The following is a 57,500-nucleotide window of genomic DNA, read 5'->3' as shown; positions in this document are numbered from 1 at the left end:
GTCCACTTTTAAACGAAAAAATTTGAATGGAAAGCAATTATCATCTGATTATGTAATCCGTATGGTATGAAAGATGAATTTCTTTCTAAAGGCACATGCACTTTACAGCAGAAATTAATGAAGATATGTTTGCAGCACGCGGAAAATAACAGCAACATTTTGTCACATTTAGCTTCAAACAATGTTTAAAAAACTGGTAGGCCTATGAATATTTGGTATGTCACTTTTTAGCACATTTACAACAATATTTGTCAACTTAGAGATATTTTAAATAGTTAAATCTAAATATTAAATGTTATACCTAAATGTTACATTTAAATGCTGAATCTAAATCTGAATCTAAATCTAAATGTTGAATCTAAATGTTACGAGTGAAACTAAATATTTAACTAATATGCAAATTTAAAATGCCGGTAACTGGAAGTGCCAAAATAAAAGCTCGAGGAGGTCGAAATCACTAATTTAGAATAAATTAAAATGCCTCGTTATGTAAGACATATTTAGCCTGCTTTTGCGGCGAGATTTATGCATGCGCTTGGGCGCAGCATGTATTCCTCCATTCACCCAGTATTTAGCAGAAATTAATATAAACGTGCTATTAGTATTAGTAGAAAAAAATACTAATAGCTTTAAAAAACAATTTAATTATTAACTAAAAAAATAAATAAGATTAAATTAAGATGTTAACTATATATTTCTATTTAGCATTGTTCCACCACGTAATTTAAATTACTGTTTTAAGGTGACAATCTGTTACACGTTAGAAGATTTACTGTATCTTGAAGATTGTTGAATTGCATCTTCTGTTATAAAGATGAAGATTGACCTTTCGTTAATTAAAAAAATAAACGTTGTAAAAATTAAACAAATGCTCTTTTAGATGTTTTGTGTAGATGTATTAAGATGTATTAACAAAACAAATATATTCTAAAGTGTATATATTATATATTACCACAGGAGCCTGATGATACATCTCACTGTCCTTTAGGCATGGCCATCTCGACTAGCCTACCGCACACGCACGCACGTAGTGTATAAAACATATATAAAATACATATATATTAAAAAAAGGGCCTCATTGATTCATTTTGCCTGGGGCCCCCACACAGTGTTGGTTCGCCTCTGATCACGCACACTACGTCCATATTTTTTTACAGTCTATGATAATGACATCCGTAATTACACTATTGTAATATGCATCTTAAGTCGTGTCCTTGTTACATATGTTACATGTACTTACCGTAGCAATAACAGTAAATTATGCATAATTACATGTAACTAACCCTCAACCAAGCCCTAATCCTTCCCTAACCCTATAGTAAGAACATGTAGTTAATTATTATTACTCAGTACTTAAATATATAATTACACTGTAACAATGTACAATGTAACCCACTTTATTTTACAGTGGCCTTGTTATATGTTACATGTACTTACTCCGGTAATAACTACCACTGGTTTGCATGATAGTTCCTTTATGTTAGCTTGTGTCGTGTTCAGCGGGGGAACTTCTAACTTCAGACGTCGCCCTGCATTTCACTCGTAGCCGAAATATGCTGTGACTCCATAACCTGTCCATAAACAATCAGTGTACAGCTCTGAGGACATGTTTTAACATCCTAAGTATTTATATGCTGTATCTTTTTGAATAAAATCATAAAATATTATGCAAGGCATCAGGCATTCCATCACGTGAAAAACTTGTCTAGGCCCCTGTATGTTGCTTTGTATAAAAGGAAACAATATACAGAACAATAACGAATTTATAGATAAAATTAATGTACACAAACCTGTATTTTACCGAAGACACGCACCAATTTGATGGAGCTGCACTGCTCTCTCCTGAAGAGGTCGCAAAAAGCCCGCGATAAATAATTCAACCCTTGGGTTGTTATATCGGACCCAGGATCTGGGTTACACAAAAACTACCCAAACACTGGGTTGTTACGTCTGACCCAGGATCTGGATTACACAAAAACTACCCAAAACACTGGGTTGTTACGTCTGACCCAGGATCTGGGTAACACAAAAACTACCCAAACACTGGGTTGTTACGTCTGACCCAGGATCTGGGTAACACAAAAACTACCCAAAACACTGGGTTGTTACGTCTGACCCAGGATCTGGGTGACACAAAAACTACCCAAACACTGGGTTGTTACGTCTGACCCAGGATCCGGGTAACACAAAAACTACCCAAACACTGGGTTGTTACGTCTGTCCCAGGATCTGGGTAACACAAAAACTACCCAAACACTGGGTTGTTACATTTGACCCAGGATCTGAGTAACACAAAAACTACCCAAACACTGGGTTGTTACGTCTGACCCAGGATCTGGGTAACACAAAAACTACCCAAACACTGGGTTGTAACGTCTGTCCCAGGATCTGGGTAACACAAAAACTACCCAAACACTGGGTTGTTACGTCTGTCCCAGGATCTGGGTAACACAAAAACTACTCAAACACTGGGTTGTTACGTCTGACCCAGGATCCGGGCAACACAAAAACTACCCAAACACTGGGTTGTTACGTCTGTCCCAGGATCTGGGTAACACAAAAACTACTCAAACACTGGGTTGTTACGTCTGATACAGGATCTGGGTTACACAAAAACTACCCAAACACTGGGTTGTTACGTCTGTCCCAGGATCTGGGTAACACAAAAACTACCCAAACACTGGGTTGTTACATTTGACCCAGGATCTGAGTAACACAAAAACTACCCAAACACTGGGTTGTTACGTCTGACCCAGGATCTGGGTAACACAAAAACTACCCAAACACTGGGTTGTTACGTCTGTCCCAGGATCTGGGTAACACAAAAACTACCCAAACACTGGGTTGTTACGTCTGTCCCAGGATCTGGGTAACACAAAAACTACTCAAACACTGGGTTGTTACGTCTGACCCAGGATCCGGGCAACACAAAAACTACCCAAACACTGGGTTGTTACGTCTGTCCCAGGATCTGGGTAACACAAAAACTACTCAAACACTGGGTTGTTACGTCTGATACAGGATCTGGGTTACACAAACACTACCCAAACACTGGGTTGTTACATCTGACCCAGGATCTGGGTGACACAAAAACTACCCAAACACTGGGTTGTTACGTCTGACCCAGGATCCGGGTAACACAAAAACTACCCAAATACTGGGTTGTTACGTCTGTCCCAGGATCTGGGTAACACAAAAACTACCCAAACACTGGGTTGTTACGTCTGACCCAGGATCCGGGCAACACAAAAACTACCCAAACACTGGGTTGTTACGTCTGACCCAGGATCTGGGTTACACAAAAACTACCCAAACACTGGGTTGTTACGTCAAGTCAAGTCAAGTCAAGTCATCTTCATTTATATTGCGCTTTTAACAATGTAGATTGTCCCAAAGCAGCTTTACAGAGATAAGCGTATAATTTAAGGCAACAGAGATTGTTTCGGCTGTACAGCAGAGTTAAGTTATTTCCATCTAAAGTTAGTTTTAATTGATTTGCTTCCGTCGCAATGATCATTTGTTATTAAATTAGGGGCCGCTAAGACGACACCATTCTCTCCACACAGACTCTAAACGCGAACCCGTGAGAAACGCTGATGGCGTTCACATGCGCATTTAGAATGGGTTCTATAGGTATGTGCGTTTGAATATACGCAGGTTTGGAAATCCCTACAAGCCAAGCCTAAACAGAATACTTGTCTTTCCTTATAAATTTTGATAAGGAATTTTATTTTATTTGTTGCTTTGGGGTAGGACCGCGAGACAAATTTTCCCGACAACGCCTTATCTGTAGAGTGGTAGTGGGATCCTCCATAGGGAGAGACTAGTTGGCACTTCAGCACTGCGTTGTCATCGGTCCAGGCGAAGGTCCTTCGTCAGATCTGGATACGGCCTGGATCCGGCAGGCTGCAGGAAAACCTTGGGATAAACACAGACACTAAAATTAGCGTAGATGCCATTCTTCTCATGATGTAACGAGTACATCAGGATTTTTGGGAAGTGTTCCCGGTTCCGGCTGACCTACTATATGCAGCCTAACATTAAATTATAGAAGTCTATAATGTATTATGTGAAAGCTAGGTCAAAGAGATGTGTCTTTAATCTGGCTTTGAACTGACAGAGTGTGTCTGCTTCCCGGACAATGGTAGGAAGACTGTTCCAGAGTTTTGGTGCTAAATAGGAAAAGGATCTACCGCCAGCAGTCGATTTTGATATTCTAGGTATTATAAACTGGCCGGAGTTTTGAGATCGTAATAGACGTGACGGACTATAATGCGTTAAGAGCTCGCTCAAGTACTGCGGAGCTAAACCATTCAGTGCTTTGTAAGTAATCAGCAATATTTTAAAATTGATGCGATGTTTAATAGGGAGCCAATGCAGTTTTGACAGAACCGGGCTAATATGGCCATACTTCCTGGTTCTGGTAAGAACTCGAGCTGCTGCGTTTTGAACCAGCTGTAGTTTGTTTATTAAGCGTGCAGGGCAACCACCCAGTAGAGCATTACAATAATCTAGCCTTGAGGTCATGAACGCATGAACTAACTGTTCCGCATTTGTCAATGAGAGCATATGGCGTAATTTAGATATATTTTTAAGATGGAAAAATGCAGTTTTACAGATACTAGACACGTGACTTTCAAATGAAAGATTGGTATCAAAGAGCACACCCAGGTTCCTAACCGACGACGAAGACTTAACAGAGCAGCCATCAAGTGTTAGACAGTCAGAGACAGACGTCTGAGACAGGATCTGGGTAACACAAAACTACCCAAACACTGGGTTGTTACGTCTGTTTTAGGATCTGGGTAACACAAAAACTACCCAAACACTGGGTTGTTACGTCTGACACAGGATCTGGGTAACACAAAAACTACCCAAACACTGGGTTGTTACGTCTGACCCAGGATCCGGGCAACACAAAAACTACCCAAACACTGGGTTGTTACGTCTGACCCAGGATCTGGGTAACACAAAAACTACCCAAACACTGGGTTGTTACGTCTGAGACAGGATCTGGGCAACACAAAAAACTACCCAAACACTGAGTTGTAACGACTGACCCAGGATCTGGGTAACACAAAAACTACCCAAACACTGAAAAAAAAAGTAGACAAAAATTGATCCAAGAGGCTCAACCCAGGTTTTTGGTAGAAAAAAATAACCCATGATTTTTGTGCTCCAAGGCAAATAACATTATACCAAACACTTTACATTTGAATAGTTCAAGACATCAAATAAAGTATTGTTGATTTGTTTCACTATAATGATCAAAGCTGAATGGAGTGCTTCTCTCTGCTACTGGAGTGAAACTGAAAGGCTGATTGCTTGTTTATGAAGGCGTTTGCTCTGTCAGGAATAATGCTTGTGTCTGTGTCTGTCAGCAGGATCGTTTGACTCGCTGAAGCCCCTCTAATTACTGCAGGGCTTCATACCTGCGAACCAAGCTTCATAATGAGGAGATGAAGAGGTCAGCAAAAACCAGCCAAGCGCTTTCAGTTTAATAGACATTTAAGTAGTGTTAATTAAACGGCATGTAATAGACAAGTGCTCTGGACATTCTGGAATGGAGAATCTCACTGAGAAGGAAGATCTCAGAGCCCAGCCCATCAACAGCTCGGGAAATTCATCAGAATATCTTCTGTTGTGTTCAGCAGAAGAGAGAACGTCATGCAGGTTTGGAGAGTAAATGATGACAAAACTTTTTATTTTGGGGCAAATTATTCATCAGTGTTGGTGATATTCGTACAATTTACACGTATGTTGAGTAAAGTGGGACAGTGTTTGTGTCAACCAGAAATAATAATTGGTTCAAATGGGAAAATGTGGGTCAAACCAGTTGAGAACCACTGGTCTAAATCAATATCGGTGTCCATTATTTATTCATTTTATTTGCTTAGCAGCTCTATCGTTACAGAAATGATGTCTTTATTGACAGTGCAAGAGCTTCTCAATCACATGACTGGAGTTTATTCTGTGAGAATGATGAATTACCAAGTGCAGAATTTCACCACGAGTTGAATTATACTGCTCATCATAAACACTGACCTTCAAGAATCAAAGGCACCTTCCTTTCTAAACATAACAACACAATAAGCACACTGGTCAATAGACTTGCAGTGCATTGATCTCCTCAGAAGGAAGAGTTGATGTTCCTCATGTTTCTGTTCTCGTCTGCTCCCGATCCCGGATTATTATCCTGATATCCCACACGGGTGTGATAACAGTCATTATGAGACCTGTGAGCATGTGAAGGTGCTCCTTTAAACACACGGGCGTTTATTAGGAAACAAACACAGGTGAGAGTGAGATGATCTGGTGGAGACGCGAGATGAGATGAAAATGAGCTTTCTTACACTTTTATTAGACACTAACAGATGTGATATTGTAAGAAGTTGCATATTCAAATGATGTAAAATATTAGATTTTCAAGTTAAAATTATATATGCACACAAAGACACGCTCTCTCTCTCTCTCTCTCTCTCTCTCTCTCTCTCTCTCTCTCTCTCTCTCTCTCTCTCTCTCTCACACACACACACACACACACACACACAGAGAGACTCTCTCTCTCTCTCTCACACACACTCATTTTCAATGTTGAATCGAACAGTAAATGAAGTGTCGCTTTTGGCATCTTGGCACAATAATGCCTTTCTCGGCACGTTCTGTCAAGGTTTTTCAAACTAACGCTAATGGAACGTATGTTCAGACTTATCTCGTCATTAATAATGTTCCCAAAACGTTAGCACAAAAACATTATTTATACATGGAACATTTTTATTTCTGAAACACTTTAGTTGGATGCTCATAGGCTATAATGTTTTATTTTATTTTATTTTTTTATGTTTTTCTGGCACATGCTTCCTGGAACATATGTATATATTTTCATATATTTGTGTGTATATATTATGTTTATGTTAGCAGCAACGCATCCTGAGGTCTGGTGTCAAACGGATCAGACCACATCACTTCAGTCTGAAACATGTAAAGGCCTGTGTTTCAGAAGCAATTGAAACTGGAATGAGCCGCGGAGCCGCCCGCTGTGCTGTAATGTGCTTGTTATCCATAATCGGCTTGTGTTCAGAAGCCTCGAGTGAAAGAGAAGGAAAGCACGAACACGGCCTGCGATCAGATGAAAGCTCAGTCGCTCGCCCTCCATCACACACACACACACACACACGGGAAACATAAAGTTTGGCTTCAAGTTTCCGACTGTAGGTGTTCTGTGAGCGTCAGACCTCTTGAGCTGACACTTATGCTAATGCTACGCTCCTGCGCGCTCGCGATAATGCGATCACATGACACGAGAGAGGAGGAGAGCAGGCGAACGGCCCTCGCATGTCATCAGCATTTCACGGCTTCTCTGCACGTAAACACAGAGCGCTTCGAAACCAAAGCTTTCACGTCTCTGAAAAAATGACACGCGATGATGGAAGCGGCTCACCAAAAACACTTGCAGACGCTAATCAAAAAACACGTCCAGAAAGAAAGATTTAATCAGCTAGAACAACAGAGGCCTGTTCCAGTTCTTCCAAAACAAACATTGCACACGGAGAAAGAGCGAATGATTAGTGTGGAAGAGGAGGGTGCTGGGACACGTTCCACACGCCGGCGCCTTTCATTTGCAGACGATCATTTGCGCTGGTGATTAGATGCTTTTGTTGCACCAACAGTTTTTAATATAGTGTGAATTACCCACTGTGCATTACAGGGCCAAATCAGGAGAGTGAGAGAGTAAGATTGCTCCGAAAGCCAATATAAAAGCCCGACAGCGAGCGCTTGACATTATCCGGCTGGTAATGTGCCGTGGGTTTGAGATGCTCTGCGTATGTGTCATTAAACCAGAGCGATCCGGCTCCCGCTGAGAGACCCTCAACCCGCAATTCACTCCGCAGCGCAATTTAGAAATTACAGCGACTTTACCGCAAAAGCTCCCGCTTTAACAAGCTCTGGTAAAGCCAAGATTGTTATTAAAACTGCGTCCTCTTCACCACGAAGCACTTTAACACTCACGCCTGATTATTTCATGCACAAACACACTGCGAATGTGAATGATATCGCTTCACTTTTTAGCCTCTTTTGTAACTCGCGTGGCTTTGAAATGCTCTCAGGATCTTGAGTGAGTGAGTGAGTGAGTGAGTGTTTGTCTGATATTAACATCTCCCGCTGGAAACACACACAATATTCAGCTCACAGTTTACAGATAGCCTGATAATCCACACCGTTATTTACTTTCACACTAAATGTCACGTCCGTAGTGAAGCTTTTCCAGCGCGCCGGGATACTGTTTGCTCTCTGCTTTTGATGGGGGAACAAGAAAACATATTTCTGTCTGTCCACCAGATCAATGAAGATGCGCTTACCCGTTCAGCGTGTGATAATGGATCTTAAATGCCGTGTTGACTGAAGGCTTTTCTAGCGGTCACTTGTCGATCGGTTAGCCGAACTCTAATTGGCCCGAGGAGGTGATGTTCAAGTGTAGGTCCTCGTGGGGGAAAGAACATGAATGGAGGGATGTGTGTATTCACCAGTGCTCAGCCTCTCTGAAAACATGAAATACTCCCTTAAGGTCACAATAAAACAGTCAGAAATGTGAGGCCGAGGAGAAACCCTTTCAAAGGAACTTTTGAGAACATCTGAACATAGTTTGTGATATTCATTGAATAAGTTTCAATAAAATGCAATATATACTGTTAGTGAACATCCCGACGCAGTCCACATGAATATGTAAATATGTGCTGCACTTTCCTCTCAATAACAGAATAAAGAGAGAAAACAGCAGTTCAGAAAGCATCTGATCATAGTGATGTGGATATGTTTGAAACATCTGAGATTCAGATCTACAGTCACGTTTATTTATACAGCACTTTATACAGTAGATTGCTTTAAAGCAGCAGCTTTACAGTATTAAACATGACAATCAGTGTCAGTGTCTCTGTCAGCTTCAGTTTCTGCTATAAAGCGGCTCTCAGTGTGTTCATGTTTTCACTCGCGTCTGAACAGAAGAAATGAACCGGAGAAGATTTACACCTCAGAGAGGGCGGAGCCTCAGAGCCACTCCCACCTGTTACATCATCATCACTGACCAGAGCCACACCCACCTATTACATCATCACCACAGACCAGAGCCACACCCACCTGTTACATCATCATCACTGACCAGAGCCACACCCACCTATTACATCATCACCACAGACCAGAGCCACACCCACCTGTTACATCATAACCACAGACCAATGGGAGGTGTTTACTTTAGACGAAGCAATCTTTTCCAGAAAGATCACTTTGACAAGCTGTTTTAAACTCCAAACGATCTTTTATTTGGCCTGGTTTTGTTTGACGTCACACCAGTTTGTTCTTCAATGTCGCTTGAGGTATACGGGGTCGTGTTCCTCTCCCTTTGTGTGTGACGCATGTGCTTGCAGGAAACAGTTCATCCTAGAGGGTTTCTCCATTGTCGCCCTGTCATTGGAGGGGTTTGTTTGTTTTTTGTTTCCAGTTTGTTTTCTAAAACTGAACTCCTTTTTAAATCATCCCATTTTTACTGTGTGAATAGCTGAATGTGTTATCTGTATAGGATAGAAATTATGCAGATAGTATATGAATGACATAAAAGCCAGTTTTTTTACATTTCAGAAAGAACATGTCTTTATCCACCTTATTTTAATGTAGGAACGATTGTGGCGATTTGAAAAGTGAATGTGTGAGGCTTCCAGTGTCATTCGCTTCCAGTTATTTTTAGCTGTACAAAAACAACCCGTTATGCAGCTTGATATTGCATACGGGTATTTTTTATTAATATTATACAGTTTATTTATAGATGCCTTATATGACAAACATAATTAAACAATTAACATTACGTTATCAATACGGTATTTAAACAGGAGCCAATGCAAGTGTTGCAGTATAGGAGTAATATGTTCAATTACAGGAGTTCTGCTAATAATTCAAGCTGCTGAAGTGTGTACGAAATGAAGTGTGAAGAGAAGCTTCAAAGGAAGGCCATAGAAAAGAGTGTTACAATAATCAATACGTGATAAAGCATGAACAATAATAGCAGTGCTCTTCACTGAGAGAACAGGACGAAGTTGATTAATACGTATATGAAAATATGCAGATCGAGTGACTCTATTTAAATGAGCTTCAAATGATAAAGTACTGTCAAAGATGGCACCCAAACTTTTAACTATCAATGTTCTCAGAGGAACAATTAGATTTAGCCAGGTTGGTTTTTGAACCTATAAGAAGAATGCCAGATTAACTACTGTTAAATTTGAGAGATTGGATGCAAGCCAAGCTGTAATCTCAGCTAAGCAATCTGAGAGGACGGATGGAGGAAAAGTAGAAGTTGGTTTGGAGGACATGCAAAGTTGGGTGTCATTGGCATAGCAAGGAAATTGAATCCCAAATTTCCTAAAAATATTGCCAAGACGTAGAAGATAAATAATAAATGAGAGAGGGCCCAAGACGGAGCCCTGCAGAACACCAGTAGTGAGATAAGATCTGAACCGAGTCATCTACCAATGATCCAATACATAGACTCTAATCTGTCTAAACAGGATACTGTGCAAAATGGTAATAAATGCTTCACTCAAGTCGAGCAGAATAAGTATAGATTAAAGTCTCGAGTCAGCAGCTGACAGTGAGTCATTAGAGGTCTTAACTAATGCAGTCTCAACAACATGATAGGAACGGAAACCAGATTGAAATTGTTCATATGAACTATTATCAGAAAGATGATCCTGGTCCTTTCCAGTAATTTAGAAAGAAAAGTTTGATTTAAAAATGTGGCAGAAATGACCAAAGTTACTTGAATGGGCCCCGGTTTCTTAAGTACAGGAGTTATCACAGTTATTCGAGTCAAGAAGGAACAGTACGAGAAACAAGTGAAGAGTGAATAATATCAGGTATTTAACAAGGTATGTTGGAATAGGATGTGGCAGATTTAGATTTTTGAATAGTACAGTCTATTTAATCCATAGTTGGATGTTGGGAAAGAGTAGAAATTAGAGGTTGATCAGAACTAGAATTGACAGTATAACAGTCTAGATTCGATACAGATATTTGCTGATGAATGTTTTCTATTAAAAAAGAACATAAAAGCTTCACAAATAGCAGTAGAGTACAGATGAGAGGGAGAAAGGCTTTAAGATATTATTTACCACATAAATAAAGGGTCCTTGTATTCCCCTTCACCGAACATAATTAAACTAGAATAGTAATCGGTTTTAGCTGTGAAAAGAGCAACCTTATAGTTCTGCATATGCTCAGCATTGCAAGTCCAGTCCTGACATTTAAACGCTCCAGACGAAACCCTTTGACTTTTTTTGACATCATTTCGGAATAAACCAAGGAGCAGAGTTTGCAAACAAAACTGCACAGACATCTAGAATCGTTTGGAGTCCGTCATTATAATGAAGAACCAGATCATCTGGAGTCGATAGATGGGTGGCAAATCCTTCAGCAAGAACTGAAACATTAATGTTCTTAATGTTCATAAATGTAATAGAACAACATGGATTAATCTTAAATACGGGTAAATGAGCTTTGAAAGACACCAGCAGATGATCTGAAATCTGCAATTATGAGAAGTTACACCTGAACAACCTTCTGAATGAGTAGGAGAATTAGTAAATTGTTGTAAGCCAAAGCCATCAGACATAATAGAAAATCACTTGTACTGTGCATACACTACCTTCATTATCAATACAAATGTTAAAATGCCCAAGCAAAATCACATTAGGAGATAATGAACATAGAGAAGTTAAAAATGCAGAAAGTTGCTGTTAAAAAAACAGTATTGGCCTTCGGAGGACGGTATACGGTAGCAAGAATCGTAGGAATCGACCCATTCATTTGCAGAGCAAGAGACTCAAATTAAGTACAGTATATTCTGGCACAGATATATCTGAAACCTTCCACTTCTCATATTATATTCCTAGACCCCAACAAGGCCTGAGGCATGGGGTTTGCTGGTGTAAACATAGCCTGGAGGAGCAGAATGATTGAGTTGAGAAAGTTGTTACTTTGTTGCTTTGTTTTAAATGATTAAGCTGAGAAAAGTTGTTACTTTGTTTTGACTGATTTCATTGAGAAAAGTTGTTACTTTGTTGCTTTGTTTTGAATAACTAAGCTGAGAAAAGTTGTTTCTTTGTTGTGAATGATTTCATTGAGAAGTTGTTACTTTGTTGCTTTGTTTTTAGTGACTAAGTTGAAAAAAGTTGTTACATTGTTACTTTGATTTGTCTGAGTCAGAAAGTCCAGCTTATGGTCTGATAACACCCATACTCAATAGAACCTTTGTTGGAAAGCCATCGAATGTTCCGTAATCCAAAAGAAAGATCATTATTCCCAGTATTTGTGTCGGCTGACCTGACTATGCTGTGGTCCACAGCCCGTGGATATTTCTTTGAAGGACGAGGATTGGAAGACCAAAATGTCGGTATTGACATTGAAGGGTAAATTTTGTAACTTCATCAACACCCCCAATGAATGTGTTTGCGGCGTGGTTTATGATGTCCTGGTGAAAGCGCAGAGCTCACAGACAATTCCCTCGCCGTATACTGAAGAATCAAAACCACAGGACGAAAGACAGAAGAAAGGATAATCCAGATGAATGCAAGTAGGAAGTTTAGTGATCATCATATTCCCAATAAAAAGAGAGTCTGACAGGAAATATTTTCCCAGGTATCAGGCAGGCAGGGCTCTCATTAGTATCGCAAATTTATGTCAATAAAACAGTCGAAACAGGTAAATAAAACAGCACAATAAAATCATAAGAACAACAGTATCCTCCTCAGCAGCGGCTGCTGACTGCACCGGCGTTCACCCAGAAGTTTATTATTGGAATCATAAAAACACTGGTTTATAGCGCAATTACTTTTACTGTTTACTGCACTTTGTTATTTACCTATTTAAGTCCCACACATTCACAGAAAATAGCTTACTTTTGCATAGATAATATCATGCTAAATGTTTTTCTCACGCAGTAAAAATCGTGAAAAGATTTCAGAATGGGAATTATCATATTGAGGATCATCACGTTCTGAGCCTCTAATACAGCTGAATACGGAGTTTCAGTTCTCGCGCAGCGATGCATCACGCACATGCATGTCCCATGACAGTGAAGGATGCTGGGACACCGTCCTCCATCTCATCACCTGAGCTTCCAGCACAGCCTCATCTATATGAGCTCGGAGTCTGAGGCCGTTTATTACCCTGAACTGCTCCCACCGGCAGCCTTTATGCTGTAATAACCCACCTATGCTTGGCTTATCATATTCAAGCCTCCCACAATTAAATGCAACCCTTGTCATTTGGGCACTTGGGGAAATCTGGCGGATAGTTCTGGAGAGAGCGAGTAGATTAAAAAGCCTGGGTTTGTTTTACATAAAGGCTGGTTCTGTCAGGACGCAGCAGGGCAGAGCGAACGCCGTAATAAATCACTCGGTCCACAGGCCTTCTGCTGACGCCACACTTTCTGCTTTCACATGTGACCTCACTACAGTATTTCACACCAGCACGCCGTGATGGATTCGCTCTGGTTTACATTTCTGGAGAACAAAAGGACATCAAGATGATCTTGTTGTCACTCTCAGTGTGCATGTGTGCTTCAGCACGTTTCTCCTCTATTGATCAGGCTTCATACGCAGAAGAAGAGATCTTTTGTCATATATGCAAACATACATTTGTGCCCTACTTTTTCCTAAAACATATTTTTAGACCAAGTTAAATTCATGTTGTATTTGATGGTGCACAATTGCCCAGTTAAAAGCACCTTGGACCTCTTTAACACACAATCGATAATATTAATATTATACTTTGCATATTATCTATTAGAGCGGGTATACAGTAGCTTGTAGCATGGTTTGAATAATTGTGTATAACATTACTGGCTCACATGATGTTGTTATAGTGTAATTACACAATTATTGAGTATTATTTATAATCTTATGATGAATTATGTACATGAAACACTATACAAGTAGGGTTAGGGTTTGGTTTAGGGTTAGTTGCTTGAAATAATGCATAATGTACTGTTATTACTATAGTAACTACCGTGTACTAACTATAGTGTAATGTGTGTAACTGTCATGTCGAAACAAAGTGTGGTAACACTTTATTTTACAGTGTCATTGTTACACGTGTTACGTGTAGTTACTATAGTAATAACTATTAATTATGCATAATTACATGCAACTAACCCCTTAACCAAACCCTAATCCTACCCCTATAGTAAGTACATTGCTTAATTTTACTCAGAACTGAAATGTATAATTACAGTGTAACAAAGACACCTTAAAATAAAGTGTACACAAAGTGTTGATAGACGAATGATTCATTCATTCATCAAGATTTGTTTCAATATTCAGTATATGTCAACAGAATTGGACACATACTGAATGATTTGGTGAGTATCTCTGAACATGAGATCCACTCAGACTCAGAATAAGTTTATGTATTTGTGCAATAATTGATCTGAAAAATCAGGTTTCCTCTAGAATCACTTGTAACAGACATCGGTTCGCTGCAGGGGAGGCTGGTGTGTGTTTCGCCACGGCTGGCAGCGCTCTGGTCCGATCGAGCTGTGTTTACGCTCATAACAGGAGCTAATGAAGTCCTCCTGATGGAAGGCAGAGCTCATCATTAACATCCTCTGAGAGTGTGTGAGCGGGTGAAAGACCTCTCTCTTTGTCTGCCTTCTTTGGCTGTAATTGTGTGTCATGTGTTAAAGGAATTAGTCAGCCGCGATCCTCAGTCCACTAATGACGTCGTGTGTCTGAGACACCAAATCACACAAAGATCCAGCCGACGGCCAGACAAACCGAGACGCTGATGAAGTTCACTCTTAAAAATAACGGTGTTTTATTGGCATTGATGGTTCCACGAAGAACCTTTAACATCCATTGATTCTTTCTATTGCACAAATGGTTCTTTAGATTGGTAAAATATTCTTCACACTAAGAACAAAAGTAGTTATTTTAAGAACGGATCACTAAAGGATTCTTTAGGAAACTGAAATGGTTCTTCTATGGAGAAAATCCCCTTTTGGAACCTTTATTTTATAAAAGAGAACCTATTAAGCCCTTTCTCAAAGTCTTGATGGTGATTCAGGCTCTACTAGAACAGGATTTCCTGCTTGAATGTTGATTATTCTCCTCATATTCTCCATTGTTGCGGCTCCTCTCTTCCCAGTCTGTCAGTAACGCTCTGTTTACTTCCTGTCTCTATGAAGCCCCTCCTTCTGAAAAGCACACTGTGCTCTGATTGGTCGGCTGGAGCAGTGTGTTGTGATTGGTCGAGCGCTTCGAGTGTGTTTGGGAAATGTCCCGCCCCTTACCATAACCGCCAGTTTAACACACTACTAACTAACTCAACCAGGCCCCGCCCCTTTATTCTGCATATGAATTATTGTAATGAGGAATATTGTGACGTATTCGTTCCCAGAAGAAACTCAAGACTACAATGGAGGCGTTTCAGGAGTTCAGGAACACTGACACTGACATAGAGAAGAACTGGAGCTTCTTCACGATCACACAGTAACATCACACACTAAACACAGATGAACATGGACACAAGCAGAATAGACGCTCTTTAGGAGCGTTTTATATCACAATCCCAAGTTCACAATCAGCAGATGCACTTTTCTTATAAATTTATTAGCGTTCCCTCGTGGGTCGCGTGTGGGATTATCTCATTTAGCACACTTCCTCAAATCCTGCGTAAACATTTACAATTAATTTGCGCTGCCTGCAAAGCTTCTGTTTTACATAAAGCTGATCAAATGAAGTTGTTTGCCGCAGTTTTTCAGTCTGTCGGCAGAAGGAAAGCGTCTTCCCTGTGGAAATGACACCGGATAGCAGCTCTTCCGGGTATTAGCGTGTCCTCCTGTCCGTCAGTCTGGAGAACGCCTGTGTTATTCGCGCGCCGGCCCCTGCGTCGGCTTTGAACCTGCCAGACGGCTCCACGCCACGCCAAACAGCCCAAGTGATTTGTATTACAATAATCCTTTAATTACTTCATGGCAAAATGTCTATAACACATTAAGTCATTGAGTGCAGCAGTCGCAGGGAAAGGCGGAGAGATCTTGTTTTGCATAAAGTCTTTAGCTAAGTCCCGCGTCTTTGGCTCCCTCTGTTTTGATAGCTAATATATCAGCCGGGGAATAATCCGGCCTACATTTCCAGGATATTTTTACAGACGCCGGCCTCTGTGAATGGGTATCATCCGCGGGGCCTTTAATGTTGCGATTGCAGAAGCTCGTCGACACGCGAGGACACAGAATTAAGCACAATAGTGTGATTTCGCACTGCATAAAGAGATGCTGGTGACATTATGAGCCACTGATCTCAACACCAGACTCTTCACTTCAAGCCTGAGATATAATGCATTGTAAAAGTATTTTAATGCATTGATTATGCCAGTGTAATGCAACTTATAATGCATTGTATGATCTTGTGAATCACTGTAATGCATTAAAACACATGATAAACAACCAATTTCAGAATTCAGGAATAATCTGTAAATATTATAATGCATCGTATGATCTTGTGAATCACTGCATAAAATGCATTAGAACACATGATAAACGACCAATTTCAGAATTCAGGAATAATCTGTAAATATTATAATGCATCATATGATCGTGTGAATCACTGCATTAAATCCATTAGAACACATGATAAACGACCAATTTCAGATGTAAGGAATCTGTTAATATTATAATGCATTTTAACTTATTGATGATATAATGCATTATAACATACTTTTTTATGCATTGCACATAAAGGATTCATGTAAAGTGTTGCTGACTCTTCTAACACGAGCACAATGATACTCTGGGCTCAGTTAGATCGAGCTCTCCAATAAAATATGCATATATTTATCATCTGCATCTCTCTCTGAGGAAGAGCAGCTGATTGGAGGAAGGGCTGTGAGCATGTGACCTCTGACCTATCACTGCGTCCAACCAGAGGTCTGATGATAATATTCAAAAGGAAGATTATGGAAAGCATATTCACTATAGCAGTGGTTCTCAACCAGGAATAGACGTTAAAACAGCTAAAAATGTATAGCTTCATTTTATTCATTATTTTATATGTATATTGATTTATATATCTGGGACCAGTCTTGGAAATTAAAATCTTTAGTCATTTAATGGGTTAAGTCATGTAAATGCATTGGTTATAAAAAGTGTAAAGCATCAAGAACAACCCAACTGAATTCTTTATGATTATTTAATGTAATTATTTGACTACAGCGTCACTCCTATAGTTTGTGTAAATAAAAAGGCTGATAATAAGCAGATTTGGATATCATAAATCATTGAGAAGCTCTGCTGATCATCTCTGAAGAGCTTGTTCTTGACGGAAACTGTGACGGATCCAAACGTCTGTGATGCTCGTAGAGTTGTTCATCTGCTGCTCATATGCACGGATGCGAGTGCATAATGAAGACCAATTACAGTGTTTCCATGGCACGCAAACGCTCTGATGTCAGCTTTAATGCTCCTGTGTGTCTTGAAGAGGCCGAATCAAACACCAGCATGCCATCTTAATATTCAGAGCTTCTATCTGAGTTTAATTTCCACCACAGATATGTTGTTTCTGGACATTTCCAATCGACACGGCCCTTCTGCATGACATTCATGAGAAGTTCCCGTGAACCGAGTTTCTGTAGACCACTGAGATCAGAGATGGGTCGTAACCTGCTACATTTACTCCTGTACATTTTTGGCAAATTAGTGCTTTTAAGAGTAGATTTAAATGTGGGTACTTTTACTTTAGCTCGAGAACATTAAAAAAAAAAACAGTTCTTCCTTTCATTACTTTATATGGAATCTTTAGATGAAATGCCAGAAATAATGCTATTCTTATCTGTGTTTGTTGCAATGATATCTAATTATGATAATAATAATCATTGAAATTAATTAAATATGATCTATCTAAATAATGTTACTGTATATGTTTGGGGGGGGCTCTAACATATGCCCTCTAACAAAGGCCATTGTGTAATTTACACCCAGTCCATAAGTACTTGAGTACAGTTTTTGGTAGTGCTGGACAACGATTAATCATGATTAATCGCATCCAAAAGAAAAGTTTGAGTTTTCATAATATATGTGTGTACTGTGTATCATTATTTTGTATATAAGTACACACACATATGCATTTATATATTTAAGAAATATTTGCATGTATATACTGTATATATATATATATATATATATATATATACACACACATAATTGATATTATATATTTATATAAATATTTTATATATAAATAAAAAAATCTTAAATATATACAGTATATATGTTTGTGTGTGTATTTATATATACAAAATAATTATACACAGTACACACATATATTATGTAAACACAAACTTTTATTTTGGATGCGATTAATCATGATTAATCGTTGTCCAGCATTAGGTTTTGGATACTCTGCCTACCTCTGCCCATCTGTCATATGAAGCAGGACCGGGGCCGTGAGGAGAAAAGCACAGTAAAACATGTTAAATATATATATATATATATATATATATATATATATATATATATATATATATATACAAATTAGATTAATCAAATTTATTTACTAAAAATGTATTGAAAATAAAGTTTAATTTAAATAAATAAATTAACACAGATAAAAATATTAATTAAGTGAAATGTTTGATATAAATAAACATGATATAAATAAATAAAATGAAATATTTAAATAATAATAATTGTGTGTTTTTTTACCCAAAGTAGTAAAAAAATAAACAGGCCAATTATTAGTGGCGAGTGAGATTTGCATGGCGAGTCACTCCTACCCGGGATATATATATATGATGTTTTATTAACAAAGTTCGGGAGGAGCACGTTCAAATAATCAAGCAATCAATCAATCAACTCATCAAACAATTACCATGTCTACCCTATCAGCATGAGAGGAAGCATATATATTCACTCTGTCAACTCACCTAACTTCCTTGACAGTTTTCAGCATTTGGCCTCGCCCTACCTTCCTATCATTTCCGAAATGAGCTCTCCCGTCCAATGAAGAATCTTTCGTCCTTCAGGAATGTTTGCCGCAAATCTCTGGTGTTATCACGCGGGCGTCAGGCCAAACAAACGCCGGGTCCTCACTACCACGGGCGAAACATCCGCGATCTCCTTCCGCGCATTGCTCTAAACCGGACCATTCAATAATTCCTGCAATAGAGAAATGGACTATAAGGCCCGCCGAGCACCACGCTCGCGTCTCGGGCAATGCCGCCCTCTTCACACGAACAAATGGGTCTTTCTCCAAGACCAGGCCGCCGCAGCAGGCCCTCAGTAAGCCGCGATTCAGATTCAGTCCCGGCCGGCCAGCTCACACTCTAGACCCGCTGGCTCTACTCCGTGAGTGCTCAGCTCAAAACCTTCTCATTTTTTGTCCCTGGTTAAATTTCGCATCGCTTCAGTCGAGTCTCAAGCACAGTTATGCCATCTGGATATTAATTTTGATCGGGGGAATACACGTTTTAAACTGTTTCTGTTCAAATTATTTGACGTCATTAACGCGCTGCTTCCTTGTGGCTTATGCCTGGCTCACACTACAGGAGTTTTAAAGTCCTAACCGATTTTGAAATCTGGTTGAAGCACACACTTAAGGAGAATCTTTGCAGATTTTCTTCCCCCAAATCTTAAACATGCTCACACTACAAGGTTTGAAAATCGCGGTGCACCACACACTACAAAATGTTATTAAGATTATCGTGCCAGAGGAAGCGTCTCACGTGATCTCACGCAGCAGATCTGAAGTGTAAAAACATGGAAACATATGGGTTATGCATTGCCATGAGACACACACGCATGCACGCACATACACACGCACAGAGACTTTGAACCTACCGGTACTTTGAGTTAAGAGCTTAGATCGGGCCCAAAAAAATCAAGCCCGACCCCTACCCGAGCCCATGCACGTTGCGTCCGAGCCCGGCCCGGCCCGACACAACACAACACAACACAACACAACACAACACAACACATTAACATAACTGTAATTATGAGCCCGAGCCCGATTTAAACCCGACCATTTTTTTTAATACGTGGGCCAGGGGCAGTGCGAGATATTTTTTTAACGAGGGGGTGCTAGATAGCATATAAATACTATTGCAAAAATTGTCCACTTAATATTTAATATTCAATCATTTTAATTGTCACAATTAAAGTAGCCTATTCGTTTTATTAAATTGACCAAGCACAACATTCAGCATTCAATCAAATATTAATTAAAGATTTATTATTATTAGGCTAATAATGTTAACATAATATACTATCGTTATTTCGGCATAATATGTGTGCGTGCAACAAGCTAGATGTGCATTTTTAAATCCGGTGATGCGTGCATTGATTTTGAAATCCACGCGCTTTTTAACGCGCTTTTTAGTTTCGGTTTCATTACTGAACATGTAACGTTTGTGCCTGCTGACCACAGCGTAATACTTATTTATTTAGCAATAAATAAATGGAGATAAAAACGCATATCGAGTTGAGTCATTTAAAATGATCTCAAGGGAAATTCCTTCAGCACGACAGCCCTGCTGTCTTTTTGACAGCACTGACGTAATCACAATCTTGCTCATCCCGATAAATATCAAACATGTTTGATATGATCGGGGCGAGCCCGATTTGTGTGAGAGCAGATCGGGAGGGGCAAGATTCGATCTGTGAACGCCTCACATTACCAGATAATCTGCGCCGAACATCGGAACCGATCGAGGTCCTCGACAAGATTTTTTCTCAGATTCTCGGGAGGGGTAAATCGGGCATAAATCGGCCTAAAACTCCTGTAGTGTGAGCCAGGCATCAAACTCTCACGTAACAGTAGCTCGCACATTAGATTGCACGCACACAGAATCATTAAGAACCTCAGTAACGTTGTCTTGCAATTTAGCTACAAAATCGCTTCGAAACTTCGTTATAGCACAGCTGTATTTTTATTTTAAAGTAATTTAAAACCACAGCTTTACCATTGAAAAATCTGATTCAGAACGAACAAAATCGGCAGGTAATGTGACCCATAGAAATGAAGAGAAATTTTTTAGATAAAATACACACAAGCAGTGTGTTTCCACATCAAAGTTTGAAGTCCTTAGTGATTTTTTAACACATTTGGATAAATTCAAGGCGCAAAATTCTATGAAGCTCTTTGTCTTTTACCATAAGTGAGTCTATTTTGAACTTGACTAAATAAATGAACCAGCAACAGATAAAGGAACAAACGATCATCTAAATCAGATTGTACTTTGCTGTTTGATGATCAAACAACAACTACAGTATCAAATCGATGCGTTATCAAATCAGGTTATAAACCATTTAGACTTCTAATGTATTCATTCAAAAAAAAAAAAAAAAAAAAAAAAAAAAAAAAAATTTTTAGCAATCGATCTCTCAGCCCCACACGGTTCTGGTGAGCTTTGGATTCCAGTCACCCAGGATAAACCATGGGTCAAGCCACATCCATTGAATTCTGGGCATTAACTTGGATACAGTTAATTTCCATGCTGCACTGCACTGCAAAGGATATTTCTGGTTTCATCCACCTTCTCAGACATTTTAAGCTGTCCTAAACGCGAACTACTATCTTCACTCGGCCACTTAAACTTCAGATGTGCATAATCCTGCAAGGCTGCCCTCTAAACTCTAAACCTACAAGCTCACCATATCCACCTTTCCCCACTGTTCCCGTAGGATCCCATTTGCTTCTCACATTGCCACAGCAGTGTCATCTCCTCCGCTCCCACAGCAGCTCCGTCTCTGCCGTTCCTCTGGTTAAACTTCTTCACTGTCACAGCAGTCCATTCTGCTCCCACTGGAGTCCAGTTTCTCTGGCTAACATTGATTTCACTGCCGCAGCAGTGATGTCTCCTCACGCTCCTGCAGGAGCTCAGTTTCTCTAGCTAATGTTCTCCACTGCCGCAGCAGTGATGTGACCACTGGCTCCCGCAGGAGCTTAGTTTCTGTCTAACCTTCCTTAAATAATTGAATGGCCTGTCCTTTTTCTATAAAAATCTGATTTCTCTCCCTGTGGATATCCAACTGTTCACCGACGCAGCTCCCTCTATCGGTTTCGGGGGATTCTACCAAGGCCGTTGGTTCAAGTTTACATGGCCCGCCCAGCTGTTAGACTCACCGCAGTCATTAACATCCTCAGCGCTGTTCGAGTTGCATCCTTTAGTGGAAGCAGCTTTCCTGTGGGGTAAAGAATGGTCCTCTAACAGCATCATAGTACACTGCAACAACGAAGCATCCGTGCATTGCATCAACAAGGCCGCTCAAATTTCCCCTGCAGTAATGCTTCTCCTAAGATGCCTCATTTGGATTGCAGCCTGCGATCAGTTCATCATAACTGCAAAACATGTTCCCGGGTCATGTTTTGCTTTCCAGAAATTCAGGTTGCTGGCACCAGACACGGACCCATTCCCAACCTCAGTACCTCACTTCAGAGCTGATATCCACATTAACCACCCATTGAAACCACTTCTTGACGCCTCTCTTAATTCCATTCTTCAAGCTGTTTCACCCAGCACCCTACAATCCTACTTAACCGCATGGAAGCTTTATGTCTTTCCACTTCCCATACAACCTGCCTTTTCCCAATTTCCCTGCTCGCCATCACTTCATTCATATCCTATCTCAACAGCATCAAGAACTGCAATTCTCTTCTAGCTGGACCTCCATCATGTGCAACTAAACATCTACAAAGGATTTAGAACGCTGCAGCTCGTCTTGTCTTCAACGAGCCCAAAGGGCCCACTTCACTCCTCTGTTCATCTCTCTGCACTGGCTACCTCTGGCATCAAGTTCAAGGCATTGACGCTTGCTCACAGATCTATCACAGGCTCAGCTCCCTCCTACTTTTACTCACTCCTACAAGCCTACATCCCTACCAGAAGCCTACGGTCGATCAACGAGAGACGTCTCGTGGTTCCATCACAGAGAGAGATAAAATGACTTTCCAGAACATTATCATTCACAGTTCCATGCTGGTGGAATGCTCTCCCCACCCTCATCCGGAATGCAGAATCCCTGGCAACATTCAAAGACAAATGAAAACCCATCTCTTCCATGAGCAATTAACCTCATAACCCAACCTACTCGCCCAGATGCCAGACAACCAATAACGTTAGACATACTTACTATTTGCATCTCCACCCTCCGCCAAGGCTACCATTCCACCAACACTGCCCGCACGCTGGACACAATGTTCATAGTGGCATTTTTCAGTTTCCTCAGATGCTCAGAACTCACCATCACTTCCAGCTTTAACCCAAAAGTCCACCCCACAATCACAGATCTATCAGTGCTAGACAATGAAACCATCTCCTACTTCATAAAGCAAAGTAAGACAGATCAAATTTTGCTCCATTCAGGCATCCCAGCAGACCACTTTTCCAGCCATTCATTTTGCATAGGCGCAGCAACAGCTGCCCAAAAAAGGCCTCTCTCAGCAGCAGATCCAAGCACTTAGCCGCTGGTCAGCGGAGGCTTTCGAGTTACATCCGCTCAAATCGCTTCCATATCAAAGAAGCCCAACGAACCCTCATCAATTCTTTTGACAACTTCTCATACACCCAACCCTACAGACCACCACTCCTGCAGGAGCCACGTTCCCCATCCTAACTCGCTTTACTGCCACAGCAGTGCTATTTTCCGCTCCAGCCGGAGCTCAGATCTCTGTCCCACTCACCTTTCGGATCACAGTTTGAAAGCAAGTTGTTTCCAACACCACAACAGCAGCATCATCTCTTCTTCCAACAGGAGCCCATTCTCCACCCAACTGGCTCATCGGACAGTTAAAAGCAAGTCAACCAAGTCTACTACAGCTAAACTACTCCACTCCCACAGAAGTTCCGTCACTCCATCCAAACTTGCTCTACTGCCGCAGCAGTGTCATCTACTCCGCTCCCGCAGCCAGCTCCGTTACTCCGTCCAAAATAGATTGGATATTTAAGAAAGCAAGTTTGGTCCACTGCCGCAGCAGTGTCATCTAGTCCGCTCCCACAGCCAGCTCCGTTACTCCGTCCAAAATAGATTGGATATTTAAGAAAGCAAGTTTGGTCCACTGCCGCAGCAGTGTCATCTAGTCTGCTCCCACAGCCAGCCGTCCAAAATAGTTTGGATATTTAAGAAAGCAAGTTTGGTCCACTGCCGCAGCAGTGTCAGCTACTCCGCTCCCTCTGGAACTTCGTTACTCCGTCCAAACTTGCTCCACTGCCGCAGCAGTGTCATCTACTCCGCTCCCGCAGGAGCTCAGTTCTATATCCAAAATTGTTTTGGATATTTAAAAGCAAGTTGAAAAGCAAGCTTTGGTCCACTGCCACAGCAGTGTCAGCTACTCCGCTCCCGCAGGAGCTCCGTTACTCCATCCAAACTTGCTCCACTGCGGCAGCAGTGTCATCTACTCCGCTCCCACAGGAGCTCAGTTCTATGTCCAAAATTGTTTTGGATATTTAAAAGCAAGTTGAAAAGCAAGTTTGATCCACTGCCGCAGCAGTGTCATCTACTCCGCTCCCGCAGGAGCTCCGTTACTCCATCCAAACTTGCTCTACTGCCACAGCAGTGTCATCTACACCACTCCCGCAGGAGCTCCGTTACTCCATCCAAACTTGCTCCACTGCGGCAGCAGTGTCATCTACTCCGCTCCCACAGGAGCTCAGTTCTACGTCAAATTGTTTTGGATATTTAAAAGCAAGTTGAAAGCAAGTTTGGTCCACTGCCGCAGCAGTGTCATCTACTCCGCTCCCTCAGGAGCTCTGTTACTCCGTCCAAACTTGCTCCACTGCGGCAGCAGTGTCATCTACTCCACCAGGAGCTCAGTTCTATGTCCAAATTGTTTTGGATATTTAAAAGCAAGTTGAAAGCAAGTTTGGTCCACTGCCGCAGCAGTGTCATCTACTCCGCTCCCGAAGGAGCTCCGTTTCTCCATCCAACTCGCTTTCACTGCCGCAGCAGTGTTTCCTCTTCCGTTCCCACAAGTACTCAATTCTCCATCCTTCTGCATCAGATAGTTGGAAAGCAAGTTGAAAGCAAGTTTGGTCCACTGCCGCAGCAGTGTCATCTACTCCGCTCCCACAGGAGCTCCATTACTCCATCTAAACTTGCTCCACTGCCGCAGCAGTGTCATCTACTCCGCTCCCACAGGAGCTACATTACTCCAGCTAAACTTGCTCCACTACCGCAGCAGTGTCATCTACTCCACTCCCACAGGAGCTACATTACTCCATCTAAACTTGCTCCACTGCCGCAGCAGTGTCATCTACTCCGCTCCCACAAGAGCTCAGTTTCTATGTCCAAAATCGGTTCGGATTTTTAAAAGCAAGTCAAAGCAAGTTCGGTCCACTGCCGCAGCAGTGTCATCTTCTCTGCTCCCGCAGGAGCTCCATTACTCCATCCAAACTTGCTTCACTGCCGCAGCAGTGTCATCTTCTCCGCTCCCGCAGAAGCTCAGTTCTATGTCCAAATTGGTTCAGATATTTAAAAGCAAGTCGTAGCAAGTTTGGTCCACTGCCGCAGCAGTGCCATCTACTCTGCTCCCGCAGGAGCTTAGTTCCGTGTCCAGATAATTCGGAGATAAAGTTCCGTTCCCCGTAGCAGTGTTTACTCTTCCGTCCCTTTGCTATCAGCTAGTTGGTCAGCAAGCCAAAATTATTTGATCCACTGCCGCAGCAGTGTCATTTCTAGAGCTAGTTCTCCATCAACTTGCTTTCACTGCAGCGGTTATTCCTTTCTACTCCACTTCCGCAGAAGTATATCACTTATGACCATCTCCAGCCTACCACCTTAGAGGCACACCCTTCCGACGCCATGCTAGCTTTGCACTCTGCAAGTTTTGGGGGGTCACCAACATCATGGCGGCTGTCCGGCATTTATTTTCAGCTTTTGGGGGGAGTACTCTGGGTTCGGGCCAAATACCGAGCCCGGAGCCCTCTCCTCGGACAGCACGCCAAATACGCATTTATTCTATCTGACTTATTTGTAAGTGTGAACTCGTGAAATGATGTTTTATTAACAAAGTTCGGGAGGAGCACGTTCAAATAATCAAGCAATCAATCAATCAACTCATCAAACAATTACCATGTCTACCCTATCAGCATGAGAGGAAGCATATATATTCACTCTGTCAACTCACCTAACTTCCTTGACAGTTTTCAGCATCCCTCCACCACCCCGACTCCTCACTCTTGGCTTGTTCTTTCACAGCCAGGAATACGGGGGGAGTACTCTGGGTTCGGGCCAAATACCGAGCCCGGAGCCCTCTCCTCGGACAGCACGCCAAATACGCATTTATTCTATCTGACTTATTTGTAAGTGTGAACTCGTGAAACGGGTATATAAGGCGGCTAGCACTCACTCGATCAGGTTCTGCTGAGGAGACACGAGCAGGTCAGCATTAGTGCAGGGCTGTGGCAGGAGGGGCAGTACATATCCGTTACCACTTTCATGGAACGAGTGTTACATCAGTAACCGAGACATTCCCGTTCAGTCAGTCACATTCAAAGATTGTCGAATCTCGTAATAGGTTTTGAGTGCCAATGCCCAAGAGTAAGCAACACCTCAAGTGGACACACATGACACACAAGGGGGCATGGCTCGTCCTGGGACTGGTCATCAAGGCGATGGCATCCAATATCCAATGGGCTAACCTTGGTTTGGAGACACCCTTTCCCTTCTGCTGGCCTCCAAAGCAGACAAAGAGCTGCTCAGAGCTTCTGAAGCTAGTCCACGTAAATACGCAGTTCGCGAATGCGACACAGCAGCGCTTACAAGTTCAACACCTGGTCCCTGAGGGGAGTGGAGGGAACTTCGGCACAAACCTCGCGCTCTCAATGTAATGTAATGGATGTGAGACAGACTAAACAATCAAATTACACTTGCACTATTTTTTTACAAAGATGGTTTCTGTCATTTTAGGCAGTTTTTTTTAATCACGCTGCTGTTAGTTCAAGACTTCGTTCTTTAAATAAGTTTGCTTTTCGTTAGTTATTTGATGCTATGAAAATGGGCATGTGATGTCATGATTGACAGCTGAGATTGACAGCTTCTCTGAGTGAAGTAGTCACTGAGGTGCCAACAGACTTTTTTCGGGATCTTCGGGAGGAGATTGGAGCTTCAACTTTTATTTCTACATTCCATAACTGTTTCCATCTACATAATGAGTTGTAACCGATACGGCAGGAGTTTGGGCGGGACCTTGATATCGCGGCTCCACTTCGCGCTCACTACTGCGCAGACTCAAGACTTAAGATGCGCAGACTCGAGACTTAAGATGTCAGCGCCATATTGGGACACTGGTGGCTTCACTGACTACCATGGAAGAGAGTGAAGGTGCGTGGTCCATCATTTTTTGCAGTCTATGGGGTGTACGCAACAGTCAAGGTCCAGTCCAGGAGCCCGAAGCTGCACACCCGCTGCACACAGCATCCCAGACCGTTCTGGAGGCATCTGTTGTAACGACAACAAGCCTGGACACTTGTTCAAAGGGCTAACCGGCTCGTAGAAAGGTACGGTCTGACCAGGGGCTGAATGTTCTGCGACCACACGTCTCATATGCATCAATCCGAGCGGTGTTACCGTGGCTGTGGATGCCAAAGGCCCCAAGAGCCTCTGAAATTGTTTCAGTGGATCTACTGTTTTACAGTGCGCTCGTTCGTGAGACGCGGCGTCATGTTGACCGAGTCCAGCTCCATGTCGAGAACAGAGATGCTGTGCACAGGGAGAGTTTGCTCTTCTCCCAGATGACCTGAAGCCCCAGATGGCTGAGGCCCCTGTGTTCGCATAACACATCTCAAGAGTGAGCTAGAATGAGCCAATCGTCGAGATAGTTCAAGATGCTCACGCAGAAACACATCCTCATGTGCGTTCGCAGGACAAGTACAAGGTCCTCCCCTCCTGCCCAAGGGCTGTCCCTGTCTCCCTGAGTCTTTACCAGAAAGGGTCATTGCTCTTTTAGGGAAATCTGCTCTTTGTGCTGAAGAGCCACGGGGTGAATCGCTGAGTGTAACTGTGCAAAAGCACTTTTCTAAATGGTGAAACTGCTGAATGTGCCCTATCACCGGCAACAGACACCTCTCATAGCCTCTTTCGATCCGGATCAAAGCTCTTCATAAGATTGTAAGAGAGTGATTACTGTGTGCAACCAGCATTCAGCTCCGAAGCAAAAACCTGAACGGTTGAGTGCTAGCCGGCCTTATATACCCGTGTGTCCCGTTAGGAGCGACTCGGCATGCAAATCTCACTCGGCAATATTCATTGGCCCATTTTTTTTTTGTTCTCAGAGGTGATTGGGGCTCCTAAGTGTGACCCCAATACGTCAGTCTCGACATAACGTCTCCGTTCCCTTCTTCAGGGAACAAGGGTTACATCAGTAATGGAGACGTTCTGTCTTCCTTTCCTCACCCTCATGTCACTCCTAACTTGACTGACTTTCTTCACACAAAAGAGGATTTTTTTTATCCCAAGTGAGACCCCAATAGATCAGCATCGACGTAACATCGAAAATGACTGACTGAATGGGAATGATGGTTTCTGTGTGAACTATGCCTTTAATTTGAACTCAGTGTGTCGCGAGCAGCTCTGAGAGCGTCGGATCTAGAACCCATCGTGGACAAGAACACAACGGATCCGGATCTGGATCCTTATTGAGCTCATATTTTAATTGCACTCGTGGCAGACAATAAGAAGGATTCATTTGGCCATTTTTTATTTGCGTCTGCCAAGATCTGAAATGAAATGTTAAATGTTTCATAGGCTAAGAAAAGGGCAGGATTTGTCTTTGTATTGTCCACCAGCCAGAGAGAGAGAGAGAGAGAGAGAGAGAGAGTGATGATGATGGTAAGGGGAAAGAGAAAAAGAAAGGCAATGGAGACTGATAAGAGACAAGACGAATGAAGAGAGGAGAAAGAGGCAGAGGAAGATGGATGAAGATGTGGGCTGTCCTGTAATATCATCATCCCTCTGTCAGCCCTAATAGGCTTTCCCAGCCTCACATCACTCATACAGATCCTTCATTAGATTCGACCGCCAGAGGTTTGATCCTGCACCTCGCCGGCGCTGGTTAACAGATGGAAGGATCGTTTTAATTCTGTGTGGGTTCATGGCCTCGCAGTCAGATCACAGAACAACAGAAACAGAGCAGGAATACAGCAATGACATTTTCATTAGCAGGAGTCTGAATAATCTCTCTCACACACACACACACACACACACACACACACACACACACACACACACGTGTTGTGTTTTCATGTTTTATGGGGAGCTTCCATAGAATATTTCTTCTCTCCCCTTACACTAACCCGACCCCTAAACCCACACATCACAGAAAACATGTTTACATTTTCAAAAAAATATCACTTAGTATGATTTATAAGTTTATAGTTTTCCTCGTGAGGACCAAAGAAATGTCCCCACAACAAGAACAAGGATTTCGGATATTGCCCTCAATTTGTCCCCATAATGTAGGCCACACACACACACACACACACACACACACACACACACACAGTTGTCACTCAATTACACAGATGTACGTGAGTGATTCTCCTCCGGTCATCTTTAATAACACATCTGAGGACAACAATGTGAAACATGATACTTTGGATGTATTTGGTTCAAACCTTACATCTTGAATGAATATGAATATGATGAATAATGAATATCAAATATTTTTATACAACATGTAATATTTTTGGATGGATGGATGGGGACTTTCATCTTACAGTTTTTTTCGATTGCTAAACGACAGTGGGCACAACTGGAGTCACATGTGCAGAACTCTAACTACAGTCTGCACAGCAGCAGTTCATGTGGACCAAACTCTAGTTCGTTTTTCATTGCTTGAACACAGTTTTCAAAACTCTACACACTTATCCCATGACTTTAACCACAACCTGCACAACACTGTGGATTTACAGCACTTTGTTCAAATGCTAACACACTGCTGTCAAAACTGTGAACCACACATTCAAAACAGAATAGAGTTCAGCCTTGTGCCTTTCAAACACTGCTGACTGCAATCTCAGCTGAAAGGCTCCCATGCACAAAATAAATATATTTGAAATATATTTTTGGAATATATGCAAATATTCGAAATTGGCCCAATAAATATATTTTAGTTAAATATATGTAAATATATTTCACACTTACTGTAACATCATATATTTTTGTTATATTTCAGAATATATTTCAAAATGATAAATATAAGTGACCAACAATGCAAATATATTTCAATGTATTTGGAATATATGCCACATATATATATTTCAATATTTTTCTTTTCTGTATGGGTGGAGGTGGAAAGTGTTTGGTCACCACCCACATGACCAAAGGTCTCTTTTGGAAGCCATGCGTGCCGGATGTGAGGACACGACTGCCAGGGATGGATAAGGCACTCCAGAAGGTTCTTCCCCAGGTGCATGGCAAGAGAGAATATTAGATGTGATGTTGATGAAAACCTGTGGCCTGATGCTAGAGAGAGGCAGGATTAGCCCCTCAATTATTTGTTCGAATTACATTACATTACATTATATTACATTACATTACATGTTCGTATGTACTTTTAGTTTCTACCTTTTTTTTCTCATTACTGTAATTCCGTAAATTACTACAGACTATTGAAGCAAACTGCTAATTTTCATTTACCTTAAAGAATTGTTATGTTCTAAAAAATTAAATAAATCATGTGAAAAAATGTCACTGAATTGTTTAGCTCAGGCGACTGTTGGTAGTGCAGACTGTAGTTAGAGTTTTGCACATGTAGCTCCAGTTGTGCTCACTGTCGTTTAGCAATCGAAAAAAACTGTAATTTGGATAATGAGGTCAGTCATATTGTAGACCAGTGTCTAACACAAACTATGATACTTTTAGCAATCCTTGACCAAAAATAGCGTTATTTTCATAGATTTCACAGCCAACAAAACCAAAAACATTCCCTTTAAGTCACGAAACCGTTTTTTAAATGTTCTGAATGTTCTTAAACAAGTAACATAAAAAAAAAAAAAAAAAACTTAGACCTACCAAAATCTTTCAGAAATAAACAATTCCATGAATGATGAATAAATAATGTTTTGAGCTGTTATTACAGTTTTTTACGATTGCTATGACAGATTTTTCAATACTTTTAACAATTTTCCAAAACTCTTAACACAGTTAGCACTACATCCGCCTGTGTAAGCTATACTATTAACACATTTCTTGTTGCTTTAACACAAAATGCATACAATTAACACAAATTTAAAATGCTTGAACTTCTTTTACACACAAGCTCAAACAAGACCAAAACAATGGATTTTTACTGCCAAATTTACCAATGATTTAACACTGTATGTCAGAACAGATAACACCATGTTCTAAACCTAACCTTACAGGCTAAAGTCAAGGTAAACAGCTGTTCATATTGTGAATTGAAACACAAATATATTCCCTGTATTTTATTCCATTGCTAATGAGAAATTGCAAATATATAAATCACAGCTGATTCCCATCTAGGAAGCACACTCAGGTGTTGAGGTTCTTTCAATGACATGATCATATGTTCTAAAAGAGGACTCTTTGGGCTGATCTTGTGTGGAAAAGAAACAATATAGAGCAACACAAAGAAAGAAAGAAAGAAAGAAAGAAAGAAAGAAAGAAAGAAAGAAAGAAAGAAAGAAAGAATGTCTGCAAGAGGGAGAGGAAGACGAGTACCAGGACAAGGGAGAGGAGTGGGGCAAGGACAAGGGCAAGGGAGAGGAGTGGGGCAAGGACAAGGGAGAGGAGTGGGGCAAGGGCAAGGACAAGGACCAGGGAGAGGAGTGGGGCAAGGACAAGGGAGAGGAGTGGGGCAAGGACAAGGACAAGGGAGAGGAGTGGGGCGAGGACAAGGACGAGACAGAGGAGTGGGGCGAGGGAGAGGGAGAGGAGTTAGAATGCGTGGTGGCGCTCAACGAAGGACCAGAGCTAGGGTAACTGATCAAATAAGAGCAACTATCATTGACCATGTCATAAACCATGGGCTATCATATAGAGAGGCTGGTGAACGAGTACAACCAAATCTCAGCCGGGACACAGTGGCATCCATTGTCCGTATTTTCAGAGAAACCAACAGGTAGGATATTGCTTCTCCTACAGCAAAGTGTACTGTAAATACTGTAATATTACCATTTACAGTATTAGAGTGACTGTATGCCTCCGGTCTCTAATATGTAACTGTATTTTGTTCCTCTAAGGATTCAACGTCTACCTCCCTCAGGGGGCAGAGGAAAGCTCCTGAATGAAGAACAGGAACTTGCTATTGTCAACATGGTGATTGCTGACAATGAAATAAAACTGAAGGACATTCAGTCCAGAGTTGTAGAGGACAACCTTGTCTTTGGGAACATTGCAGTAATCAGCATAACATCCATTTCTCGGACTCTAGCTAAACACAGAGTCCTAATGAAACAACTATACAAAGTTCCTTTTGAAAGGAACAGTGAGCGCATCAAAGAACTCCGTCACCAATACGTCCAGGTAAGGTTATGCAATACAGTCATTACTGTACTATACACAGTGTGTTTTGCAGTAAACTACTCTATAAACCTGGAGTACATTAGGACATACAGTAGATATACAGTACAGCACAGCATGTACATACACTGTGTCTAATTACTTTCAGAGAGTCATGGAGTTGGAGGCCAATCAAGTCCCACATGAAATTATCTAGTTGACGAGGCTGGCTTCAACTTGGCGAAAAGGCGTCGCCGTGGGAGAAACATAATTGGCAAAAGGGCCACAGTTACCGTGCCGGGCCAGAGAGGAGCCAACATCACCATGTGTGCCGCAATCTCCAACAATGGTGCACTCCTGCATAAATGTGAGATTGGCCCCTACAACACCGACCGCCTTCTCCTATTTTTAGAAGACCTGCACGAAAGATTGGTGCCAGAGGTAGAAAGGGGACAGGTGGGAGACCACTTGCCAATATATGTGATCACATGGGACAATGTGGCATTCCACCATTCCCGTGCAGTCACAGCATGGTTTGACGCCCATCCTAGGATGGTGTCCCTTTTCCTTGCTCCTTACTCCCCTTTCCTCAACCCCATTGAGGAGTTTTTCTCATCCTGGAGATGGAAGGTTTTTGACCATCGCCCACATGACCAAATGTCCCTCCTGGATGCAATGGATGCTGCATGCCAAGACATCACAGCTGAACACTGCCAGGGGTGGATAAGGCATGCAAAAAGATTCTTCCCACGATGCCTTGCCAGAGAAGATATCAGGTGTGATGTGGATGAGAACATGTGGCCAAATGCAGAAGACCGGGCAGATTAGAAGTTTACTTTGTTTTTTTTAATTATTATTCCGGTGCTTTTTCTGTTTGTATATCTTGCAGTAATGTCCTTTTGCAAATAAAGTCTTTACTGCAGCAATTCTGTCTCTGTCTTTTTTTTAGAACTGTAACTGTACATTCTATAAAGCTACTCTGAGATGGTCATTCATTTTTTGTGACAAAATGCATGCATTTACTAAACCCAACAAAACAAAAATGTAGAGAGGCTTCAAAAGAAACTACAGTGCAAAACACAATCTCTGATCAATACAATATACTGTCCATTGTATAAGGGCAGACCTGTCACATAAAATAATGCAGTTTCTGTAATTTCAGCTGATGATAGTGTTTTTTTTGTCATTGTGTTATGATTGACTAAATGTTCCTGTTGGAAGAGAACATGTGTTAGTGTTTTGAATAATTATTTGATTTTGAAACATGTTTGCAGTGTTTTGGTAGACATAGTGTATTGTGTTAGTTTATTATTGTATTTTGAAAATTAGATTTGGAGTTTAGTTTACAATGTGTGATTTTGAGCATGAAATTAACCGTTTTGCCAATTGTGTGTTTTAGGTGTGTTGGTGTGTTAAGAGTTTAGGAAATTTGTTAAATGTATTGAAAAATCTGTCATAGCGATTGTAAAAAACTGTAAACACCAGATAACGTAGAACAAAATGTTCTATCAAGGTTACTGGAAGAACGTTTGTTCATAACTTGAAAGATCTTTGGCAGAACGTCATGAGAAATCTGTGTGTGTGTGTGTGTGTGTGTGTGTGTGTGTGTGTGTGTGTGTGTGTGTGTGTGTGTGTGTGTGTGTGTGAGTGTGTGTGTGTGTGTGTGTGTGTGTGTGTGTGTGTGTGTGTGTGTGTGTGTGTGTGTGTGTGTGTGTGTGAGAGAGAGAGAGTATGTGTGTGTGTGTGTGTGTGTGTGTGTGTGTGTGTGTGTGTGTGTGTGTGTGTGAGAGAGAGTATGTGTGTGTGTGTGTGTGTGTGTGTGTGTGTGTGTGTGTGTGTGTGTGTGTGTGTGTGTGTGTGTGTGTGTGTGGTTTGGTCAGAGAACAGACGTCTGTCATCAGGAGGTGTCAGACACACACAGGTTTGGCAGCTGGCGGATCCGTCAGAAAACACACCGGCAACAGTGTCAACATCCACTAACCCGTCAACACCCGCAGCAAACAAGCCAGCAGCTGTGACGGCGCACGCGTGTGTGTGTGTGTGTGTGTGTGCTCATTCATCAGGTGTGTGTTCACCTGAATACGCCGGCACAGAGGCGCTGAAAGCAGCGACGAGGCCAGACAGGTGAAGCGGACACACTCAAAGAGTTACTCTGTTTAACACACGTATCACTGTTAGGATCGTTACTGCAACAATACCAGCAGATCCACACACACACACACACACACACCGCAGGACAATGGCGGAAACAGTGCAAATGTTGCGGCGCACAAAGAGACGAGCAGATGCAGATCTTAAGAGAGTCACGCCACTCTGAGCCATTAAACAAACATACACACATCCTTTATGAAGAGCCAGTGTTAAACTCAGCATGCATGAAAGGGTCGTAACTATGACTGTTATTATTTCAACTATCATGTTTTATTTAAGGCTACACACTGCAGGCACAAGCATTGTTTACTCATGCACTGGCCAGGCTTGAGACTCTGCCCTGTTCGACTTTTATAACATGTTTCAGACTAGGGGAAGAAAATACACATCCAAAACACACTTTTCTTTTTTTCTTATTTAACTTATTTCAATCAGAAGTCAGACATCTCCTCTTCAGCAGCTTTACACACACCAAACTTTATTTCGAAGGTCTGTTCATATACATTCACCTGATTCATACAGCATTTTACTCCAAGAAACATGTACTTATGTCTGTTGACAGTGTTTTCTGATTTATTGAGAGATAAAAAGTGAAATCCAAAATCTGGAAAAACCTTTAACTCTAATATGTCAACACAATCAAACAAGAATTATGAACCTGACTTTATTCAATGTTCAGATTTCTGTTCTCAAAATTAGACACATTGGTGTGCATTTAATTAGATAATGCATAATTTACATATTTAAACACTATTTCAGAAATCTTGTAATACAAAACAATTCTCTTGATGCACTGTGAGGAATCAGCTGTGAAAAGTATGATGATTTCTATATTTCTATATTTCCTGTTTTACTGAAAGGGTTAAGAGAACTGAGAAGAGGACACAGATGGGTCTGGATGTAGTGTTTAAAGGTCCCATATTGTCAAAACTGAAATCTCCTGGGTTTTTTCACTCTAGCAGAGGTCTAGGGGCGATGAAACTATATGAGTTTAAAACAGTGGATCCACAGACACATGCACACAGCCTGCATACAGTATCTGTGCCTCTTCACGAGCCGCTGTGACTTCTGTATTTAAATGTGATGTCAGAACTCCTCAGTTCCGCCTTCAGCCTCACCCCCACCAATGGTGAGTCACTCAGAAAACAACAGGCCAATCAGAAGAGAGGCTCATGAATATTAAGTAGACAGGCCAAAATCGGCCTGTTCTTGGCGGAGCTCCTGAGAAAGGAGCTGTAAAAATATATTGGGACTTATACCGCAAATATATATTCTTAAGGACATCAAAACCTAAAATAAAACTTCAGAAAGGCGTACAATATGGGACCTTTAAAATGGTTCTGACGTGTGCATTTCCTGGATGTCCGAATCGTGAGAAACCAACGAGAAACTGTAAAAGTGCCTGACCAACGACTGGTTTACCTTACACACTTTCCCATCACATGACCGTGAGCGTCGTCTCCTCAGTTCTGGCGCATGCGTCTCGTGAACTCACTCAGAGACACACGGAAGAACATGAAGAGTTCAATAAAGTCGTTATTTTTGCTTGTTTTGTTTGCGCGCAAAAAGTATTCTCATCGCTTGATAAACTTAAGGTTGAGCCACTGTAGTCACTTGGACTTTTTTAACGATGTCTTTACTAACTTTCTGGGCCGGCAGATCTCGATTACAGAGAAGCCTATGAAGGAGTGAGACAGCGCTCAGATCTCATCAGAAATATCTTCACTAGTGTTCTGAAGATGAGCGAGAGTCTTACGGGTCTGGAACAACATGAGGGAGAGTAATTAATGACAGAACTTTCATTTTTGGGTGAACGAACCCTTCAAGCTGGACTGTGACTCTATTTTCTTCTGGAAACAAACTTTGTTGCATTATTTTCCTGTTATCTCTGTAAAGCTGCTTTTAAACAATCTTTGTTGTAAAAAGCTCTATATAAATAAAGGTGACTTGACCTGTAGTCCTAATCTTACGCCGAAAACGGGTTTCTTGTCTCATCATATTGAGTTATTAATTACGTGAATGATTTTCAATTTAAAATAGAGAGGAATTAGAGAAAAACGATGAGTAGTTTGCATCACTAGATATTGCTGAAAGTCATAAAACAGTTGCTGTGTGTTAAATGTTTACCTCGCACTCTTTTAATGTTAAGACTGAAGCGTGGCGCGCATCTGTGAAGCTCCGCCTTCTTTGATCTGATTGGTCATCGCAGTCATCTTGACAGTGACGAATGCAAATATATAAAATGCTGGGAATATTAACACATGTTTGCGTAGTAAAAAGAGCAGCTGAAGGTTCAGAAACCTCAGGTTAATATTATACCAGTTCTCTTCATTTATTTGTCTTTGGCAAGAGGAATGAATGCTGACTTTTGATCTGTCCTCCTCCTCTACAGAAGAGACCATTTAAACCATTTCAAGAAGTATTTCTTGGGGTCAGAATCGTGCTCTGATGCTTCTGTGCTTCTCATAATTAAACAGTGTTAATTAAAAGGGCTCAATAATAATTTTATGCAATGTAAACATTTAAAAAGAAAGAAAGAAAACATGCCGTTTGTATGGAAGCCCATTTCTGAAAGATAAGTAAAAATCATGCTTTGGTATATCAAAATAATGACATAACCTTCTAAATCAAAATTATAACACATTAAATCATAATTATGAGATGAAATGTCGACATTATAGGCTACTTTAAAAGTCATAATGTGACATAAAAAGTCACAAATATGACAACTTGAAATTCGGACATACTAAGTCAAAATTATGACTTAAAAAGTTATAATTATGACATGACTTTTTTATTATGACAAAGTAAGCAATAATCATGACATAATAAGTCATAATTTTGAAAAAAAAAATAATAATTATGAGATACTACTGTGTCGTAATTATGAGATAAAATAAATAAATTATGAGATAAAAAGTCAAAATTATGACTTTTCATGTCATAATTTCAACGCTTCATCTCATAATTATGACATGAGTGTGTTTTACCAAAGCCTGATTTTTTTATTATGTGGTGTAAATGGGCTTCAATACAGTTGTGTTTAAAAAACTTGTCAGATCACCAGATTAAGACACCCGGTGTGTTTTACTTTGGTTTAGTCTGAGCCGTGACCCAGGCACCGTCTCGACCTTGACCTCCAGCCGGGGTCAACACCACACTCACGGGTCAGCCAATCAGGAGCTGAAGCACACGTCTGTCAGCGCTCCGCCAACACACACAGGTGGAGAGTGACGCTTCTCAATCTCACATCATCAACGAGACCTAACGGGCAACAGTGAGATCCTTCCATCCCGAGAGAAACACTACATGGAGAACTACACTGACTTGTACACTCTTAAAAATAAGAGTTATTTACTTAATCTCAAGAGTTTTTTGCAGCGACGCCACAGAAGAACATTTCGGGTTCCCCAAAGAACCTTTTAGTGAACCGTTCCTAAAAAAACACTTATTAATCTAAAGAACCTTTTCCACGATGAAGAACCTGGGAAAGTGGATGTTAAGGTTCTTCATGGAGCCATCGATGACAATAAACACCTTCATTTGTGTGTGTACCTGTGTGATTGTCTGTTAGCATTAATATCCAGCAGGTTCATGAGAAACAATCAGCTTTATTGCCAAGGAATTTTTATTAGTAATAAAAGACACATAATAATATAGTTGAAGAATAAAGGACACAGTGTGTGTGTGTGTGTGTGTGTGTGTGTGTGTGTGTGTGTGTGTGTGTGTGTGTGTGTGTGTGTGTGAATGACACTGTGCAGCTTCTATATATTAGTATTAACTTTCTTGTGGAAAAGCACTTGTGATGAGCTTTGACTCATCATGTGACTCTCATCTCCACTGTGATTGGTGGTTGTCAGTGTATTACAATGGCACAAAACAGATATTAGTACTTCAATATGTTGGTAAATTAACATTATATCAGATAATTTAATATTTTTTTTTACTGTAAATTTAAGTTAAGTCTGTAAAAGCGAAAATGTTGCTAACATTTCTTTACGGCACATTTCTGGCAGCCGCAGCTGCTGTTTTTTTTTACCGTAAATGTAACGATTTTTTTTTTTTTTACAGTGTATGGTTAAGTCAGATGGGACATAATTACAGATTATGACCATATTTGAATGGATAATATGAATAAATAGGAGTGAATTTAACAGAACTACTGCACTACAGAGAGTCTTTCAGCTGCTCGATTGATGAAGGTTAGTGTTCATTAAGAGAACAAATATCAATGAGATTACTTCACAATCTCTGGAAATACACTCTCCAATTATATGAGTAGCAGAAGTCTGAGGATGTGTGGAAGACGCCTCTGCAAACACCGGAGCCGGTGCCCGTCGTGACCTCCAGACTTCATCTCAGCGCTCAAGCCTGATTGGCAGGTTCATTTGTGATGCTCTAAGCTGATGCTCTTTGCTGCAGATAAGTCTGCTTAATATGAAGACTGTCATAATTCATCCGCTTCTCATCAATCGAGCGCGGCGTCCGAGTGGACACGCGTCAAGCCCAACCGTCAGAGGATGATGTGATTTTGAGGAAGACTCTTCTCCTTCCTCGTGTTTTCTCTGATGAGTTTACAGTGAGACGGTCCGGCTCCCGCCGTCAGCTTTTTCCTGTGCAAATTAACACACTCAGTGGAGGACTGGAGTCCAATTTAGATCCAGAGCGGAGTGTGCAAATTAGCCATGTTTTTTAATTAAGCGCATCTCTCGGCATTAGCAAGAGCGCCATTGTTCGGCATAGCGCAGGTGTAAATTTATTCTCTCTGGAAGCCCTGCGATGTCCGTCCTGCGGACGCAGCTAATCAGACCCCAGCGGGGGGGCGTCACACTGGGAGCTTCTGCTGGGATCATTCCTCATTTGAGGATCTGCTTTATAACAGTTCCATTAAAAGTTGCCACCGCGGAGACGAGCGGATCTCACCCGCCGGACGCTGACAGACAGTCCCACTCCATTATCTGTCGACGGATGGCCTCGTTTAATGACTCCAGGCTTTGTGTGTTTGTATGTTTTGTACACCGTGAAAAGAAATACTCTAAATTTACTTAACTTAACTTGACTTAACTTAAACTTACAGTAAAAAATCTGATACAATGTTAATATACCTACCTATTGAAGTACTATATCTGTTTTGTACCATTGTAATACACTAATAACCACCAATCACAGTGGAGATGAGAGTCACATGATGAGTCAAAGCTCATCACAAACAGCTTCTCCACAAGAAAGTTAACTCTATAGAAGCTTCACAGTGTCATTCACACACACTCTAAACACCATCATGATAACACTTGACATTTTTTAAATGCAATAAACATTAATTTAACAACATTAAATGTAACATTAAACCCTAATGTACACAACTGATTAGAAAAAAAATATGGAGAAACAGTTATTTCAACAAAAATGCATCAAATGTGAAAAGTCATGCAGAGGACTGTGGGAATGTCAATTTATGGTTTTTCACTGCAAATTATACAATGACTTGTTCTTTCTCACTTCCAGAAACTAAATTACATTAAATGTACGGTTAGATCTATCACACCTATTCACCGTATGAAGTATGGAAACTTAATGTTAACCAATTAACAGTTTTTCCCCATAGCATTTCTACAGTCTTTTACCATTTTAATCACGATGATCTTGTACAGTGTACGTGTGGCTGAGCCTTAGATGCGTCAGGACTCTTATCGTGTGAGCGAGGGAAAGAGGAAGGCCGTAATTATAGATCGGACACACAAAGCTTCCTGGCGTTGAGAACTGATGGCCGGCTGGACAGCATCCCGTGTGAGCTGACGTGTGCTGGAAACACTTCAGTCTCGTGTGTGAAGAAAGCCATTCATGATCCAGAGTAAACACACCGCTAGAAAAAAACATATATATAGGACCTTACAGGGATTGTTTTCATTCACAAAGAGCTCAACCATGAAAAGTTGCAAAACGGAGGAGAAAAGTTGGCACACACAGCTCTAAGAATAGAATATTAATTATGTTAATTATGTTTTCACCACAGGTGACATTCATCAGACAATGAACACACACACACACATACACTGATCAGCCCTTATATACAACACACACCTGGATCACATTATCACACACAAGAGTTACATCAATAAACTCAACACAAGGGCAACCACCAAATTACATAACTACAATAAAAGTGAAAACATCAATTAAATGCATATATATATATATATATAGTAGGAATACTTGAATGCAAAAATAAATAAATAAATAAATAATAATAATAATAATAATAATATATATCAATCAATCAAAAAATATCTGAAGAATATACCAACACCAAAACAAAATACCAGACATAATGCAATAAATCCAAACATACAGATCAATGTCATTATTAAAGAAAAGGGTGAATATCAAACTCATTATGTGACAAGACCATTATGCGATAATATATTCAAAGATATTCAAAGTACCACATGGGGTGGTTGAGCAGAAATCGATTGCAAATTGGCGTCGCTCTCAACAATGTACCAGTATTTCTCAATTATTCCTTCAATGTTCTTTGCTATTGGAGGATAACGAATAAAGCAATTAACTTACTGTGCTTTACATTTAGATCTCTTGATCAGGCAGTCCTGTTGGGAAGAGATCCTAAAACGTGTTACAGCAGATTGAACCCACTACGCTCTAAATTCAGAAATAATTCAGAAATACTGGAACATTGTTGAGAGCGACACCCATCAACCCTGAGTGGTCTTCAAGAGACCTCCAAATGTGCGTAATATGCTGGTTACGGCGGATCTGTCAACACATTTTTTGAGTAATATACTTTTTGGTAATTATAAGTGTGGAGGTTGTCAACAAACTTTTAATAAAACTTTTAAGATCCGAGAAACGATTTCCTGTAAAACAGCGAATGTCGTTTATATGTGGCGTTGCCCTTGTGGACTGTGTTACGCGGGTAAAACAAACAGACAACTTAAAACTCGTATAGCCCAACATTAAATCAGGCATCATGACCCTAGAAGTTCAGTAGCACAACACTGTAAGTTGAGACATTCGATCTCGACTGCAATATATTGGCATTGAAGCTGTGAAATGACCTCGAAGACGGGGTGATGCCAACAACCTGCTTTAAAAACGTGAAACATACTGGATTTACAATCAAGGACTCTGATGAAGATGTAACCACATTGAAACGTTAGTCATTTATTGTTATGCACCTTAAATAAATATTTTAATCAGTAGACATCTGTGTTGCACCGGCGATTCCTTTTGTTTGATACTGGATTTACACTTTGAATACATTATCACCCAATGGTCTTAACAAAGAGTTTGATATTTGATGTAATAATGACATTGATCTGTATGTTTGGATTTATTGCATTATGTCTGATATTTTGTTTTGGTGTTTGTATATTCTTTTGTTCCCTTTCGAAAGGGAACAAAACACTGTCCTTTTGGGACCGCTCTGGGGAATGCCTTGGGCGTGACGGTGTCTGAAGTGGAAATCTAAACAGAACAATGAACTTGACATTGGCAGGCGCCAGCCCATGACGTCACAACAGGTGAGACCGAAAGTATAAAAGGGCACCTGTGCAATACGTCATCCTCTTATTATCTGAAGGATACCGTGTGTTTGAACATGTGATCTGAACAGGGAAGTTTATAACATGACCAGCACTAGCACTGCAAATTTTGCAGCAAAAGCTGCAGCAAAAGCACTCTGCAAAAAGTGTGTTCATCCGTGTCAGCGTTATGTGTATGAGTGAGGAGCATGCACGCTCAGTCTTTGAAGGGGCTGTTTGCGTGCACTGCAAGCGCTTTCCTCTAAAGAAACTTCGCTCTCATCTGTCTCTTTACTCAAGAGAATCGGGACAGCCATTTGTGCCCTGCATATGACGAGTTGTTGGACGTTATGTCATGAGCCGCGGATAGGTTAGATCTGCCGTGGAAACGCGAGAAGCACGCGCCCCCACGCGGCCGCCTCAATGACCGTTTCTTTTCTCGGGGCATAATCCACCAACTCGTACGAGTCTTCCTTTTTTCCCAGATCTTCACACTGAGGTGAGGATATCTTGGAAAAAGACATTCTGCTCGCATCCACAGTTCACAGGCAAACTATGCTGATGTGGAGGGAATGCAGGAATATGGATATGCGTCGATACCCCCGATTGAAGAGATGTTGGCCAACTATCTCTCGATTAGCGAGGTGTCCACATTGAAGACTCTGTCTCTGCCCACTCAGCCGCTGCGTCTGACGTCGCACCTGAATGGCAGAGCATATGCGGCAGCGGGTCAGGCTGGTGCGGCTTTGCACACTATGGCTGTGTTGCAAGCCTACCAGGCTGACCTGCTGAAGGACCTGGGCAGAGACTCCCCCCTGAGGTGGTAGAGGAGATGCGCCGCACTGCAGATTTGGCCCAAACAGTCTGCTGCTTCGCTAGTCGATGGAGAGACATCTCTGGGTGAACCTGGCTGGCATCGGGGAGAGGGAGAAATCCTTCCTCCTCGATGTGCCGATTTCGCCTTCCAAGCTTTTTGGCACGTCCGTTGAGACGGTGGTCGGGCAGAGGCGTGCTCCGCGGCTCTTAAGTCCTTCATGCCACGCCGGTCAAGGCCCATGCCTCAAGCCACGAAGGGAGCTGGTTTGTCCCAGTCAAAGGATCGGAGTCAAGACCAGAAAGTGAGTGCCGCCTCCCGTGCTTCCCCTCCCCCAAGGAGTAGATTACAGAGGAGGCGTGAGTTTATAAAGAGGCGAGATAACATCAGGGAAGTGGTCCAGAACAAGCACCCTGAGCGGTGTTCTGGGGCTCCAGAGGGTAACTAACATCTGCCTCCTTCCCCCCTCCCCCCTTCCATCCCCTTACTGAGGTCAGGTGGGGCTCTGATGCACATTACAACTGGCCCTGAAGCTGAACCCATGATGTGTTTTTGCAGAGCGTCAATCATCTGCCCTACTGACGGTTCGGCACAGAGGCTGGTTAGAACATGGCGTCAGACTCTGCTTGAGGCCTTCGCTCACCTGAGCTCCAACCTAACAGCAGTTTGAGTCGTAGGCTCTCTGTAAGGCTCTTTGGGGATATTTTAGTGTGAATGTGGGTAAGCCTTCCCTCGCTTCTAGAGGCATTGAGGTTTCTGTTCTTAGAGCTCAGAAGCAGCGGTTTTGAGCAGCAGACCCTGGAACGGGAGCGTCGTTAGGTCTCCTCTATTTTTTGAGCTCTCCGCTCCCCTGGGGTCCACCTACAACTGTGAGCTCAGCCAGGGACTTAGTTGTAGGCCCCTGTGAGCCTCCTTAGTTTCTGCTCTCATCCGAAGCGTCGCAAGAGTTGCTTTTTAGAAGCCTCTGCTCCCTAGAGATCCGTCTGGATAGCAATATCAAGTAGTTAGGCCCTCTATTTGCCTCCTCAGTACTACTGCCTGGCTCTGAGGACAGAGGCCTCAGCGTAACAACTCTCGAGTGAGAGGAGGCCTTACTACGTCCTGGGTGTAGGACGTAGTAAGGCCTCCTCTCACTCGAGAGTCCTACACCCAGGACGTAGTAAGGCCTCCTCTCACTCGAGAGTTGTTACGCTGAGGCCTCTGTCCTCAGAGCCAGGCAGTAGTACTGAGTAGTTAGACTCTCTCTGAGCCTCCTTGGTTGTCAGGCTGCCTCTCGCTATAGAGAGTTGAGGCCTCTGCTCCTCAGAGCTCCGCCTGGGTATCGATATCAAGTAGTTGGCTGTCCTGGGTTTAGGACGTAGTTAGGCCTCCTCTCACTTCTGGGAGTCGTTATGTTGAGGCCTCCATCCTCAGAGCTTGATCAGGCAACAGAGCTGAGTAGTTAGGCTCCCCCTGAGCCTCCTTGACTTCTGCCCCTTTTTTTTGGAGCATCGCCAGGCCTCCTCTCATTTAGAGTGTCTTTATGCTGAGGCCTCCATCCTCAGAGCTCGGCCTTTGCAGGCCAAGTTGTCAGGCTTTCTGTGAGCCGCGAGCATCGTTAGACCTCCTCTTGCTCAGATAGTCATTTATTGGGGCCTCAGCTCTTCAGAGGATAGCATTGTGATTTGTAGGCCTATTGAGCCTCCTCGCAAGATGTCCATGGGGTGTTGCAGGCCTCCTCTTGTTCCTGAGAGTAATATATACTGAGGCCTCTGCTCCTACAGCGTGGATAGGCGGTTAGGTAGTATGCTAGATAGTTAGGCTCTCTGGGAGCATCCTTAGTTACTGACCTCAGTGAGTGTTGCTAGGCCTCCTCTCGTTATGAGAGTCATCATATTGAGGCCTCCACTCCACGGTCTTATAGGGAAGGAGACGCTGCGTCCCCTTTGCCATGCTTCCGGGATTCCTGCACAAGTCTTTCTCAGACAATAAGAGGATGACGTATTGCACAGGTGCCCTTTTATACTCTCGGTCTCACCTATTGTGACATCATGTGCTGCCGCCTGCCAATGTCAAGTTCATTGTCGTGTTTAGATTTCCACTTCAGACACTGTCACGCCCAAGGCATTCCCCATAGCGATCCCAAAGGGATGCAGCACGAGTTCCCTATTCTCAGGGAACCATGGTTACATGCGTAACCTGAGACGTTTCCTTGCAGTTAGGTACTTTTTCATTGGTATTGTTTGATTGATTGTGTGGTGTATATAAGGGCTGATCAGTGTGTGTGTGTGTTCATTGTCTGATGAATTTGGCTCCAAACGTCACCAGTGGTGAGAACATAAATATTTTTCTATTGCTTTAATTTTATTTTGTTTTAATTATTTATTTTTATTTTTATTGAATTTTATTAAATAAGCAGCTTGTAAATACAAAATTGAAATCACCTGGTCACTTTAAAAACATGCATGTGCACATGCTGTATTTCTGACACTTAAACAACGTGCACACAACATCGTTTCCAAAAAAGCTGTCCTTTACATCAACCCGCATAAATACGCTGTCGAGCGGCATCATAACTATGCCAAACCTATGGGCGGCAGTGTAGGAAGAAGTATAAAGCCATGCAAGCCAATCAGAATCATCAGCTCACCTTAAGCATTTTCTGGCGCATAATATGATGTTTGAGAACCTAAAACCCCGTTTCTCCCAGTTGACACGGCAACACATAACCGGCGTTATCAGAAATCTCCACTTTGGCCGGAGTTTTTAGAAATAATCGTTTTCTGTGATAAAAACTGGTTGTTCGTGTAAATGAGAGGCCAAACCGCAGGGAAATATCTGTGTCTTCCCTTCGCGCAAACGGGGCCTTAGATCTGTAAAGTATCCAGAGTGTCTGTTGATTGGATGGAGGCGGATCTGAATGTGAGTTTTTTTTTATGAAAAATGATGAGGTCAAAACAAATGTTAAAAAAACATGCATGCACAGAGGAATCGTTCACAATAATGTGCATTAAGAAAAATAATTTGAATTTACATTTAATGCCAACTTCAACCAAAAAACATCTGGAATCACAATATTGGTCTTTCTTCAGCCTCAGAGAGACTGTCAACTCTGTTCTGGCTTCCAGGGAATAAACTCCCATAACGCCTCACTCTCTGAGAGCTCAACCATCTCCTGTGATACCAAGCCTCTGATCGTTTGCATCTGAAGAAATTCACATTTTGATGTGTCGTTCCGTCGATCGACGGCATCAGTGCATTGGCCGTGTAATCTATAACCGGCATGCGAGAAGCTTAACAATACGCCGTATGTTCTACACAGGCCTATATTTTATCCTGAAACCCATTTACATCCTGTTAACCGTTTCTCAGGGCAGATTAGCGGCTGGGAGAAGGCAGAGCGTATCCCCAGAGAGAGAGGCTTTGCTGCTGATAAGGCTGGTTATAGGAAAGCGGGATTAGCACATCTGACCAGGGCAGAAACGGCTCTATCCTGTCAGCCGCCGCTTGATTAAACACGCGCGAGGACACGAGCGCAGCCGCGGGAGATAACTGGCTTTATTTATGCGGGCGGAGGGTGGCGAGGGTACAGGACTGCCGGATCCCGGGGGGTTCCATCCCGATCACATGACGGATGCTTTATCGCCGCCCACCTCCACGCAGATGTGGAGGGATACGCCTTATCTTCTGGAGGAAGGATCTGATGGGACACATGAAGACGGCACAATCCTCAAACAGAAATCCAGTCTGTGTGCACCAGGGTTACTAAAACTGTTTCTGTTCATTGAAATAAAGCTCAAATAAAATATGTTGAAATGTCGCCTAAATTATTTACTGGAATAAAACTAAAACTAAACCTGAAATGAAATAACAGAATCCAGTCTGTGTGCACAAGGGTTATTATCATTGACTAAAACTATTTCTGTTCATTGAAATAAAGCTCAAATAAAATATAAATATTTGTTGAAAAACTGTTGAAATGTTGCCTAAAATTATTTACTGGATATAAAAATAAACCTGAAATGAAATGAAATATGAAGACGATACAATCCTCAAATAGAAATCCAGTCTGTGTGCACTAGGGTTATTAAACTATTTTAAACATGTATGTTCATTGAAATAAAGCTAAATTAAAACATAAATATTAGTTGAAAAATGTAGCCTAAAATTATTTACTGGAAATAAAACTAAAACTAAACCTGAAATGTAAATAAATTAAACCTAAATTGCCATTAAAATGACAAAAGCACAACAAATATAAGCTAAAATGACTCTGAACACACATGCTCTAGTTTTTAATATTCAGATTTAGATTAGACGTAATTGCATCAGAAACATCGTGTGGCTTTTGTTCCCGGTGCACCAACAATTAAAGTGATCTAATCAGCAAACATTTACTCATTACAGATTGAAATCCTTTTTAAATTCCGAAGCCAGTTAATTAATTAGTTGTGTTAATGACCCGTTAATGGCTGCGGATGAGGAATTTTAATGAGGCGCCTCAATTAAATATTATCTAACTGGCTAATCGATGTTTTTAATTAATTATTCACATTATATTTTGCAGGGAATCGATTCCCAGTGCAGCCGAATTAAAGTCTGGGTGAGTTTGCATGTGTCGAATCATCATTGTGTGTTTTTGCTTTGTATTGTAGAGTATTTCTCACAGAGGCCTGAGTGTAAAATAGCAGATCTTAACTTAGCAGCAGCCTGTCATCACGCGATCCACTGGGAAGCTGGAAGAGCTCCATCATCAGGAACGCTGGGAACGCTGGGAACGGGACAAGGCCATGCCGAACCCTTCAGGTCCTCAGAGAGAAACACATCCTCCACAGGACTCTACCTGAGCTCTCCATCAGGACACCAAACCTCACAGTGCCTGGCCTTTCCTTGCTTTCTGACACACTATACTGCTTCCTGCTGGTTGCTAGGGTTAGGAAAACATATTAAACAAGTGAAACACATTAAACATGGCGATTTACAGGTATGATTAGTCCCACAGATGGTGTCCCAGAGGACTCTTTTCACAGCAGACAGTAAGAAACCACCCAGAACATCCTAGCAACCACTTAGCAACACCCTAGCAACCACCCAGAACATCCTAACAACCCTCTAGCAACCACTCAGAACATCCTAACAACCACTTAGCAACACCATAGCAACCACTCAGAACATCCTAACAACCACTTAGCAACACCCTAGCAACCACTCAGAACATCCTAACAACCATTTAGCAACACCCTAGAAACCACCCAGAACATTCTAACAACCATTTATCAACACCATAGCAAACCTCCCGAACACCCAAACAACCATATACCAACACCCTAGCAACCACCCAGAACATCCTGTTGTAGAGATGGTGTATTGTGATCCTCAGTACTGAGTAATGAATGAGGCTGTTAATGATCACCAATAAACACTGCAAGAAATGCTTTTCTTACTCAGTATTTTTGTCTTGTTTCCAGTCCAAATATAAAAAAAATCTTAAATCAGGAAGCATTTACTTGCATCTTGTTTTCTGAAAAAGAAAATATGAAGCGAGTTTTTGCTTAAAACAAGCAAAATGATCTGCCAATGCGGTAAGAAAAAAAATCTTGAGTTGATCTTGATCATTTTGCTTCTTTTCTGAAAAAAAAAAGATATATATATATAATTTCTTATGTCATTTTATCTGGTAAATGCCTCTTGATATAAGAAGTTTTAGATATTTGGACTGGAAAAAAAAAACTAAGTGAGAGATCTTTTGCAGTGAAGATCTTCTCAGAGATCTCACATTATTCTCTGAGCTCAGCAGATTGCATGCTGGGAACTCCGGGATCGTGACTTTCAACACATGTTGTCATGCACACACGAATCCCGAGCCTCCGTGTGAAGAACGTATCGGGGAGGAAACGTCTGTCGAGAGCTCACATTCAGTAAAACCAGGGTTATTTTTTAAATGACTTTTTTTTTTTTTTTTATAAATCCATTTTAAATAGTCACATTTCTCCCCAGCTAATAGGATCATGCTGGAGGTAATCTCTGCAAATCTGACAGAAGAAAAGAAGTTCTGGCCTTCATCTCCTTCCTCACGATAAGTGAAGAGATTCAAGAGTTTTCCTGTGGGAGAGAAGAGGACGAGGCCTGGAAACAGGGATCATCAGACATACTCACACGTAAACACACACATTAATACAGGACCCAATCACACACATTAAACATGCCATGTGAATCGTTTCTCAGTCTTCCAGAACCCCGGGTCCTGTGCTGTTTGCTGGAGCGAACGGAGCACTCCTGTCTAACGTGAAATACGGCATGTTTACAGTAGCGGCGCATCGCTGTCATTCACTCGTCCAGAAACCCGTCATTGTCAGATCAGCGCTTGACAGCATGTTCTGAGGGGAACGACACGCTTTATACACACAAACAAACAAACATTTCTGCACATTCATCAAATGGAGTGTGAAACATTCAACCTGCCGATAATGGAAAGTCAAATTCAGTCTGAACACTGCAGAAACACAATTCTCTCAGTATTCTTAAATCAAGATACATTTACTGGACAAGCAAAACGAACTGACCAAATGTGTCAAAATGAAGTGAGTTTGCGATTAAAACAAGAATAAATATCTGCCAGTGGGTCAGAAAAATATTTATTTTTTCCCCTTTGAATTAAGATTATTTTTCTGACCCACTGGCAGATATTTGTTCTTGTTTTAATCATAAACTCAGTTTCACTTTATTTTGATGGTCCCTTTTACAGATTATTTTGACTATAAGAAACATTGCACCTACATGTCTACTAGCTCTCATTAGAGTATAAGTGGAGTATCAGTAGAGTATCATTAGAGTATCAGTAGAGTATTAGTAGAGTATCAGTAGAGTATTAGTAGTGTATTAGTAGAGTATTAGTAGAGTATTAGTAGACTGATAGGGTTAGAATAAGTTGACATGTAGTTGCAAATATACTTATAGTCAGTAGAATGTCTGTTTGAGGAGCATCACAATAAAGAGTTAGCAGATATTAAGCAGAGAGTCTACTAATACTCTACTGATACTCTACTAATACTCTACTAATACTCTACTGATACTCTACTGGTACTCTACTAATACTCTACTGATACTCTACTGGTACTCTACTAATGTTCTACTGATACTCTACTGATACTCTACTGATACTCTACTAATGTTCTACTGATACTCTACTGATACTCTACTAATACTCTACTGATACTCTACTGATACTCTACTAGTACTCTACTGATACTCTACTGATACTCTACTGATACTCTACTAGTACTCTACTGATACTCTACTAGTACTCTACTGATACTCTACTAGTACTCTACTGATACTCTACTGATACTCTACTAATGCTCTACTAGTACTCTACTAATACTCTACTAGTACTCTACTGATACTCTACTAGTACTCTACTGATACTCTACTAGTACTCTACTGATACTCTACTGATACTCTACTAGTACTCTACTAGTACTCTACTAATACACTACTAGTACTCTACTGATACTCTACTGATACTCTAATGACAGTTAGTTGACATGTAGTTGCAAAGTTACTTACAGTCAAACGAATATCTAAAAGGACCATGAAAGTAAAGTGTTACCGTAAACTCACTCCATTTTGATACATTTTCAGTAAACAATTATTAATATGTGACCCGTGATGGCAAAAGCAGTGGGAATGTGCAAGGGATAATTTTGAGCTACAGGCAAAACAAGTAAAAAAATCGATTTTGAGGTTTTCACAAAAATGAGTTCATCAAAGGGATAGTTCACCCAAAAATGAAAATTAGCCCATGATTTACTCACCCTGAAGCCATCCTAGGTGTGTATGGCACTCTTCTTTCAGATGAACACAATCAGAGTTATATAAAAAATTGTCCTGGCTCTTCCAAGCTTTATAATGGCAGTGAATGGCTGTTTGACTTTGGAAGTCCATTAAAGCGCATCCATCCATGATTAAAGTGCTCAACATGGCTCTGCGGGGGGGTTAATAAAGGTCTTCTGTAGTGAAGCGATGCCTTCGTGTAAAAACTTTATCGACTAAAATAACTAGCTTCCGGCAGACGGCCGTACGCATCGATTTACGCCAAAAGAGCAACACTAGAACTTGACGCACGTGTCTAATGATCCCAATGCCCCAAATAGAAATGAAACATCTTAAAGTATCTTTGTTTTTACATTTTCTGAGAGGAGTTCCAGACAGCAACATAGCGGAAATCAATGTTATTTCATTTCAGTGATCTGGGCCGAGACTATGTTGCGTTCTGGGTAACCTTTCCGTTGTTGCGCACACAAAGACTCCCAGACAGCGCGCAATCCCAATTTACATATACACAGAATTACAGTGATTTAAAATATCTGTCTTGGCGAGTTTTCACGCAAACATGATCTGTTGTGTCTTAAGTGAACGTTTGGTTAACTGTTGGGGGAAATCATCTGATGTGTAACATTATATTAGATCTGTGCAGTACTGAGTCTGAATATATAGGCTGTCTGTCTCAATGTTTGTCTGGCATCATGGAAAAAAGTTTAATATATATTTTTTCCTAAAGATATATAGGAAATATTTGGTTTTTGTGCCAAATTTGGTGTTACTACCAGGGATTTTAAGGTATGGATGCTAGGGGATTTTGTTTTGGAATCTTCAGAAAACTATAACTCGATTTTTCTCAAAACTGACTCTATCGACTTCAAACAGGTGTAGCTCAGGATTCTTTTGTCTGATTCCAACAAATCATACATCATTTTGAAGGTTTTTTTAATAGAGAGTGAAATAGGAATATGAAAATAAAAATAACTATTGAAAATTTGCTCATTGCGACTCATTTTGCCAGCACAAATCTTCAGTCATGTTGCTTCAATAATAATTAAAAGTAATGGTCCAATCTCAGAAAACAATATAATTTGGGCCTGAAAAATTCAGGACGTTTTACAGTCACTTCCACATAAAAAAAAAAAAAAAAGGTAACCTAAAAAAGATAACATCAAAGTAACTGGTTTTATTAAGTCAACAATATTATTTAATACTGCTGATCCAATCGGAATACATTCATTTATTCCAACAAAATATTTTTTTGGCTAGCAGGCTAGCACTGTTTAGAGAGCTCTTCCCCAACTGATCATCTGATCATGTTAAAAACAGAGCAGATTTCAGCAGGAGTGCTAGAAGTGTTTTCCAGATGGAAGCGTCTCAGGTACGGACTGTCAGCTCGGATCAGACGGTATCAATACTGTAGGATCCACACACATATCCCGGAGTGGAAGACAATCGAGCAGATGAGCGTCTCAGGACTGACACTCCAGTCACTTCAAGAATCTCTTTCAACAGCGGCTGACAGCAGCGACGCCTGAGCCATAATAAACAGCTTCAAACAGCTCCGTATTCCTGCTTTTCAATGAAAATTCAAATGGATGGAGAACATCTGAAGCCACGGACAGCACATTCTCCTTCAGGAAGAACGGGGCTTTTGTTTGTTTCGCTCTTTAGTGAAAGAAAGTTTTTCACACAGCTTCCATTCGAGTTTGAGCTAGTCTACCAAGATCATAGTTTATTTGGAAAAACCTTTTCAAATAATGACAAAAAAAATACTAATCAAGTTCAGACACTATTCTTTAGGCAGATGCTTTTATCAAATGTATTCATTAGTGTATTGTCAAAGGTGGCATAGAAGTGGCATTTAAGGCTATTCACACTCAATTCTGGTTTTCTGTATTACTGTTCACATTGTTATTTAAAATGTGGTCAATATCAGATTCCAGTGGTCCTGAACTGACCCGTATGCGCAAAAGAACGATAAAAAGACGTCACATGCAGTACAGCCTGTATTTGAAAAGGACCTTTACATTTGCCAAAAATACATCAACAACAAAAACAAGCCAAGCCCATCCCAAGTCAGAAAAACGCAAAAGTAACGTAATACATTACTTTACATAAAAAAGTAATGCTTTGGTTACTTTTAGAGAGTAATGCAATGTTGTAAAACTTTCCCCAACACTGGTGCAGTCGCAAACTAGTTCTTTCATATCTAATAACTGTTGATCACAACTAATCATATATTCTATATATATATTGCACTATATTACACTAAAAATAAAGGTCCGAAAGACGGTTTTCAAGCGATGCCATAGAAGCAGCATTTTGGTTCCTTCAAAGAACCTTTGAACCACATTTTCTTAGAGTGAAGAACATTTTAATAATCCAAAGAACCTTTTGTGGAATTGGAAGATTCCATGGATGTTTAAAGGGTTAGTTCACCCAAAAATTATGTCATTAATGACTCACCCTCATGTCGTTCCAAGCCCGTAAGACCTCCGTTCATCTTCGGAACACAGTTTAAGATATTTTAGATTTAGTCCGAGAGCTTTCTGTCCCTCCATTGAAAATGTATGTACGGTATACTGTCCATGTCCAGAAAGCTAATAAAGACATCATCAAAGTAGTCCATGTGACATCTGTGGGTTAGTTAGAACTTTTTGAAGCATCGAAAATGCATTTTGGTCCAAAAATAACAAAAACTACGACTTTATTCAGCATTGTATTCTCTTCCGGGTCTGTTGTCAATCTGCGTTCACGACTCCGCAGTGACGCTGCTGACGTAAGACGCTGCTGACGTAAGACGCTGCTGACGTAAGAACCGATATTTAAACAACATTTATTTGGATCATATCTTTGTCCTGACACTTCCTCAATATTTCATTTGTGCTTAATTTGGTTCATAACTTTCATGTGCTTGATTTCTGGTGATTTCTATACACCTGGAAGTCGCGGCGCTGAGTCTGAATGCATTCAGCGATTTACTCGTCCAGCAGTTTAAGCACAAGCTCCCCTACAAAGGCCACTTGACTCGCCGTGCAGGCCCTTTAATGGACGTGCTTCTTGTTTGTCCGTCTCTTGACATCACATCTGACGACTCTTATTTGAAATCATGCACCCACTGCGTCTCGGTCAGAGGCAGACACTTATTTTGACATCTAATTTGGTGGCGGTGCTTGTGAAGCCCCTGGAAGCCTGACCTGTGGTGTGTGTTGCGCGCCGAGGGCAGGGTTCACGTGCGAGGGGGTTTTGTTTGTGTGCTTACTTAAAGCCTCTTCATCAGAGACTAAAGCTTCAGACAATCAGAAAACTGACTGGAAGGAGAAGAGCGGGGGAGAGAAGGAGAAAACGCCAACCTTGGGGTGATTACTGGATCAGCGTGCTTTTGTACAATTACCATCACTTTGAATTTTAAATGGCGGCTTAAAGGGCAGCGGAGCAGCTTGGAAAATTAGGCTGGAGTCTAATTAGTGCACTCCAACATGACAAGCCCTGCTTTCAGCCCGAGTAAACGACCCAGTCAGGCGAGAGCGCTGGAGAACCACATCACTCGCTGTCAGAACATCTCACCGCTGTTCGGCCCCGCGTGAAGCCCGTAAACCTGCAAATACGCATGTTGACGCCGCTTTCTGACCGGACTAGGTTTAATTCAATTTCCACCAAACGCAGAGACAATCGGACTGGATTTAATTAACCTAAATCATCTCTTTGTAGTTGATGACAGAGCTCTGTGAGAGGACGGGTGCTGGTCTATTGTTCTGAGAGCTTCACATGACTGGTGCCGGCGCGCGACGAGCTGTCAGTGAGCACGAGGGTGAGCGCCACACCATCTCACGAAGCACACTAATAATTGCCTGGAAACTGTCAGGACGGAGACGGCTCTGATCTCCGTGGGCAGCGTCGTTCACTTCAGCACAAAGGCATGATGGAAAATCCTGATCGACTGGATTATGTAGGAGTGAGATGCTGCCGATCAGCATGTATGTGGCCAGAAATTCACATATGGACTCTGGAAAAACGTATACCTCTACTTATATTTTTTGCAAAAGTCAAAAAACATACCAATATATGCAAATCACTGCAGTTTCCAGCTGAAATTACGCTGGAGGCAGTAAAACACCAACATCTTTCATTCAGTTTCACACAAAATTATGATTACATGGTCGGATTATTGATTAATAAACAGTTTTGTACAAGGAACTGAGCATAAAAGAGTGTGTTATGAACTCTTTTGTGCATCATTTGTTAAAATCCCCCTGTAGTCAATAATCGTATCTGTTAAAACTCATCTTTGATCACAAAAATGACATATTTAAACGTTTTTTCCTTGAAAAACATTTGCTCATGTCTTAAAATATCTTGAATGTAACTCGACACCCTCGTCTCATTTAGATGCGCGGTTCTATGAATATGCAGATGAGCCCCGCCTCCACTCACTCACTCAGCTCAGAGATCCACTGGTTGACGATCACACGTTGATCTGATAGTTTGTGACGTCAGAAACACCAGCGATTTCAAAGCGTGTTTTTGAGACTGTCTTTGGTTCACTGCAGTTTTAAGGAGGAAATACTCAGCAATGCTGTCGACTTATGAATTTACACATGGTTTGTCTTAAAGCAGATTAAAAACACCACATAGACACATAAACAACATTAAAAGCTGGATTTACACCACAGGGGGACTTTGACATCCATTAAATCTTTCTGTTGCACAAAAGGTTCTTTATATTAATAAAATGTTCTTCAAAATAGAGAAAAATTTTAATTTATGAACTGATCACTGAAAATGTTCTTTAAATTCTTTAGCAGTTGTTCTGAACCTTTTCCACTGTTTCATCTACCCAATAAAATACTGTAGAGTTTGTCATAACTAAAAAAAACTTGAATGTATATACATTATAAAAATGCCACAGAGTTATAAGATTTAATTTTTGTAACAACCCCAGCATATTCCCGAGACCTCAATTATGCAGCTCTTCTACGTGAAACTCCAAACTCACTGAAGCAGAAAACAGAAAGATGAAGATGAGCCACATTAATTCAGCAACTCGTTCAGTTTAATTGACAAGCTCTCGGCGCAGCGACAGAGAGCCGTGATCACATGCACATCTCGTCACATGCTTTAATGAGCCGGCCGGTGTGGGGAACGAACGCTTTAACAGATTATCATCTGAAATTGAATAAATATGGCTGAAATAAATGCATGAGAGTCTGAAGCACACTCAGGTTATCTCGTCTCCTCACTAGAGTTCAACGTAAAACCACAACACGTCAGTTTTCGGCAAGAAAAGCACTCGGTCTGACTGCGGCGACAGCAGAAATGCACATTAAAGGCCCCCTGAAATCAAAATGTAAGTTTTTTAGCTTTTAGTATGAATATATTAGCCTTACAGTTATGAATAAGCTTCCAAAACAATGACAAAATTCGCATTTACGAGATATAAGCATTCAACACTTACAGTCTCTCACTTCCGCTGAATTGGATCAGGGATTTTTATGACATCACCGCTACCCATCACATCTTCTGTCCAATCACATGCTCTCTAGAATCTGAAGCTCCGCCCCCTCTGCTATAACACCACCCAAAGCGACTGTGGTGCTGTCAGTCGGTGAGGGAAACTAAATGCTGTTGGCTGTTTGAAAAGGGGGAGGAGCCATTCAATAAGTCCCGCCTTAGCTTCTGTTTCAGTGGAAATTACGACAATGCATCAAACAAAGCTGTGGAGTACAGTAACACTAACAGGTACAGTAACACTAACAGTAACACTAACAGGTAGAGTAACACTAACAGGTACAGTAACACTAACAGGTACAGGTACAGTAACACTAACAGGTACAGGTACAGTAACACTAACAGTAACACTAACAGGTAGAGTAACACTAACAGGTACAGTAACACTAACAGGTACAGGTACAGTAACACTAACAGGTACAGTAACACTAACAGGTAGAGTAACACTAACAGGTACAGTAACAGGTAGAGTAACACTAACAAGTAGAGTAACACTAACAGGTACAGTAACACTAACAGGTACAGTAACACTAACAGGTAGAGTAACACTAACAGGTACAGTAACACTAACAGGTAGAGTAACACTAACAGGTACAGTAACACTAACAGGTAGAGTAACACTAACAGGTAGAGTAACAGGTACAGTAACACTAACAGGTACAGGTACAGTAACAGTAACACTAACCGGTACAGTAACACTAACAGGTACAGTAACACTAACACTAACAGGAAACAGTAACACTAACAGGTACAGTAACAGGTACAGTAACACTAACAGGTAGAGTAACACTAACAGATACAGTAACAGGTAGAGTAACACTAACAGGTAGAGTAACACTAACAGGTACAGTAACACTAACAGGTAGAGTAACACTAACAAGTAGAGTAACACTAACAGGTACAGTAACACTAACAGGTACAGTAACACTAACAGGTACAGTAACAGGTACAGTAACACTAACAGGTACAGTAACAGCTAGAGTAACACTAACAGGTAGAGTAACACTAACAGGTACAGTAACACTAACAGGGTACAGTAACACTAACAGGTACAGTAACAGGTACAGTAACAGGTACAGTAACACTAACAGATACAGTAACTCTAACAGGTACAGTAACACTAACAGGTACAGTAACAGGTACAGTAACAGGTACAGTAACACTAACAGATACAGTAACACTAACAGGT

At 41.2% G+C, this 57,500-nt stretch overlaps 1 protein-coding gene across 1 annotated transcript; it reads left to right on the top strand.

The window, feature by feature from the left end:
• The first annotated feature begins 31,828 nt into the window (after positions 1-31,828).
• On the top strand, positions 31,829-33,421 carry LOC308707799 (uncharacterized protein). Its single transcript, XM_081394462.1, has 3 exons — positions 31,829-32,117; positions 32,239-32,521; positions 32,667-33,421. The coding sequence occupies exons 1-3, from the start codon at positions 31,939-31,941 to the stop codon at positions 32,712-32,714; spliced, it is 510 nt and encodes a 169-aa protein (XP_081250588.1). The 5' UTR covers positions 31,829-31,938; the 3' UTR covers positions 32,715-33,421.
• Positions 33,422-57,500: the final 24,079 nt, after the last annotated feature.

This window comes from Scardinius erythrophthalmus (genome assembly GCF_964197995.2).
Source record: "Scardinius erythrophthalmus genome assembly, chromosome: 19".
Taxonomy (NCBI): Eukaryota; Metazoa; Chordata; class Actinopteri; order Cypriniformes; family Leuciscidae; genus Scardinius; species Scardinius erythrophthalmus.
This window is presented reverse-complemented; position numbering and strand designations above follow the sequence as displayed.

Coding starts and splice junctions, on each gene's coding strand:
- LOC308707799 (XM_081394462.1), top strand. CDS start 31,939: ATGCGTGGTGGCGCTCAACGAAGGACCAGAGCTAGGGTAACTGATCAA. Junction 32,118..32,238: donor ATTTTCAGAGAAACCAACAG/GTAGGATATTGC, acceptor TGTTCCTCTAAG/GATTCAACGTCTACCTCCCT. Junction 32,522..32,666: donor TCCGTCACCAATACGTCCAG/GTAAGGTTATGC, acceptor AATTACTTTCAG/AGAGTCATGGAGTTGGAGGC.